The sequence below is a fragment of the Nelumbo nucifera genome, chromosome 4 (assembly GCF_055504915.1).
Source record: "Nelumbo nucifera cultivar China Antique chromosome 4, China Antique-T2T, whole genome shotgun sequence".
Taxonomy (NCBI): domain Eukaryota; kingdom Viridiplantae; phylum Streptophyta; class Magnoliopsida; order Proteales; family Nelumbonaceae; genus Nelumbo; species Nelumbo nucifera.
The window spans coordinates 35839552-35911640 of record NC_142652.1 but is presented as its reverse complement, the minus strand read 5'-3'; the positions used below and the strand labels follow the sequence as shown (position 1 = coordinate 35911640).

General features: G+C 39.0%; 2 protein-coding genes across 2 annotated transcripts in view; one reads left to right on the top strand and one right to left on the bottom strand.

Annotated features, from left to right (window-relative positions):
• Positions 1–166, bottom strand: part of LOC104607448 (F-box protein At4g12382-like) — a 687-nt gene extending 521 nt beyond the window's left edge. The window contains exon 1 of the mRNA XM_010273088.1: positions 1–166. This exon is cut by the window's left edge and continues 521 nt beyond it. Coding sequence (XP_010271390.1) covers positions 1–166 — 166 coding nt within the window.
• Positions 167–37661: 37495 nt separating this feature from the next.
• LOC104607406 (protein VAC14 homolog) lies at positions 37662–71049 on the top strand. Its single transcript, XM_010273047.3, has 20 exons — positions 37662–38228; positions 38344–38457; positions 38598–38663; positions 43132–43221; positions 43337–43456; positions 43550–43578; positions 43701–43843; positions 43932–44026; positions 44168–44254; positions 44529–44636; positions 44760–44851; positions 45063–45144; positions 57569–57634; positions 66754–66869; positions 66984–67104; positions 67199–67360; positions 67444–67572; positions 69608–69676; positions 70087–70386; positions 70559–71049. The coding sequence occupies exons 1-20, from the start codon at positions 38139–38141 to the stop codon at positions 70661–70663; spliced, it is 2184 nt and encodes a 727-aa protein (XP_010271349.1). The 5' UTR covers positions 37662–38138; the 3' UTR covers positions 70664–71049.
• The last annotated feature ends 1040 nt before the right edge of the window (positions 71050–72089 follow it).

The following is a 72089-nucleotide window of genomic DNA, read 5'->3' as shown; positions in this document are numbered from 1 at the left end:
TTGCAACAACTCTTCTCCAGGATGTACAGACATCATGGAAGGCTAAGCAATCCGTCAGAGGTAACCGCTGTGCAATTGCGTCAAGGAGACCCTCAGGGAGGTTTTCCCAATCACCATTCATAAAATGTCTGATCTCTTTCTTTTCCTGCGGTAGATGGCCATGCATCTTGTTTATGATCTGGTGAATGCAATGCCACTACTTGATTTGTTCTTGAAGATTTTCCTAGAAAAAGGAGGTTGGTGAGGTAAGATCACAATACCCAACATCATTAATTTGTTCAGCAATCAAACAGAGAATAACAAAATTAACCAAGGTGTAATCTGATATCTCAAATTAAGAATACAAAGTGAGATAATTGAATGTTTCTGATAGAGAACAAAGTGTACTAGAAGAATGAATGAGAAAGAAAATAATTGTATTTTGTTGAGTTGTCGATCCATATCAATTTATACACAAAAGAATAAAATAATGAGAACAGAAATAAATAAAAAAGGAAAGAGAATAATATGGCAATTGCCTATTCACAATGTTTCCTAAACTAGGAATTGCTTCTCAAATTAACTTAGAGAACTTCCTCTTTGGAGTTGGAGATTTCCAATATTGGAGTTTCCTTCTTTATGCTGATCGACTCATCTCCTTCCTCAATACTGATAAGTTGTATCTGAAATGTAGAGGCCAAATCGCAACTCTCACTCTCACTAGGGAAATTTAACGTGAACAAAGGTAACAAACAACCACTACTGTAGCAATATTCGTTTCTAACCAAAACACAAACAAATATGAAGAAATACCCATCCCTACTCTTAGTACGTACCCCTAATTAATCTTTCACTGTCTTCTCAAGAAGAAAATGCAACAACCACAACAACTACGACGCGACTGGAGCTAGCCAACTCCAAAACAAAAACAAACTATATATAAACGAGTTCGACCCCTTGATGAAATGGTCCTTCTCGTTTGTTCTTCGATTTCTTTTGGGAATCCAGTTCCCCTAGAAACCAAAAATAAGAGTGTATCAGTTAGAGAACTTATTGAAATGAAATAGCTTAGTTCGGGTAAGTCTTATCCAGTAGATTACTTATAGAAATCCCACCATGTTTGCTACGTGACTTTGGTGGAGAAGATTGACCGTTACCCTTTGGCAGTGTCCTTATCGCTTAATATACAGTTCTTTGATTTGGCTTTGTTAAAGTAATGAGGCAAAAAATATTTAGGGGTACAATTTCTGTGGGCCCAACCCGAGCCCAACTCGGCTCAACCAAACTTTTGCGCAGGTTAGGCTTTTGAGTTCTATAGGAAGGCAACGGGTGGGGCGGGGTTGGGTTTTTCCTACCCTGTTCCCCCCGACCCCGAAATTAAATCCCTTGCTCCAATCGTTTTTATTTGGGAAAATTCCAAATTAGTATCCTGTAATTTGGGCTTAGTGCCATTTTGGTCTCTAAACTTTAAAATGCGATAATTCAATACCTAAACTTGTAAAACATGATAATCCAGTATCTGCCGTTAAGTAGTTGTTAACTAGCCATTAAGTGGCATTTGAAAAAGACGCAAATGCCCTTCAAGTGTTATTTAATTTTCTTTATCAACCATCTAAAACGTTGACAAAAAATTAGTAGTCCCAAATTCTTGCCTTTTCCATTCAAAAAAATTGGGGGTCAAGTTTGAGTGGGCATTTTGGTGACACCAACATTCTTGAATAGAAGAGGTAAGGATTTGAGACTATTAATTTTTTTTATCAATTTTTGGATGGTTGATAAAGAAAATTAGATGACACTCGAAGGGCATTTGTATATTTTTAAGTGCCACTTAACAACTGGTTAACAACTAGTTAACAGCAGGTACTAGATTGTCATGTTTTGAAAGTTCGGGTACTAATCATGAATTTTCCCTTTTTACTTGCATATTTACAAATTTATCTTTTTATTTTTTGAAACCTATCTAGACCTATTTAATATTGTATAATACAATGTAGCATAATATAATATATAATATTAACAGTTATAATATATATATATTGGTGGACAAATACTATCCTCATCTCATCCACGATCCCTAGAGTTTTGGGGTTTCCCCAAACTCACCCTGATTGGGGAGGGCCCCCAAGGGGAACGGCTAAATTGCCATATCTATTCTCATACATCAAGCTGGGCTTGGACCAAAAGTCACAAGCCTAACCTAACTTCCCAAACCTGACTCAACCCGTCCCTGATCGCTAGAGTTTTGGGTTTCCCTAAACACACCCTAACTGGGGTGGGGCCCCAAGGGGATGTGTCAAATTGCCATTTCTATTCTCATACATCAAGCTAGGCATGGAGAAAGAAACTCAGGCATAACCTAACTTAGGTTGGACTTGGTTCAAGAGTGTAGCCCAAGCTTGATTTGACCCAATCTAATCCCAAACAGTTTATGGTATACATATCAACATGGGTTGAGATTCCTTGAACACTTTAGCTGTTCATCAAGCTGTGGAACAAATGATAAGACTTCATATCAGTCATAAAATACATGGGGCCCATAATCATTCAATCTTTCAGTGTGGACCCCATGTATTATTATCTCTGACGTGAAGTCTTATCATTGGTTCAAGAGCCAACTGTTTTACAGTTCAATCCACCCTTAGGGTGGAGTTAAGATTTCTAAGGGTAGACTGAATCCTATACGCGGATTGATGCCAAATTCGTGGGCAGGATGCATTTATAGAGGGGCTACTAATAGACTAGGAGGAGGCTGCAATTCAGATTTCTGAAGTGGATTGAAGTCCATTTATCCCTTTATTCCATCAACATATTATTAATTTATTCAATCAACAGATTATTAATTTATTCTATTTGAAAATTAGGCCACAAAGCTCAACACATAAGCCCAAAGCTATCCCAAAATGTTGAGTTAAGCTCGCCTTGGGCCTCAGTTGATAAACTCAGGCTTAAGCCTGAGGTTTGAGTTGCGCTTGTGTTGATCCTCAACTTGGCCCAATCCACCCAAGTTGCATTCCAAGAAGTGAGTAGATAAACGGACCAAACTGCTGAGTAGACCAACCACTACCTAGCATAATTGGATCCAGTTTCGGATTTGGAACGGGACCCCAAAAGACGGTAAAATATATTGTCTTCTTCACCCATTTAAAAGCTACAATGGTTGCTGGATAAGTTGATCACAATAGCGAAAAATGGTTCCCTTTCACTCTTAAATGGCTGCCAAATCTAATGAAACACATGGTTCGATATTATTTACATAAAAAAAAGTCTAAAGTATGCTAAAAAACATACTCAGGAAGGTTTTTTCCTTGCTACTGGATGAGAAGAGTGAATTGCAACGTAAGCGGGTTTAGAAGAACCAAAATCACCTGCAATACGTATAGATCATAGAGAGCACTAAAAGGTGAGAGATACAGAATAAAAAACCAGAGAAAACTAAGATAATAAGGAACCAACATCACCTCTTCTGCCATTGCAACGTGGTGGTCTATTCCAACTCTGGTTTTTCGTCCCAAAGAAAGAGAAACAGAACCAAAACTACCTACGAAATGAATAGAATAAGGAATAGCATTAATATCTTGAGAGATACACACCGAAAATTGTTGCGCCCCTGTTTTTCTGTTCCAAACAGAGAGAGACATCTGGAATCCGGATTTCCTACTAACTCAAATCTGCAATCCTTTCTACTAACCCAGTAAAACAATGCCACCTGTCTCTAAACATGCTTTAGAATCCTAACCTGTGCAAATAATTAACGACTGTTATTGTCCTTCTGTTAGATATCTTTTCGAATCCAGATTTCCTACTAATTCAATTCTACAATTCTCTCTACTAACCCAATAAAACAATGCCACCTGTCTCTAAACATGCTTTAGAATCCTAACTTATGCAAATAGTTAATGACTGTTATTGTACGTTCCCATCTCAGATGCCCTTTGAAACTCTCAAAACCCTTCAAATATAAGTCAATCTCTTATTCAAGATGTATGAAAATCCCAGCTCCAATTCATGTTGAATCTGCATCAATCTTGTAAACAACTTGTTTTGAACAGGTTAGAAAAGGTAGACATCCCCTTATTTTTCTTGCTTGTACTTCCGCTTTCATCCTCAACTCAATCGAGTATAGACACTACTGCTCTGTTTTCTTTTCTGCAACTGAAACAAGACAAACTAGTTCATTGCCGGTCATCCCAAATGAAGAGGAAAGAGCAAGAACAACAGAGAGCAATTGAATATTAATGGGGAGATCCACGCAGCTTCTTGAGAGCAAGAGCAAGAACAAGAGAATGGAGGAAGGGCTTCCTGAAAGCATGAAAATGGAGAGAGCTTCGTGAAGCAGCATTGCAAGGGAATGCGGAGTCCTTGTCCGATTTGCTTGAAAAAGACAATCTAATTCTTGATAAGAGTGGTTGTGGGTTGCATTAGAGAGTCTCCTTTGCACATAGCAGCAACCCTCGGTCACGTTGATTTTGTTAAACTTCTCTTGAGCCGCAAGCCTGAACTTGCTCACCTCAAAGACCCACGAGGACATACTCCGCTTCACTTGGCAGCAACAAGAGGGCACCTTGAATCGTGAAAGCTTTGCTGGATCAAGATACTGGCCTTCGCCTCTGCCTTGCTCGCGATACAGATGGAATGATTCCTCTCCATCTAGCAGCAATTGTAGGCCAAGTGGATGCCATTAAAGAGCTGGTTATGGAGAAACCTGGAGCGGTTCTTCAACTTGTGGGTCGTGGTGAGACCATTCTGCACCTCTGTGTCAAGCATGGGTGCTCGAATGTGTTGGAGCAGCTGCTGGATTTAATGAGTAACCCCGATAAGTTTGTAAACGTCGGGGATGCTGATGGCAATACTACTGTCTCTGCATTTTTCTGTAGCTGACAAGCAGGTTGAGGTAAGATCTTATTCATTGCTTCCAATTATCACAGTTTTTGACTTTTGTATAGTCATTCCTGTAAGACCAATTAGGAATAGAAGGGACTGATTTGTATAGCCAGCCCATGGTCAGTGAGCATGACCAATTTCCTCGGTAGATGAATCACAGGCCCAACCCATGATCACCATGTGGCAAGATGACGTTCCAGGCGATCCTCTCGACATAACAATTGTTTCTTGTTGAAAGAATAGGAGAAGTATTCGCAGCGTACCTTTCTGATAGCCCTAGAGGTGCTCTGTTTACTTTCATCATCATCATCATCAGCCCCCTCCAAACTTCGTCGTTGAGCTTCGTAGATGAACTCCCCCAATGTGTAAGTGGCTTTGCACACAACTTCTCTCATATCTTTGAGGAGCAATTTCAAGTGTGGATCTCTTATTTGCAATATCCTCTGTAGAACTCGCCATTGCATGTGCCTCTTGGAGTGTTCTAAAGAGGTCAATCAGCTGTTCCTGAACCCCCCATTCAGATCCAAATTTGATCATCCAAGGGGAGTCCAATTTGTTGAGCAACCCCTCAAGCCATGGGGATACCACTACATCTGCTGTGGTTGCCATTAAAATCAAGATAGTCAGCTGATTGCCTTCGAGATGATGAGTAGTTGAAAATCGAAAGGATCACCCCCTTATAAGCTTTGGCAACAATACGCTTCATTTCTTGAATTTTCCCCGTTCTTGAATAATTAAAGAATCCACAATCGTTGAATTGTCAAAGTAAGCTCAAAATGGTATCTTCTCTGAAACGTACGATTATTATGATCACCGGAAACATGCCATCTCTTGCCTTTGCTTTTTGAATGGTAAATGGACGAATTATTGCATTAATTTTTCTTCCCTCTCCCATGGCGTTGTCCCTATTGAAATATCTGTTGTTGAGAACATCATGTTCTCTGCTATTTCACCTTATGGTGAGGTGAAATCTTCTAGCCCTTTTTTATATTAATCTGATGAAGGCCCCTCGGCCAAATGGCATTTCTTTCAATTGTATCAGAGACGAGCTTGTTGGTTTTATACAGGAGTTGAGGAGGTAGCGAATTTTAGGCCCATTGGGCCACAAAATAGTTAAGGAGAGAACTGGTGAGTTCTTATTAAAGCTTGACTTGTCTAAAGCATATAATACAAAGGAATGGGAATTCATCCTCAAAGTTATTCAATTAAGGGGATTTAGTGAGAAAAGGGCTGCACTAGGTGGTTGGTTCGAGTTGGGATATCAATGTTCTCCATGACTTGTGGATTAGTGGTTGAGTCCCGAAGCTCTTGCACAGTTGCACAAGCTAGAGTTACTTTTGATGGAAAGGTTGCTCTTATAATTGACCATCGTCACAAATGTTAGAGAAATAATGTCAGAAAGGCCCATATTCCACTAAAAATTGTAGAAAGTTTATATCATTCACAGTTTGATACCTTCACATGCTTCACAAGCTCCGAGTCATACATTTATTTTTTTCAATGTCCAATGGTACGACATATATGGATAGCTTCACCTTTACATCTAAGGGTTCATTCTCACCCTGGCTGGAATGTTCATGACTGGATTGATTGTTGGTTCTCCATTGATATACCTAATTCTACTGGGCCTAATGTAGCTAAATGTGTCATTATCGTTTGGGTGATTTGGAAGAATATATGTAAATTGGTAATGGAGGGTTGTACTTTTGATCCATATTGGCATTTAAGCTTCTTTGCAAGATTTCAATATGCTAACAGATCAAAGACCTCCACGCCTATTGCACCTATCCCAAAGTGATAGTCAAAGTTGGAGCAAACCCCCTAGCGGTTGGCTTAAGGTAAACTCTGGTGGCGCATTTAGGGGTGTTTACGGGTCAGGTTGGGTCGGTTTAAGTCATTTTCTTCAATCGATTCGACATAATCGGTTTACTTATTGACTAAACTAAAACCGACCAACCCAAACATGAAGGGTCGGTTTATCGGTTTAGTCGGCTTTTATATATATTTTAAACTAAAATATCTATTTATATTTAAGCTTATTTCTTTTTAGTTTTTATGCAAAATCAAAATATATATTTAAATCGATTAGTTTTTTATACAAAACTGACTTTTTTGTTAATATATATTTAAATTTATAAAAAACTGAATTAAATATCGTACCACTGTATTATATTTGTATTGGCTTTACGTTTTAATTTTTGTCATAAACAACCAATTTTTTTCAAAATTCAAACAAAACATAGATAAAATATATCAACATTTAACATATAGGGTAAGGGACTAATTAATAATTACTCAAACACATAAGATCAATTCGGTTTGGTTTGGCTTCGGTTTTCATGTATGAAAACCGAAACCGAACCAAATTGTCGGTTTATTTTCTCATACAAACCGAAACCGACCGGTGGTTTTGAAAAACTGACCAACTTAGGTTGGGTCGAGCCAGTTTGGTCAGTTTGGTCGGTTTGATATTTAATGTGAACACCCCTAGGCGCCTCTTCAACTCATAAGTCCGGAGTAGATCAGATATCTCATAATGATAGCACATCAGAAAATCAGATATCTCGGAAAGTAAAATAACCTCCAATTTTCGGCCCCATCCAGTTTAAGTTGTTCTCTCTTGCGTCTTGTGCGAGGGATTCGTATCTTGGATCCTATTTTGTGTGGTTGCAATTATTTTCTCTTTATTTGCAGGTTTGGAGCGCCCAAGTATTAGTCGTCCATCTCTACATCTTCATGTGCCATCATTGGTATCAGAGCGAGGTTAATTGAATATTTGGTATAGTTGTGCCACACATCTCTGCATCTTCATGTGCCATCATTGGTATCAGAGCGAGGTTAATTTAGTATTTGGTATAGGTGTGCCACACTGAATCACATCCCATCTTTTAAGCTTCAGAAAGGGAGAGGAGAGAGAAAACAACCCAGTTCAAGGGTTTCCTCCTATCCTCGTCGAAAACCTATTCGACAATCTCTCTCCCAACTGCATAGTCACTGAATCCATTGTTCTTATTCTTCTTGGAGTAATCAGAAGAGCTTGATCTACGTTTCTATCAACACCAATGCCTACTTCGCGCAAGAAGCCCCTGTTCAACAATTTCCTCACAAAGTCCATTCGAGTCGCAGACCACAACTTCTTCCGCCCTCTTTTTTCATACAAGAACCGACGTCAACTTCAATGCCATCATTCACATGCATTCGGTTGCAATCATTTAATCATTGCAAAAGAAAGCATGTATTGGTGATTTGCTTTGGCCAAGGATACAACCAAGGTTTAAAATATCATAATGTATCGGTCGTATCGGCTGATACGTACCGTTCCAATAAGAACCCGATACACGGAACGTGTATAAATCATTTGTTCCATCTTTTTGTATGTATCGACCGATTCGGGCCTGTATCGGGTTATTTTGGATATGTATCAGTACATACGAACCCGAAACAGACCAATACAAACCGAATCATTTTGGTTCCCCTTCTTCCATTAATTTGGTTAATTTCTATTTAATACCGAATCTCTTTCATTAATGTAGTTTCTTACTCCTATATTTATGTCTAACTTCTCCTTCATTAATTAGTCCTATATTTAAAGAAAATTTAAATTCAAATTTGAATTTTAGTGCCTAATTCCAATTCGATTAATTAATGATCTTCTCTCTCATTAATTTCGTTTGGTTAGTATACAAACTACAAATGTTAACAATAGCAAGACTTAAACCTTGGTCACTAGATTTTAACGCCCATAACTTCGCCACTAAGCCACTACGATTTATTTGTTACAATTATATACATTTTTAGTTTTAAGTAAATTTCATCTTTTCTTAGTGGTGCTTAATAATAAATGCTGAGAGTAATTATTAAAATTTATATACTTATAAATATTAAGATAAATTATATTGGTTATTTGAAAATTGATGTATATACATTCACATTTTAGTTTTTTTCTTTTTTCACATTGTAGTTATTCCATCACCTTTCAACGTTTATTAATTATATCTTGATATGTTACATTTTATATAAACATTAAATTATGGCTTTTTACATTTAAATGATTTATTTACAATCATATAAAACTTGTAAGTATTGTTATTAATATATATTTTTTATTTATTTGAATTTCCTATCATATTTATGCGTATCTTGACTTTTCGTCTGTATCCATGCGTATCTAAAACATATCTCGATGCATTTCTTAAAATTGTCTTTCCAATACACCTTGCGTTTCTGATACTTTGAACCTTGGAGGCTTGGATACAACTACAACTCATATTCAAAAATCTGAATTTTAGGTCAAGAAACCCTAAGTAAATCTAGGTTTTTGATCCTATACACATCTAATAGTAAGATTTGGTCATCCTTGAGAATTGATTGCTGGAAATCAGCTCTGAATCCAAATCGGGTCAAACCCTACTCAAAGCTGAGAGCTATTCAATACATGTCTGCTATCGGCCTGCACTCTGAGCAAGTCGATTAGAAGGAGCAATGGGAGCTGGATAGATTAAATTTGCTTGTTGGTGACAATATTATAAGATGAATTGAATAACTTGAGCAACAGAAAATCGATTAGCAATTTTTTTTGCGCATAAACAACTAAGTGCTCTCTTCATTTACTTTATTTTTTTATATAGCCTCCGAACTTGAACAACAGTCTCGTAAATACAATCAATTGCTATCTTCATTTACTTTTGTAATACTCTTTACCATGTTTGCTACTGCCTTGTCCCAAGAGCTTAGCAAAATTGAGAAATTGAATGGCACCAATTATGCTATTTGAAAATGTAGGATATAGGAGGATATTAGATGAAGAGAATGTTGATTATACATTAGATATGTCTGTTCTTGTTAAACCTACTGATGATGATGCATTAACTATAATTTGTGAATATCAAAAATGGGAAAAGGACGATCTCGGACTAAGTTGGGACCATGTTTGCGAACTTCTCCCCTTTTGGGATTGCAGGCCAATCTCAGACCAAGCTGGATTCGGCTATTAAGATTGGTAGTTGTTGCAGACATTGGCCAAGCCATTCTTTTGTTGGCACTCGAGTGGAGTGATGGGATCTACTGTGGGCATCATGTACGTGAGGCCAAGCTGGGGAGTTAGATCTTCTAAATGGTTGCAGTCGTTTATGGTCGGATCGGGCCCTATGACTGTCTGGATGGCACCTTTTGGGGCCCTCAATGTGAGGATCAACGACAGTAGGCGCTTGCGTGGCAAGGCGAGCGGCTTGGGGCGTGAGCTTGTTTCCCTAACGTCCCTATCATGGCTAGGTTGCAGTCAACTTTTTGATGCATGGCTTGGAATTGCACGAGGTCGACCGCAACTTGATGCTAGGGCTCTCGAGGTGGAGAGCTGCGAAGCGAGCGAGATCCTCAAGATGGGGAACAGACTCCAAAGCGGTCATATGTGTTTTTGGGCATAGTTGCTTTAAGTGCGTGGAAGGGTGTTTGAGAAATGACTTTTTGTACATTTCTCACAGACGATGCCAATCTGATGTTCAATCCGAGGTGTTTCAAACCGAGGACACAATCAAATAATCCTGCCAACTAGACAAGGCCGAGGTGGAAGGACGAATCTACGCACTGAGATCTACAACCAAGAGAAAGGTCAAAGGCCCGAGGAGTTAATGCCTGGTAGGTACTCCGACGCTCAAGTCAGTTGGGCAGAGAAAGAGGTGGCTGGGACGAACATGTTAAAATAATGTTGGTCCAGGCCGAAGAGATAGTGTAGAGATATTCAAAGTGTGCTCTTCCAAAAATCCCTTTGCTCAAGCAGGGAATACCTATTTATAGATGGGTGTCCGTGTTCCAGATGGATAAGGCTTCCGGGGTTGTTCGGATGAGGTCATCTACCGAGGTCTTCAGGATATTTCCTCTTCCTCGACAAAGTTTGCTTCCTTGTTCATGTGGGACACTCCTTAGTCGTGCTCTCCTGTCACATGTAGTGCTGACGTGGCTTGAGAGAGGACGACCGTGGAGGTTGCCATGTGACATTCTTGGCTAACTCAACCATGACCCAAATAGGAAAAGGACAATAAGAGGGCTATAACTTGCTTAATTTTTATGGAACCTAATATAGAGGTTGTTTTTGAGGAATATAGTAATGCTAAAGACATGTTTGAAGCCATTAAAGAAACATATGAAAAAATAACTAAAACCTATGTTCAACTTCTAATTGAGAAATATTATGGTTGTGAAATGAGAGAGGAAGATTCTATAATGAATATGTTAGTAAAATAAATGTGATTGCCAAAGAGTTGGTAGCCATTGGGAACCCCATTCTTGAGAAAATTCAGGTCTCCACTATCCTCAACAGCCTCCCACCTTCTTGGGATTCTATAGTAACAACTCTAAACCTATTTGGAAGAGAAGTTAGCATAGAAAACTTACCTACTTTGCTAGGCTTAAAGGATGAAAGAAAGAGAAAGGAATCCCAATCTTCAACCTTAATGGTTACTTCCAAACCCAATTATACTTCCCAAATGACTAAAAAGCCTAAGGGAAAAATTTCAAAAATAATAATAGAAAGAAATTCAATAAAAAGTTTAAATTCTCAAAAGGATTCAAGAAGACTAAGAAAAAACATTACTTTAGCTGTGGAAAGCAACGCTACATAAATTATAATTGCCCTGAGTGCAAAAAGAATAAGTCAAATAATGAAAAGAACAAAACTAAAAAGAATGATATAGTTTGTGTAGTCTCTAAATCTTACTTTACTTATTCCAATTTTTCTGATTGGTGCATAGATTTTGGCTCCTCTAAGCACATTTATATAACTAAAGAGATGTTCTTGGAATTGAAGGAAATGAAGACAAAAGAACACAGAATTTTTATGGGAAACAACACCTACACTGATGTACTTGGAACTAGAAAAGTAAAGATCCCTATAAATAAGAACATGAATTTAATCCTTACTGATGTATTGTATGCACCTAATTGTAGGAGAAATTTATTATCTATACCTCTTTTAGATGAGAAAGGTTTTGATGTACATTTTAGAGGAAGAAAAGTGACTATTGGGAAGCATGGTAGAGTGTTAAAGTGTGGAAACAATTCTAATGGATTGTATCATTTGACTATTAATAAAGTAAATGCTCATTCTAGTTATGTTGATTGTGTTTATCATGTGGATGGAAATGCATATATATGGCACATGAAACTTTGCCATGTAAATAAGGATAAAATAATGAGAATGAGCTCTAATGGATTAATTCCCGAAATAGATATAAATTTCAAATACTATGAACCATACCTTGGTAGATAAATGAGTAGACTCCCTTTTAAGAAAGGAATGAAATTAAAAGAATTATTAGTAATAATACACACTAGTGTTTGTGGCCCTTTGAATGTTAAAATGCATAGGGGTATTGAATACTTTGTGACCTTTATAGATGATTTTTCTAGATTTGATTTTGTGTACTTGGTTAAGAGAAAATTAGAAGCATTAGAAAAAATTAAAGAATAAAAAACACTTGTAGAGACTAGTTAGGAAGAAATTAAAATAAAAACGCTTAGGAGTGATAGAGTTGGAGAATATATCTCCAACCTATTCAATGACTTTTATACATAAAATGGAATCATACACCAACTAACCATGTCCTTCACACCACAAAAAAATGGAGTGACTGAATGGAGAAATAGGACTTTGTTGGATATGGTGAAATCAATATTATCTCACTCAAATCTAGGAATACACTTTTGGGGAGAAGCCTTAGATATTACTGTATATATTATAAACAAAGTTCCAACTAAAATTAATAGCTTAACACCCTATGAAATGTGGACAGGTAGAAAACTAGATCTAACTGATATCAATATTTGGGGGGGGGGGGATTAGTGCATATGTAAAAGTGCCAAGTCAGCAAAGAAGCAAGTTAGATAACAAGAGTCTTAGTTGTACATTCGTAGGGTATAGTGAAAATAGCAAAGAATATAGATTTGTAAATCACAAATTTGATGGAACAGTTGAATTAATAGAAAGTAGAGATGTTGTATTCCTAGAAGACCAAATTGAGGATAATAAAGAACTACCTAGCCTATTTGAAATAAACAAAGAAATTATAGAATTTGAAAATGCACCTGAAAGACTGGTTTCATCTAATATTGACACCTTAGGAAGAATTCAAAGAGAAAGATTTCCTTTATCAAGATTAAAAGACTATTATACCTACTTGAATGAGGAATCTATTGATGATCCAATTGATTTTGAAGATGCTATGGAAGTACCTGATAAGGAAAAATGGTGTAAAGCCATAAAAGAAGAGTTAGACTCAATAAACAAAAATCGGATTTGGGAATTAGTTGATTACCCAAAAATAGGAAGCCCATAGGGTGTAAATGGATACTAAAAAGAAAATTCAATGTTAATGAGTCTATATAAAAGTATAAGGCAAGGCTACTGCCAAAAGGGTATACCCAAGTGGAAGGAATTGATTATGAGGAAACTTATTCTCCAATTGCCAAGTTTACCTCTATTAGAATCCTAATGTCCTTAGTTGCCTTTTTGAACTTAGAAGTATGCCAACTAAATGTTAAAATTGCTTTCCTTGATGGAAAGCTGAATGAAGAAATATACATGACTCAATCCATAAGCTATATAATAGAGGGACAAAAAAGCAAAGTGTATAAATTAAAGAAATCATTGTATGGTTTAAAATAGTTCTCTAGGATGTGGTACCATACTTTTCATGAAGCAATCTCTAAAGTTGGATTTATTCCTAATAAATTTGATCATTGTGTTACTCTTTGAATAGTGAAAGTAGTTTTGTTGCTCTTTTATTTTATGTAGATGATCTTCTTATTGCTAGAAATGATGTGTCTATGACTAATGAAACTAAAGATTGGTTAAAAACCAACTTTGGAATGAAAGACATGGGTAATGCTAGCTATGTAATTGATCAATCAATATGGGGGATTGTTGGATTTTAATCTCATAAGAGATTAAATCCAATGAGTTTGATTGGTCAATTACATGACAAATTGCACCTGCACACTTGATTGGAAAATTAGCTTTTCTCTTATAAAACCCAGTTTTGAACTTGTCCCACATTGAAAAATTATAACCCTTGTTTTCAGTATTTTAATAGGAGCTGATTTACACTCCTTAGAAATAGAAGATGAGAGTATGAGGATTTGATATTGCACAATGCACGCGCTGCGCACAACAGGAGTTGATTTACACTCCTTAGAAATAGAAGATGAGAGTATGGGGGTTTGATACTACGCAACGCACGCGCACGCGTGTGCGCGCAATGAGGCGCACTTTACTCGCACTTCGCGCACACCCGCATGGCTTGCGAATGACAACTTTGATTTTGGTGCGATGCTGACCATTGATCACCGTTGATGAGATCAGTGGTCATCATTCGATCAGGTGTGATCAAGAGGCACAATTCAAAGTTAACAGTCATTAACTGCTATCTACCTTTTAAACAGTTACAATGTTTGAAAATGTGACTGTTCAAGGTGCTTTCTCTGAATCAACACCTACATTTTCTTCATACCTCTTCATAAACTATTTAAGGAGCATTAATCAGACTTAAAAAACACACATTTTCGAAATCCACTTTCTCTCTCTCTCAGTCCAGTTTGCTACAGTCTCACAGAAGGTTTCTTCGGAGATTCTTCAACTTTGCTGGTTGTAGATTCTCGCCCAAGGCTCTGTTGTATCCTGGGAATGGATTTGCCTGTAACCCAACAGCAAACTCAATGAAACTGAGTGAGGGCAAATAACGTTTTAAAGACAATGTCTTTAAGCGCGTCTCAGAGCTTCTCCTCTAAAGTTACAATGATCTCATTTACCAACAGATGCCAATTGTCAAGTATCTCTGGATGGCATCACCATGTATGTATACGCTCAAATATCATGTAGAAACTTAAGCACTCTTGCTATTTATCTGCATTTTTCGACTTGATAATATTGGCATTTTCCATGAATCATTTATGCCGGTTAGTGATTACTGGGATTTTGGTAAGCTTGATCTTTTGGTGATTGATGGACTTGGCATTTTTGTTATGGAAGGATAGTATTCAGTGGGTTGTATTGGAATTATAATGATTATACACTTAACATATAAAAGGAAAATTTTATTACAAGGGTCACCCTCTCATTTAGCATTTGCTATTAGTGTATGCTTTCTTAGGAAAGCGGCTATGGTGGTTCATGGAGATCACTAGACTTTGGGATTAGGAGAAAGCATGGGATATAGTTGGCATTTGGGACTCTGGACTTTCTTGGGACAGCTGAAGTGGCTGAACTGAAAAGCTTATTGTTTTGTCTATTAGTGAATAAGTTTTAAAGGAGGTTGTGTGCTCCTTAATGGCTGAAGCTGAAGTTGAGTAGCTTTCTATACCCTTGAATATTTTATTTTATTTATTGGCAAAGCAATAAGTCATTCAGTTTAACAATTTCAGTCATTCTCAAATATCCCCTTTGTATGGTATGCGTTGTTATTTCTGCCCTTGAAAGGCCAAGGGGGGGGGGGGGGTCTTGATGGGGAGAAGTTTTATGGTCTGACCAGTATTGTCAGACCTAGACCAAATCGGACAGTTGAACCAGTGAGAAATTGAGCCTTCTGATTCCTGAATTTGGGTGGTTTTGAGTCTTTTGACAAGCTAACAATTACAATATTGGTCAACCTGGTAAATCAGTGATTTTGTGAGCTTTCTGATCATTATGTCTGCTTCGTTAACAACACTGTGTTTGCGAGATGCCTTGAACTTATAATTGAGGTTCAGGTTTTTAGAGTCCCTCACTGTTTGGTCGGTATTAGCAAGTTTATCTCTTCTTCAAGGTCGGTATTAGTGTAAATTGAATTATTCAAGGGCTCTCTCTTGTATCCATTCTTTAACAAGTACGAATAAATTGAGTTATTTATCCCAAAGAATGAGGTAACACAGAATTAGTGTAAATTGCTAAAGTTCGATTTTTAATTGAAAATTATATTAAAACTTTCCTTCATTTTTAATCTCCTGATTATTCAATAAAGAATTATTCAAAATTGTTTCGTTGCCTTCCCATTTGCCCGTGCTCAGCACAGGCCCTTTCTGCTAGTGCACATGTAAAAGCATAGCATGATAAGAGCCATGATAATGATGTACATAACATTTAACCAACTACATTTCAAAAATGGATGACATTAGGAATAGGTTTCTTTAAGTGATCAACCGAAAGATCCTTCTCAAGACATATTAGATAGATGCAATCTTCAATATCAAGGGAAACCCTTTGGATCCAAATGCAATAGGTTTCAACATAAATATATGAAACTGATTGATAAATAGAGCAAATGAAACAAAAAACCGAAATAGAGCAAATCAAGAAAGCACAGAGAGATTTAACGTGGTTCAGCTTTAAGCCTACATCCACGATAGGAAGAGCAAGAATCCATTATAATCAACAATTGGGTACAAGTATGAATAGCTTCTTTCAAACCCTAGCGCCCTATACACCCAAAATCTTCTCTCTCACACTCTGTTTTGTATAACATTTTCTTGCTTCAAACCCTAGAAACAAATATAATATATATGAAACCCAAGAAACAAATATAATATATATCAAACCCTAGAAACAAATATAACGACACTTAGTTTTTGCCATGTTTTCTAGGTTTTGGCCCCCCTTAAGATTAAGATTGCCATACAAGAATTCTCTAAGAATACACCAGATTTTAAGTCAAAAATATCTGCTATTGTGTTGAATTCCCCAGGAATCCATATAGAGGTAGCCGACAGAGTTAGAGACAGGGCTCAATTCTTTTTCTCTTTTTTGTTTTTCTGATAAGAGAAACTTTATATCAAGGCAGTTGGCATGTCAAAGAGACGGAGCTCAATTCACAAACAGATATCCACGAACAGAACCCATTTTACGACCTAAATAGACGGGTCTACATCTAATCTATGTAAGCGAACGCATACCGGGACCTGGGTCACGAATGTTTGGTCCAAGTTTGCTGCTAGCTTGAAGCTGACTGAAGCCACCAAATGGTAACCATGTCGGTTGTACATAACAATAGTAAAGCAGTGAAGCAAGAGAAAAGGAAAAAAAATCGTGTTTGTTAAGTCTAATACTGATACCATATAAGACTATAATTTCATTTTCCAAATTTTACATGACAAAAATTGGGCATGAGCCCATATGAATGGAACGTGGATTGGGCCTCATAACATGTATCATGTTCCATATACATTGAATGGTCTTTTTGTATCTAGAGCTGGTTTCCCATGGAGATTTGCTGGACAAATAAGATTGTAACATTGAGTGGTCTATTTGTATCTTAGTTGTGCCCCAGCCGAACTCAGGTTTATGTCTCTTCCAGCTTTGATCGGTGTTACATTGAGATGGGTGGGTCCTTTTGATGTAAACATCTCTTTGGTGGGCTTTATCCAATGGTTTGTCCTAGTCTGTCCATATATACAATATGTGGAAAGATAAAAAATCTCTTTAACTAGAATTAGGGACGGGGACAGGTTTGGTGAGGGTTTCGTAAATTTTAAGTTCTTCGTCTTTCTCTTGACCTTTTAATTCCTACCTGACCTCTTCAAAATTTATAGTGGGTTGGATTTTCAGAGTCCAAATGCTCCCTACATTCGAGGGTGGGGCAGGTGGTGTCGGCATGTGGAGTTTTAAAATCCGTATCTAATTTTCTATTATTTCCTATTATATATAACCACTAAACAAGTAACATGAAGAAATACCAAAATTTTCAGTTATTTGATTAAAACATGTAAAAAAATATATGATCTATCAATTATCCTTCACATAAAATTCAAAATGTTATTAAATTCAAGTATTCAACACCTAATACATAATTTCATGTCTTTCAGACTTTCAGACTTTCACCAATATGTGGATAGGAGAAGATTGGGTTTAGCTTAATACTGTACCTAATCCATAACCTTACGGGTTCTCTAAAATCCTAAAACCCATCCCCATCCCAAAATTCCATTATTCAAAAAAGAAACCTTCCCCATTTGTAGGGCAGAAATTGTCATCCCCATTTGCGGTTGTTTGCCGGCTCCGGCAGCCGTACACTATCCAAAGTTCTCGTCAGATTCTCTTCGCTTTCTGGGTCGGCGTGAATGATCCCGTACAGTGCAAGAACCTTGGCATCTTCAGGAGTTCGGATGATCTCGCAGATGAATTTCAAATATGCACACACCTCACGATGGCTCGTATCCGGATAAATCTCCCCCTCGTAATCGATCAAGCTCTCGAACAGCGTCTTTGTGTTGGGTTCAATGGAGAGACTCGGGAGGTAGAGATAGGCATCGAGCCTGTACCAATTGTTCTTGAAGTTTATCCCACTAGTCCCCTTCTCCTTAGTACTCCTAAAGATAATCCCCGCTTTCTGAAGCTCTGTCGCGCTGCGGACTGTGAACCACACGCTGTTCTGCTCTTCGTCTGCATCGTAGTCATCGCCGTTGACGGTGGAGCAGCCTGGGCCGGCCAGTAGAAGCCAGAGGGCATGGATAAGAGTCGGGGAATCTTGCAGCGAGGGGGCCTTCTTGGTTGGAAGACAGTTGCTGATTTGGAAGCATTGGCGCACAGCGCCCCTTTGCAAATGGGGTTCCACCAGGGTGTCGTACAAGACCATCCTCTGCAAGTCCTTGGGCCGCTTCCATTTTCCTCTCTTCAACACATCCTTGAAGAAGCTCTGCTTCATCATCTCCTTGAGAACCACCAGCGGGAATTGCTTCTATTTTCTTATTTTTTACAATTCTCGATTATATTCTCTTGTCTGGATTTAAGTACAAATTAATTTTTCCCTCGCTTCTCTTTGGATACGACCCGTTCTCATCCCTTTACTGCGTTACTAGGTGTTTGAGAATCGAAAAAAAATTTATAAATAATTAAACTGATATTCCTGAGTGTTTAACAACGCGCTTTCAAACACACCAATGCCTCATCCCGATTTGGAGGCCAATGCACCCCTCCCTTAGTCCACATGTTGCTCAAGGGCAACTTAGTGGATTTGGCCACGTTTGCTACACTAAAGGGTAAGGTAATGAATGGGCCGCACTACCGACATAGCGTGGTAGGGCATTGTCCTCCAATGTCAGGGGTTGAACGGTGGCTCGATTATAGTTACGGTTAGGCTCGATGAAGCGAAATAGAGGTTTCGAGTAAAGCTCTGTTTCACTCCGTCGTCCAAGGTAGTCGACAATTATGCATCCCATTTGTGCCAAATGTGAACAATAGTACATTTTGGAGTGCTTCGTCCCAGCTTGGAGGCCAACGCACCCCTCCCTCGGTCTACATGCCGCTCAGGGGCAACTTGGTTGATTTGGCCACGTGTGGTTCGGTAATTGGTAGGGTAATGGATGGACTTTAGGACCGACACGACATGTTAAGGTATTGTCCCCCAATGGTAAGGGTCAAATGGCAATCTAATCGGAGTTACGGTTAGGCTCGACGGAGCAAAACAGGGCTTTTGGATAAACCTCTGTTTCATTCTATCGGCCAAAGCCATCAGCAATTATGCATCCCGTTCTAGTCGGATGTCAACATCGAAACATTCCAAAGTGCCCCTTATGAGTTTGGCAGACAACGCACCCCTCCTTCGGTCCACATGCCGCTTAGGGGTAACTTGGTGGATTTGGCCACTTATGGCGAGCTAAGGGGTAGGGTAATGGATGGGCCATGGGACTGACATGGCATGGTAGGGTATTGTCCCCCAATGACAAGAGTCAAACAGCGGTCCGATCAGAATTACGGTTAAACTCGACGGAGTGAAACAAAGCTTTTGGATAAACCTCAGTTTCCTTTCGTCAGCCAAGGCCATCGATAATTATGCTTCCCGTTGGGGCCGGATGTGGACAATAAAACATTCCAAAGTGCCCCATCCCGGTGTGCCATTTCAATTTCTAAGGTGGAATAACTGATAAAAAACCCTTTTTTGTATTGTACCTAATACCTCTAATTTGTTAGATCTTCCACCGTTCTTTAATAATATTTAATCTGACCTCTCATCATTTCAATGATACTTATATGGAATCCTCATTGTTCAGTGCCTTTAGTCATTAGTGAGCAAAATAACCTTTCACAAGCTTTTATCTCTAACCCTCACTGTTCACCTTAATTTGTGTAAAGTTTTAAAATTTTCTTATTATTATAATTTTCTTCTTGCATTTATTTTCTTCTAAATATAACCTTAATCCTATCTACTTACAAATTTAATTTAGAAGCTATTTGTTTTCTTTCAAATTAAATATTAACTGTTAAAAGTAATCATATTTGTGTTGTATCAAAGATTATGGAGATTGGTCCTCGTAGGCTGATTTTTGAACACAAAGGTGACAACCAACATTCTACTTCTAGTTCATTTGAGGTACATGAAAGGATTAAGCCAATTGGCTTGGATAAGGGAGAATGCACTTTTGATGATTTAACTACAAATAAAGAAAAACAAATCATGGATGCAAGCATGCATAGCCTGGTTTTTCAATCCATTGGTGACACGAGCATTGAATCGCCTAGTTTGCCCATTAGACCGGTCTCACCCCGAACAGCCAGCTCAAGGACTACACTCCTTGACTTCGGAACTAGGGGAGTGGTGTTTAGGTGATTACCGAGCTGGTCTAAGGGCACCACGTGGCAGGCTCTGTGGCCGCTCTCTTCAGACCATGTCAACATTAGCTGTGTAGTGGGAAAGCACGACCAGGAAGGAGTGTCCCACACGAACAAGGACGCAGACCCAACCGAGGAAGAGGGAGCCCCTTGAAGATCTCGATAGACAACCTCATCTCGACAACCCCAGATGCCCAGTTCGACCAGAACACGGACCTTCGGCTATAAAAATGTACGACATGCTCAAGGTAAGGGACTTTTGGACTTAGAGCTCAATTAACACCCTTCATTCATTCACCTCAATTTTGACTTTTGAGCAAGGTTCTCCCAAAAGAGTATAAAAAGGCAATACTTAGAGATGTACATTTTGAATATACATGGATACTAGGGGTGATCATTTTAGCTCAGTCCACACAAGCCCAACCTGGATCCGGGCTTAGGCCTAGGTTTTGTGTTCACGTATAGCCCATGTCGGGGGTTGCTATAGGTTTGCAAATTCCAGGGTCACTCTTGGGCCTAATACTTCAAGTAGAGCTAAGACTACATATATTTAAATACTTGTATTTTATACATAATGTATACATATGTATATATGCTATTTTATGCTATGGTATATATTTTATATATAAATTTTATAATATGACACTTACAATATGTATTAATTATAATATTTTATATTATATAATGTATAAAATAAAATTATGTCATTTAATATAAAATATTATATATGTAATATTTTATATATTTTATATATAAAAGACTTAGTCTAAAATATAAAATATTAATATTTCTTAATCTAAACTATTAATATTTTATATTTTAAAAATGAATTTTTAATACAAAAAGGGGAAATTCTCATATTTCTTAGTCCAAAATGTTTTATATCATAAATTTATTTTTTTAATAATACTACTATAATTTATTAAATATAAATTTTAAGTTTAAGTTTAAATCTTTTGAATAAAAAAACCAAACCAAAAATAGACCCAAATTGATACAACCCGAATTGGTAAGTTTTCACTAATGGTCAATCGTTTCGGGTGACAAACTCCCAACCTAACCAGGTCAATTGGGTTGGTGAAACAGCCTAGAACCGAATTGAATCAATCCTTGAACACTCCTAATTTCAGCTAAATTAATAGTCTAACCTCTAATAAATAACAATAGCTTAATCTCTGATAATTATTGAAAATTCAAAGCAAAAATACACAACTATTGAAAATAATTTATAATGAAAATACAATAGACATCTAATAAAATTACAATAATTACAAAAATATAATAAATACTTAAAATATATTAAATTAGTCAATAAATAGTGTAATCTCACAAAATATTTTAATCTCTAATAAATATTAATCAATAAATGATAAAAAATACATAATTACTAATAATAATTTTATAACAAAAATATAATAAATACAATAAATTAAATTTTATAATTTAAATGATACATGTTTAATCTCCAATAACTATTGACAATTTACTATTAAATAACAAAACAAAAAGTAGATTTATGCATAATTATTGAAAATATATTTATAAAAAATACAATAAATAATTACTGAAAATAAAATAACTATTAATTTTAGTATATATATAAATATATAATGAATGTACACTATTATTGTAAAATTATTACTAATAAATATTATTTTCTTGAAAGTTATTTTTCTATAATTATTAATTGATATAAGTGAAATTATTTATTTACAATATTATTTAGTTATTTAAATAATAGTGTTATTTAAATTGTTAAAATATTAATTATTTATTTAATTTATTAATACACAAAATTTTAATTAGTACTATTATTACACAATTCGTCATTAATTTTGTAAAATACTAAATGATTATTAATATGAATATTATGAAAACTATTAGATTTTTCTACTTTTAAGAATTTTTTAAAATTTATTACATAATTTCTTATTTTAATGATTTAAAATTTAGTCATGTTATATTTCGTTATTTAAATATTTAAATAATTTGTAAAATATTTAAATTTTTTCATTATTTGAATTTTATTTATTTCAATGTTATTACGTAATATTAAATATTTTGTTATATAATTATTTATCTATTTTTAGTGTTTTGTTATTTAAGATATTTAGTTATTGAAATATTTAAATAATGATTTATTTTTATGTTTGAGTAACATTGAAAGTGAATAGTTCATGAAATTATAATTTATTTTGTTACTACATAGTTTCATTATGAATTTTGTAAAAATATAGAATTATTAGCAATATGAATATTATTAAAATGGGGAAGAGGATAAATAGGAATTAGAGATGGTTTAGGAGGACAAGGCACCCACTTCCCGTTAGGGACGAGGAATCATCGAATTTCCCCACCTCATCCTTAGTGTCATGCAAGTTTAGGGCAAGGCACCCACTCCTGATCAAGGATGGGGAATCCTCAAAATTTCCCCACCCTATCCCAAGTGTCAGGCGGGTTCAAGGCAAGGCATGCACTCCCCGTTAATCCAATATTCAATTTGATGACAAAAATGATCAAAAGGATATACTGAGTATCAGCCACATGATAAATTTCTAAAAGTATACTAAATTATAAAAAATTTAATTTTATGAAAGTTTTGGAAAATTTATTACATTTCTGTAATTTTGAAAATCTATTCAAATTTATTTTAAAATTGTCATTAAATAATTTATTTTCTTTTTAAATGGTTTGTTTACAAATTACACTAATTTATCTTATGTTTTCTAATATAAACTAATTAATAATTAGCTTTTTTCCAATATTATACTAATTTATCTTAATAACTTGTGCAATTATTGGTTCAAATTACAGTTTTCCCTTTACCATACTCATTTATCTTTAATAATTTTCAATAGTTTACAATGAAGATTACATAATTTTTCAATAGTTTAATTTTCCAAAATCTATCAAATGTAATAAATTTTCCTCAAATTTCCAAAATATTCCAAAAAAAATCAATAATTATTTAATACATTTTAAATAAACTTTCGAAAATTTTCTATACTTTTTGGTAATTGTTAAAATTCTCACTTATCAATTTTATAGAATTAGTTAAAGAGTTTTCAATTTCTACAAAATGTTGTTAATTAACATTAATATAACAGTATTTATTCCAAAATACTTTAAAATGTCATGATGAGTTAATTAATAATAGCATTTATTAATTTTTTTGTAATTTACCCTGCTAATAAGAATATTTAATTGTTGATAATTTACTAAGTACTTATTAACTTTTGGTAATAACACTATTTAATACTCATTGAATATTGGTTGGATTAAATACTATCTTATTTATTTATTAATATGAATATCTTAAATGAGAGAGAGTGGATATAGATTGGGGGAGAGATTTTAGGAATTGATTGGGGAGCAGGGTAACATGGTTTGTTCCTAATGGCTTATAGGAGATATCTTATGAGAGAAATTGTAGGAATATTTTTAAGTAGTTGGGTTGGGAATGGTGACATGGCTTAATAGGAGTGGTGGGAAGAGGAGATGAGAGAAAGTCAAGGAGAGGCATGGCGATGTAGAAGAACAGTCTTGGTGTGTGTGTGTGTGTGAATAAAATAAAATAAAATAAAATTGGATGGTACGGCATGTCTCTCCTTTGAGATAAGCTATTTATCTATTCTCTTCATTTTTTGCATTTTCCTATTTTCTTTTGTTTTAAAAATATAAAAAAGTAATCATTTTCCATTTTGATTAGATCAATAAAGTTGTACACTATTAGAGAAAGAGAGAGAGGGAGAGAGGGAATAATAATACAACATAATAAAGTAAAATATTAATAAGTCAAATAATATAAACAGGAAAACATTTCAATTCTACTTAAAACCAAGGTTGAAAATTTCATCACGTATCGACCGATACGTATTGTTCCAGCAAATTTTCAACACAGTACATGGTACCAAATTGAATGTGCCGTATATATTTGTCGTATCGAGGCCGTATCGTTGATTATCGGTGTGTTTTAGCACTGTATCGGCCGATACGCTATTGATATGTGATGGAGGACGATTTGACCCAACCTATAAAACGGTGACACATGGACACTGACTCAGCACAAGCGGCAGCTCAGCGTTGTAGCCTGGTACGACCAAGTGACGGGCCTACGAAGCAGCTCGCTACATTGTACCTCACGAAAGGAGAAGCTCGCTGCAACGCGAGCCCCGGGCTCCCCGAGATACCTTTGAAGAGATACTCCGAGGCAATTAGCTCGTGAGCTAAAGTTATTAGCTCGTCCAAGCTCCCAAGCAGACAAGTCATCCCGAGGACCAATTCCACTAAGGGTAATCTTGGAGTGTTCCAAGCTCGCTACAAAATAGCTCGCGAATGAGCCACGCGAGCTCTCCTCAGGAAGCTTCTGACTGACTGACCGTACCGGTCAGACTGCGCCATATCCCTTACTGACGACACAGTCTCAATCCTTTCGGCGGTCTGCGTCCACGTCTCTCACTAGGTAAAGGCATGCCTGCCACTTTGGAAGCGTGTCACTCACCCGGGCGAGATGTACGCCACAACGGCCACCTGCGCAGCCCTGGCAGGTAACGACTGTGCAGGAGCCCAGTGGCGGTTATGCCCAACCTGACGTGAGTGCCCCTATAAAAGCCCTCAGGGCAGAAGAGAAACTTCTTCTTGAAACCTCTAATCTCTTGAGTATAATAAGAACACGCTATCTGCAGTCTTAGCCTTCGTCTCCCTTTTTGCTTCTCCTACAGAGTACTAACTTAAGCATCGGAGTATCCCCACCAGGTAAACTGCCCGGGGATTCTTCATCTTCTTCAACTCAGGTACCTTCTAGGAGCCACGTGAGTGCCAGTTAGGAGTGACCGGATCGTGCTACATCATTTGGCGCCGTCTGTGGGAAACACTTCAAAAAGTCTTTCTCTAAACTTTCACATCTTTTTTACTCTCCAAAAACTCAACACTCATGGCGTCCTCAATCAGTATCGGATGAAGCACGAAGATGAATAACTCCAAGGAACAGCCCCAGCCTCCTACTGTCTGTATAGGACAGTTCACCGTCCCCCTCTCAACGGACGAGATCCCTAGTGTTGAGTTGAGTTTTTGGAACAGCCCCAGCCTCGCGGCGGCACCCGTCGTTGCTCCACTCCCTACCATAGTTGGAACAACCTTCACTGAACCCTCGGTTGTGCCCCCAGCGGCCAGCCCGAACCAGCTAGAAGATTTGGTGCAGTGCATGCGGGCCATGCAGGCTCAAATGCAACAGTTTCAACAGTTTCAGATCTATCAACAGCACGTGCTACACCAGGTCTCCCAGTACCAGTATCAGTAGCAATTTCCCCAGCTACCACAACCTCAGCTTCAGCAATTGCAACTCCCTCTTCGGCACCCAGCCTCACAGCGGGCCAGGCCCCATCGTCAAGAGGAGCACCTTTCTCGCCAAGGAAAGGCCCCCCAGAACCCTCAAAGGAGCCAGGCCTCCTCCCGCAGCAGACAGGAAAGGCCGGCCACTCCGGCCTCACCACGGGAGGTCAGGTCGAAAGGACCCCAGCTCGCCAAGTCCACATCGTCTCAACCCTCCAATCCCGATGCCCCGTTCTTAGAGAACTGGTTTGAGATTCTGGCCGCAGGCTCTAAGCAGGATCCCTCTGTACGTAGTCATCACTAGCAGCCCGAGTTATTTCCTGCACACACCATCCTGGACAGCACGGAAGTGAGCAGTACAAATGCCGAGCCCACTAAGAAACAAAGATGCCGCCACCGAGCTCGTCGGTCTACCACCCGCGACTTGTCTGGGCTCGAAGGCAAAGAAGAAGCGAGCTCGGGCGAAGTCAAGGCTCCCATCCTTTCAGTTCAATCCCCTCTATCTCCCGAGCTCCTGGCAGTCCTAATGCCTAAAGACTTTAAGCTCCCCCCTCTTGACAAGTACGACGGGTCGTTCGACCCAAATGATCACGTGGATTCCTTCCAATCGCAGATGCACCTGGCAAGAGCCAGCGAGTCGTGCAAGTGCGTGGTCTTCTCCACCACTTTTAGAGGGGCAGCCCGTACGTGGTACTGGAACCTGGCACCTGGATTGATAAAAAGTTGGGCACAGTTTGCGCAAGCCTTAACATCTCACTTTGTCACCAGTAAGCGGTGCCCGGGAACTGAAGAAAGCCTCCTCAACATAGTGCAGAGAGAAGGAGAGTCCATCCGGGGCTATATCAAGCGGTTCAACGATGCGTGCATGCAGATACCGCACCTGGACCCCGCCGTGCACCTTGCAGCAGCCAAGAAAGGCGTGACGCATAAAGAGTTCAAATGGCACATGGTCGTCAACCAATCGGTGACCATAACCGAGTTTCTTAAGCTTGCGGACAGGTTTATAGCCACGGAGAAAGAGATCAACCAGAAGGGCGAGGGCGCGCCCGAGAAGAGGAAAAGGGAAGGAGAGCCTTCCAGCCAAGGGGACAGTCGAAAGAAAAAAAGATGCAACTCGGGGAGCAAAGCCGGGTCAGTCATTCCGAGCTCCTGTGGCGGACCAAACTGATTACACCCCATTGAACGCAAAGCGGGCCGAAATTCCGATGGCGATTAAGGACGCCCCGTATGTGAAGTGGCCACCTCATTTGAGGGGGAATCCCAATGAGAGAAATAACGATCTGTACTGCAATTTTCATAGAAATCACGATCATAGTACCGAAAATTGTAAAAACCACCGCGACGAGATTGAGGAGCTCATCCGTCGCGGGTATTTAAGAAATTTTGTACATAATAATCATAATAATAATAGTAATAGTAATAATAAAGCAGGCCGGCAAGGGGAGCACGGTAAGGATGCTCCCGAGTCCAGCAGCAGGCCGACCGAACAGCCATAGAGGCAGCCTCCGAAAGAGAGGCCGGTTCGGGGGACCATCCTCATGATAGTGAGAGGCTCAATCATCACAGGTTGTACTTCGGCAGCAGCCCGGACGTCAGTTCGTGAGGCCGCCCGAAAAGAGCAGAATCCCCCGAAGCGGCAGAGGGCAAAAGAGCCAATTTTCTTCACAAAAGATGACTCACGAGGGGTCCACTACCCCCACGACGACGCACTCGTAGTAAAGCTGAGAATCAACGACTTCAAGGTCAGGCGCATACTCATCGACTTGGGCAGCTCGGCTGACATCCTCTTCAGATATGCATTCGACCAGCTTCAGCTGCAGAGAAGCGATCTGAAGTCTGCGGACACTCCTTTGGTGGGCTTCAGCGGAGAAGAAGTCTAGCCCCTTGGAAAAATAACAGTACCTGTGGAAGTTGACACATGGCCTTGCGTGGTCAGATTCAAACACAACTTCCTAAGTAGAATGCTATGTACACGACATGGTCATCAAAACTCAAATTTCACACGAATTAATACAATATTTGCATTCTATTTTTGAAATTTTGTGTAAGTTTAATATGAGACTGAACCCAAACAAGTGTGTATTCGGTGTCACCTCGGGCAAGTTCTTAGGATACATTGTTAACCGGCGCGGCATTGAGGCCAACCCAGACAGAATTAAGGCCATCTTAGATATGAGACCACCCCGGAAGTCGAACGAGGTTCAGAGGTTGAATGGCCGCATAGCCGCCCTGAGCCGCTTCATGTCCAAATCGGCGGACCGTTGTCTGCCGTTCTTTAAGGCAATCAAAAGCAAAGGGTTCGAATGGACCCAAGACTGTCAGCGCGTTTGACGAGCTCAAGAATTACCTCGCTAGTGTGCCGATCTTAACCCGGCCCGAGGAGGGCGATATTTTAGAACTGTACCTCTCGGCAAGCGACGAAGTGGTTAGTTCGGTACTAATAAAAGAAGTAGATCAGGTTCAACGACCCATCTACTACGTTAGTAAAGTATTGCAGGAAGCAGAGACGAGATACCCAGAGATAGAAAAGCTGGCATACGCACTAGTAATTGCAGCTCGAAAGCTCCGCCCGTACTTCCAGGCTCACACTGTTATTGTTCTCACCAACAAGCCTCTGAGGCAAGTCTTACTCAAGCCCGAGGTCTCTGGTCAGTTGACGAAATGGGCCATTGAGCTCAACGAGTACGACCTCTAGTACAAGCCGCGAACTGCCATTAAGTCCCAAGCCTTAGCAGATTTCATAGCCGAATGCACATCCAACTCCGAAGTCCCCAAGCCAGTTGAGCACGAGGCTCCCAACTCGGGTGAGTCGAAGCTCCCAGGCTAGTCGAGTCCGAACCCCGTGAGGTAGCAACCAGTGTGGCATCTCTCCTAGTTCGGCCAAGCGCGAGCTAGGATGAGGAGCCCTGTATCCTTCACGTAGATGGCTCCTCGAACCAACAGGGCAGCGGAGCCGGAATAGTTTTGCACGGCCCAAGTGGCACGAAATTGGAGTACGCGCTACGCTTCGAGTTCATGACATATAACAATGAAACAGAGTACGAGGCGTTGATAGCTGGACTAGCCCTAGCCAGAGAAGTAAAAGCAAAGCACATCGTTATCTGCAGCGACTCCCAGCTGGTGGTCAACCCGGTCACCAGTGAGTACGAAGCTCGCGAGCCAACCATGATAGCCTATTTAGCCAAAGTCAAAGAGGCCCTGCTCAACTTCCAGTCACACTTTGTCAGACAAATCCCAAGGTTGGAGAACACTGAGGCCGATGCCCTGTCCAGATTAGCCAACGCCAGCGACATCACCATGAGAACCGTGTACATAGAAGACTTGCCTCGGCCTAGCATTCTCGGGGGGGTAGAGGAGGTCGCTCCCATCGTTCAAGCAGAGGCGAGCTAGATTGACCCGCTCACGAGCTTCTTGCTACACGGGACCCTCCCTGCAAATCGCAATGCAGCCAGAAGGGTGCAACGCCTGGTAGCCAAATATGTCATGATAGACGAACGACTATACCGGAGATCTTACACGCTCTCCTACCTGCGTTGCTTGCGACCTACCGAAGCCGAGCTCGTACTCCGCGACACTCATGAGGGATTGTGCGGCGGACACTTGGGGGGCAGGGCCCTCACCCATAAGGCACTTCGGCAGGGGTATTATTGGCCAACAATGAAGGTAGACGCTATTGAGCTTGTTAAAAAATGCGACAAATGCCAGAAGCACGCCAATATTCACCACTAACCTGCCGTTCATCTTAAGTATCTCACCAGCCCGTGGCCCTTCGCACAATGGGGCATCGATCTACTCGGGTCATTCCCTCCAGCAACGGGTAGGAGGAAGTTCTTAGTAGTGGCAGTGGACTACTTCACCAAGTGGGTAGAAGCTGAACCCCTTGTAACGATCACAGCCCGGAACGTCCAAAACTTCTTTTGGAAGAACATCGTGTGTCGCTTCGGGTTACCCCGGGTATTGATTTTTGACAACGACAAGCAGTTCGAGGACATCAAATTCCAAGGTTGGTGCCAAGACATGGGAATCCAACAAAATTTTACTTCAGTCGCACACCCTCAAGCAAACGGTCAGGCAGAAGTCACGAATAGAGCCATCCTCCGCGGACTGAAGGCACGACTGGACCAGGCTAAAGGGTTGTGGGCAGATGAGTTACCTATTATCCTATGGGCCTACCGGACCACGGAGAAGACCGCCCCGGGAGAAATACCCTTCAACCTTACCTACGGTACCGAAGCAGTTATCCCCGCAGAGATCGAAGTCCCTACGCTGCGACTAGAAGCATACAATGATTAGACGAATGAAGATGAGCTCCGTACCAACCTCGATCTACTCGACGAAGTAAGGGACCTCGCGTATATCAGGACTGCAGCCTAACAGCAGAGAGTAGCTCGGTACTATAACGCTAGGGTCAAGAAGCAGAACCTCCGCGTCAGCGACCTGGTTCTTCGAGAGGTTATGGTACCAGAGCCTGATGCTGGCAAGCTTGGGTCTAACTGGGAAGGACCTTACCGAGTGAAATGAGTACTCGGGGAAGGAACGTACGAGCTCGAGACCCTCGAAGGGAAACAAGTACCTCGGGCATGGAATATCGTCAATTTAAGACAATACTATCTGTAACAACTGAGTAGGCCATGAGCCACTCCCAAAGCCTAAGGGCCGAAATGCCGAGCTAACACGATTTCGGCGCAATAAGACTCGGTCGCCTTTGAGGCACAGGCGAACTTCAAAAGTGGACTATAAGTCACTCCTAGAGCCTAAGGGCCAAAATGCCGAGCTAACACGATCTCGGCACAATCAGACCCAGTCGTCTCCATGACATGGCCGAACTTCAAGTGAGGAGTGTAAGCAGCTCGAACTTAAACCCCACCAAGCATAGCTTGTTCTAGTACGATGATCGAACTAGAGAATAACCGACGAGCATATAGTTCGGGCACACGTGGTAATCACTTTGTCGTGCACCATAGAGATGCCTTAAACGATTTAAGGAACAGTTCGAGATAACGATTATCGAGGAGTCCCACTACGGGTATGTAGCTCTAATAGCTTGGGTGTTGAGATCGCCTTAGCAAAGATAAAGAGAGCACATCATACTTGGAAGAAAAAAGGGAGAACTTTCATTATCATTTAAAAAAAACAAAAAAAGAGAAACGACAATGCAATAACTGAGCTAAACAGCTCGGGAAAGTTTGACTATCACAGGGCACAACCGCCCAACCAAAGACCTTTGAAATACCGGGTTTATGGCACCCGGAAGCCACCAGAAGTCTAGAGAAACACCACCTTAGGGATCCGCCTCCTCATCCTCATCCTCTGGAGAGTCAGGCTCCTCTTCCTCCGCTTGGTCCACTGTCTCAGGAGACAGACCCTTCATAGTGATGCCGTCGAGGTTGAGCCCGGAGAACTTTTTCCGAACCAACCATCGGCAGATCTTAAACCCAGAGTGGTACGAACTCGAACCATATTCCACCTGGAGGTCGTGGTATTCCTGGGAGTCTCTAAAATCCCAGACCGCTTTCTCTCGTTCAGCCTCCACCATCTGATCAAAGTTTCGAGTCTGATCTAGAAGAGTGGACTCCAAGTCCCGCACCTGCTACCTAAGGAGCTCCCTCTCCGCCGCCACCCTCGATGACTCCTCCCTGTAACGCGCGCTCTCTTTAGAAAGCCGGGCAATTTGAGCCTCCTAGTCGTGGACGAGCAACTCTTGAGACTCGCTCCCCTTGTGAGTGTGATGGAGCTCGCCCCGAATCCGGTCGAGCTCACCCTGGAGCTTCTTATTAGTAGCCCGCTGGTTGAGGGCGTCGCTGCGGTGGACGCGCGTTTGGAGAGCCATGGCATGGATGGCGGAATTAACCAGCCAACAGAAGAGAAGATCAGAGGATAGTGAAAGGGAGCAAAATGAGAGAAGAAAAAGGAAAGGAGTCACTTACCACCATGCAGTGGGCGGAGGCGAACGCGGCGAGGTCCCCGGGCTCCATATTCCCCCAGTGAGCAACCTCGTCGTTATTAATTGCCTTCTGGCTCCTCCGACGAGCCACGAGGTAGCCGTTCACCCCTTCCCAATTTCCCACTAGGAACCGGGGGTAAGGGCATGGCTGGAGGGGGTTACAGGGAGCTTCCCCCTGCTGAGGGAGCTCGTCCCCTCCGAAACCAACCCCACTAGTTCCCTTGGATGGGGGTGCCAGAATCTCAGGCAGAAGGGAGGATAAAACCAGCTCGGCAGACCCGAACTCAGTACCTCTCGAGGGGGGAGTCCGCTCGGGGCGCGTCCTCTTCGCTTGGCGCCTCTCGTTGCTCGAGAGAAGGCGGCGCGAATCAGTACTAGACATGATGGCTGCCAAAAAGAACATTAAGAATGAAATATATGCATGCGAATGTGAGTACGATGTCATTACAGAAACCACGCGACCTAAAAAGACAACCTACCCGAGCTCAGGCCGGCCTGCACGAGCTTCTCCTCGGCCAAGTAGTTTGAGTAGAGGAAGCCTACCGATGCCCAGGACAGCATCGTTTTCCGAGTTTCGGGGTCCATCTCGGCCCTGGGGTCCTGGATGGCGCCCCTCCAAGAAGTTGGGAAGGGCCACCCCTCAGGGTTGTGGACCACAAAGTAATCCCGCTTCCAGGCGGGAATCTTATTCGACAGCTCGTACAAGAGCTTATAGCCGCGACAGGGAGAGATGTAGTAAAAGCGCCTCTCCGGAGGAACCCCAGGAGCATCATTTTTTATACAGAGGATAGAGGCAAAAATATCAAGGTCCAAAGGAAGACAGTACTCGTAACACAAAGATATAGTCCCAACCATGTTTCGAATGGCATTGGGATGAAGCTGGTCAATGGTGACATTAAAGTGATTTAGCACCTCCACTATCAAGGGGTGCAGGGGGAGACGCAAGCCAGCCTCGAGTTGTTCCTGAAAGATTACTATGTCATTGGGACCATGCTCCCAAGGGAAGTTGCTAGTAGGGAGGCTGTAGACCAAGTCCCCAGGGAGGCGAAAGTAGCGGATTAGAGACCTGAGTCTCTCCACTGTCATGGAGGAAGGGCCAAAAGTGTCAGGCTCCCTCCCCCTAGAAGTATATGCTACATCGCCGGAGGCCTCCCGAGCCTCCGGGATCTGCTCCCAGGCTCTCCCCGAGCTCGAGGGAGCCTCGTCGTCCTGGTTATCGCCCCGGTGGTAGGTGTGGTATGGGTACCCAGACATGGTTGATAGTGATTGGGACTCACTAGAAGAGATGGAACGAAGCAAGCTGAGGGATTCGGGTAGACTAGATGAAGTGCGTGACCTCAGAATCCGAAGACAGCAAGATGGCGTGGGAGAAAATGAGGCCTAGAAGGCCCCCTATTTATAGTCTCCATTCTTCCAAATTGATGGCCCAGATCAAAGCAGATCCAACAGCTCGCGGGCGCACTGACCGCACGCCTTCTGAAAACTGAAGGTGATTGGCGACGTCTTCCATGATTAAGGTAATCGCGGCCGCACGACGTTCAGAGTTAAGAGCCACTTCAACATGTTTTCGGAATCCGAAAAGTAAGGAAAGTCAGAAAATCTCTTGATTCCCGCGAATGCATTTAATGTGAGTAGTCAATCAAGTTTGAATTTCAGTTAAATCAGTCCATCGCGCTTCATAATCTCCCCGCGCTAAGACAATGCTCTCAGCCCGAGGAGTAGGGGGCAATTGATGGAGGACGATTTGACCCAACCTATGAAAAGTGACACATGGACACTGACTCAGCACAAGCGACAGCTCAGCGTTGTAGCCTGGTACGACCAAGTGACGGGCCTACGAAGTAGCTCGCTACATTGTAGCTCACGAAAGGAGAAGCTCGCCGCAACGCTAGCCTCGGGTTCCCCGAGCTACCTTTGAAGAGATACTCCGAGGCAACTTTAGCTCGTGAGCTAAAGTTATTAGCTCGCCCAACCTCCCAAGCAGACAAGTCATCCCGAGGACCAATTCCACTAAGGGTAATCTTGGAGCGTTCCAAGCTCGCTACAAAATAGCTCACGAATGAGCCGTGCGAGCGCTCCTCTGGAAGCTTCTGACTGACAGACTGTACCGGTCAGACTGCACCATATCCCTTACTGACGGCATAGTCCCAGTCCTTTCGGCAATCTGCGCCCACGTCACTCAGCAGGCAAAGGCGTGCCTGACACTTTGGAAGCGTGTCACTCACCCGGGCGAGACGTACGCCACAACGGCCACCTGCACAGCCCTGGCGGGTAACGGCTGTGGCAAGAGTCCAGTGGCGGTTATGCCCGACCTGACGTGAGTGCCTCTATAAAAGCCCTCAGGGCAGAAGATAAACTTCTTCTTGAAACCTCTAATCTCTTGAGTATAGTGAGAACGCGCTATCTGCACTCTTAGCCTTCGTCTCCCTTTTTGCTTCTCCTACAGAGTACTAACTTAAGCATCAGAGTATCCCCACCGGGTAAACTCCCTGGGGATTCTTCTTCTTCTTCATCTCAGATACTTTTCAAGAGCCACATGAGTGCCAGCTAGGAGTGACTGGATCGTGCTACATCAATATGGTAGCGTATTGATTGATATAGTATGATTTTATTGTGGCGGAAACGCAAATAAAACTCCCTTTGAAAGAGGGCTTCTAAACCCATTTCAGAAGTCCTCTTTCTTTCGCAAACCCTTCAAAAGTCTTTTTAACCTTTTTAAAGACTCAAATATTGTAAAAAATTGCCAAAAAAATCTATAAATTTGCAAGATTCAACAAGTTTTTCAAGGTTATGAAAAAATGAGTGAAAATAAAAATGTTTTTTTTTTTCAAATTTCTTTTACATTTTCAACCAATGTTATAAAAGATAAGGGGAAAGAAAGTGGTTTGCCCCCTACCCCTTCGACTGGGGGGCTTCGCCCCCCAGACCCCCACTTACCCCTTTTCGATGTAGCCTAATTTATTTTTTTGAGTTAGGGGGGTCTTGCTCCGCTTCGACAAGACCCCTCTTTTAACAACTATTCCCCCTCCTCCTTCCTCCTCTTAAGGAAGCTTACACCTTTTACATTTTGAACTATGCTTCACGCCTCTAGGTAGTGGAATGCCTTTGTGTTTTAAAACATTAATATTTATTTTTTTTAATTTTTAGAATAAAATGTGCAAAATAATATTTCATCTATTATGTCCATAAATCCATTCAATTTTTTGTTACATATTTACTTTTCTTAATTTTAATTTAATTTTTAGAATAAAGCATGCAAAATAATTACTTGATCTATTATGTCCATAATTAGATAGTATGTTTCTACTCCCAACTTCCCATTTATTGATTCTAATATGTTTTTTTTTTCATAAAACCTACTAAAGCGTGTTATTTTTATGCATAAATAGCTCATTTATGTCTTATATTAGTGATATTGATGTTTATTTATGATTTATTAGAGTATTTATAGCATTTCCATATGTTTCCATACGTATCTTAATTTTTCGTCTGTATCCATGCGTATCCAAGGCGTATCTCAATACGTCTCTTAAATTTGCCTTTCCGATACGCATAGCATTTTCGATACTTTGAGCATTGCTTAAAACTAATAAATATTAACAAAACTTAGTAAAAATTAAAAACATTTCGGTTCTACTTAAAAATCAAACTTAATAAACATTAATAAAAATAAGAATTTAAATATAAAAAATATTAATTGATAGTTTTAATAATATTATGATTTAAACATGTGTCTGATATATTGCAAATAGAATCCATGTTCAAATGTTGTATTTTGCTTTGTTTATTCTTTTCATTTTACTAGATAACTATTAATGCATTTTTAATTAATTAATTATAACTTGTAACCGGAACCAAACTAAACCAAAGTCAACCAGTAATCTGTTAACTGTCAGTTTGTTTCATTGGTTTTTTAGTTTTTTTATATTTACAATATGTATTATAAATATATGTATAATAAACTAGGAATATATATAAAATATTATATTTTAAATAATATATATATATATATATCTATATGTATGTATGTATGTATGTATGTATGTATGTATGTATGTATGTATGTATGTATACCGGTTGGTTTTGATTGGTTTGGTTAACTAGATTTCCGGTTTGGTTTTGATTGGTTTTTTTGCTTCTTCTTATTCACCCCTAAATATAATATTGTTTAAATTAATGGTTTTTATGAGTTTAGACCTTTATTGTGCATGGTTCCCATACTACACAAGAGACCTATATAAAATAGAGGACCCATTAAATATGATATAAAAATGAAAAAATAATGAAAATTTAAAATGTAGAACGCATTTTATCATTTGTGTTGACCCATTTTCGAAAAAGTCCAGTTCGTCTAAAAATCTGTAACGTGATACGCAACATACAACAACAACAACAACAACAATAATAATATAATAATAATAAATAGTAGTAGTAGTAATAATAATAATAATAATAATAATAATAATATAATAATAATAATAATAATAATAATAATAATAATAATAATAATAATCTCTATATATTTTGAAACCTAATAACTATAATTAATAAAAATTACTAAAGTTAATAAAAATATTAAAATTTAGCAACTTTTTATCTAGCAACCATTAAAAGTTAAGAAATTAATAAAAATTAGTAATACATAAATTAAAAACTAATATACAATTTAATTCTATTTAAATATAATTAATGTTAATAGGATAATTAAAATTGATAATAACAAGTAAAAAATTATGAAAAATAATAAAATAAACCATTTGCGTTCCATATAAAAATTTTAAAAAATAATTAAAATAATGTCATAAGACTCATTCTACTTGGGGATGACCTTGGGCTCAAACAAATATTTTCTTATAAGTTATGTTTAGCTCAGATCTACACCATACCCACACACAATGGGGGTAGCCCATCATTCGTAGCTCCTTTGTCTTCAATATTATCTAAATAAGGTTAAAAACCAAAAACTAATGCATAGATGAGTTGCACTTGGTTTGGTTCAGTCCAATTACGAATGCTACAATGCATGCAACTTGGGTGGGTTGGGCTTAGATTAATTTAATTATGACTATAGCCTAGTTTTATATATTTACCGATCTTTAAGTATTTTAAATATATAAGTGATATTTACAAAAAATTAAAACATTTAATCATTAATAAAGTAAAATAAATAAAATAGAACACTAACAAATAAAATGGAAAAATAATTACTTTATTAAGTAACTAGCAATAATTTATTATTTTTGTTAAATATATTAATATAATTATTTCAAATTACTAAATTACTAAATTAGTAAAAGGCCTCTGTAACAAATCATTAAAATAAAGATTTAATTATTTTAAACAATATTGCATTCTTTTCTTACTTCTAAGTTTCAGTTATTTCACTTTCTTTGATAAATCTCATGCTTCACATCCTCCCTAATATATATAATGAGCTATGCAGACGGGGCTGGGCCTGAAATAGGCCTGAGAATTTGTGGGCCTGATACAAGCCCTTACTCAAGCCTATAGTTTTTGGCCCAAGCCCGTTCTTGACAACATCGTCACCTGCCCCAACCTCACCGGCTCACCCACCTTCCCTCCGACTGCGTCTTCGATCCCAGGTTCTAATCGACTACCCATTCCTTGCCTTCCCAATTCCATCAATCCAAAAAATCACATCAGTCAAGCAAGCTCGATCTCTTTTGACAGATGAACGTCTTAATTACTGAACCAAGCTAAACCAAACCGGGTCAGGCTGGCCGCTGGCTTAAGCACAACGAGACGTGATTCAAAGAATTTCAGGGTCATCCACTCATCCGGTTCAATCTGGTTTCTATATATGCACCATGTAGATCCAAAAGTTTTGGACAAATGATGGACCGACAACCTTTGGAAGGCTATTTTAGTAATTATGCATAAAGGACAAGCATTCCCTTCCAAAATATTCAAAAGCTAGAGGATGGAGACAACCGTTCTGCGGGGTTCAAAACCTATCTCCGAGCAAACAGCCGGTTTGTGCGAGCTGGTCGTAATGATGGCATTTTCGTCATTTTTGTTAAAAACATAGTGGCATTTTCCGTAAATACAGATCAATCCAGCTCTGCCGAGATTAAACGCTGTGGCCGAGACGACCAACGGTAAACGCAGAGACGGTGAGAAACCGAGCGAGAGAGAGAAACCGGAAGAAAAATAAAATTAAAAATTAAAAAAAAGGAAAAAAAAGAGCTGTCGAGACTAAACTTTCATTCAAGGATTGGAGAGACCTAGGTTTTTTGTTTCAGTTTTGTTAGATCTGCCGTCTGTTCTTGCGATCTTCCATTTGATACTTCGTTTAGGGCGCGTCAGGCTGCATTTCTTCGACAATTGATCTGGTTTGAAATTCATAGCAATGTTCCGATTCGAGGAGGAGAAGATTCGGAAACGACTTTGAGAGTCTGAACAATTTTATGCGCCATGTCGGACGCTTTGTCGGTAATTCCGGCGGCCGTGCTTCGTAACTTGGCCGACAAGCTTTACGAGAAGCGCAAAAATGCCGCGCTTGAGGTTTGTATCTCTTAATGCAAATTTTGTACCATTTCCCGTTTGTTTTAAATTTCTAGGGTTTTGACTGCTTAAGGTTACTGGGTTGTTCTTCGTGGATGTGAAACGAATTTTTCAGGTTGAAGGGATTGTGAAGCAACTCGCTGCTGCCGGCGATCATGACCGAATTACAGCTGTGATCAATATGCTGATCAACGATTTCACGTATTCGCCACAGGCGAACCACCGGAAGGTTCGTCAATGACTGGCACGACATATTTTATATCTATGTTGTAATTCTTCGTGCTCGTGCTGACTTAGACATCCAATGCTTTTGATCATGTAATTATCCTAATCGTTAATTTTTTATTGAGCATTTGTATGTTGTTTCAGGGAGGGTTAATAGGACTTGCTGCTGCAACAGTTGCCTTGACTTCAGAAGCCTCTCAGCATCTTGAGGTAAGGAATATAAGACGGGAAATGTACTGGTTCTTATGGCCACCATGTTAAGAGCTTTATGGTTAATTTACAGACATTTGGTTATGACCTGCTAATTCTGAACCTACACGTTCTATGTAGACCAGCTTGGAGAACAAAAGCCCAAATATTATGCATGAATGACGGAAAGTCTTCCTTAACTTTGGTACAAATATTAGTCAGTGGAACTGGATATAATGTGTCAAATGAATGACCTTGGAAGACTCATAAGCTTCTACCAAAAAAATAAAAACAGGAGTCATGAGCTGATAGATCATGCAACTATTCTATTAATTCTTAGAGCTATAACATCAAAACATATTGATAAATACAAAGTTTCAAGTGCTGATAATTAATATTACTAAAAATAAGTCTGGCTTTCTAGGAAAGGCCTTATTAAACTAGTGACAATCACTACCGTGCTTGGTTATTTATGACAAACTATATCTGTTATGCCTATGCCGTGGTTAATCCAAAAGGTTTAACTCCCCAATTCACATTACTCAAGCACTAGCCTATTTTGAGTGCTGTCATAATATTGTTATTTATGTATTTTTTATATCTTTTATATACATTATTTGTTTTATCCTTTCCTAAAATGCGAATGACTTCTAAGTAACCCCATCCTGAATACAATAAATATTTCCTCTGTTGTTAAGTTGGTGTGATTCATGGTTTAAATCATATGAGTTGAATTGAATTGGATTCCTACTGATTCAGATTGACCCCTAAATCCTGTTCTGGATAAAATTGTGATAAAGGTGACATGATATGCCCTGTATCGGACTATCAGGCGTATCATATCATATTGGCAGGCCCCCCAAAACCCCAAATAAGGGGTCCTTCGGATTTTGACCAGTTTCAGGGGGTAGGCAGGCCTAAAATCGACCATCTAAAGCAATTTTGTAAAAAACCTAAAAAGAGTACTAGGTATTGAAACAACTTGTGAGAGTTATAGTTCCACACCTTCAGTTTGTTGATGATATAATAATTTTTTTGTGAGGATGTTGATAACCACCAGGTAAGAAACTTGAGGTTGGTGTTGGAACTTTTTGAGAAGGTATTGAATCTTAAGATAAATTTTGCTAAAAGTTGCATCATGGGAATAAATGTGTGTATGTGTGTGTGTGTGGGGGGGGGGGGGATTTAGCTACTTTTTGCTGCAACCCTATCAGTTATTTTGGGTCTTCTCTTAGGAGTTAACTCAGAGGAGGTTAGTTGTTGGAGTTGGAATCCTATATTAGAGAGGGTGAAGAAGTTGGCAGCCTGGAAAAGGATTATATCTCCTTAGGGGGTGCAATAGCCTTAATAAAATCCACACTGGCAAATCTTCCTATTTATTACCTTTCAATCTTTAGGATCCCATAGAAAGTTGCAAAGGTGATAAAGCATCTAATAAGAGATTTTTTTTTGGGAACTAGGAAATGAAAAAGAAAGATCACTTGGTAAATGGGAGGTAGTATGCAGGAATAAAGAACAAGGTGGAGTTGGGCGTGGAGAATTGGGAATGAAGAATTTATCATTATTGGGAAAATGGTTATGGAGGCTGCCTATTGAAAGGGAGAAGTTATGGGGCAAGGTGATCATGGAATGACAGGTAATGGTTGAGATGCTGGTGTATCACATAGGGCTACATTGGCCTCTCCTTGGAAGGCAATACATGCAGTTCTTCTGTAATTCCTAAACTTTGTCAGGTATGATGCATATTTTGGGACAAAATTCTTTTTTTGGAAGATTTATGGGTAGGTGGTTCAATTCTAGGATCAATTCCTTTCCTACTTCAAAAAAGAACCAAATTTAAAATTTTTTGTCCTCCACATCTTCTTTTTCACCTATGGGATATGAATGGGATTTGGGTTTTCAAAGAGGGCTAAGGGATGATGAAATTGCTTGTTTGGTTAACATGTTGGGAAACCCTGAAACTAGTTTGTTTGGACCCCTCAAAACCAGATTGAAGAATTTGGTCTCCTCATCCTATGGGTTCTCTCACCTGTGTTTCATTTTTCAAAGCCCCTGGCCCTCTCCTTTCCCTTCAATTGTTTTCCCCTATCAAAGCAGTATGGGGCAATCCTATTCCCCCAAAAGTTGGGGCATTGTGCTGGAAGTATATCATGAAAAGATCAATACTATGGACATGTTTCAAAAAATAAGACCAAACAATTATTTGTCCCCAAATTGGTGCACTCTTTGTAAGGCTAATGGTGAGACTTGCTTTTGTTTTCTAATTTCTTGTTCCTTTGTCGTGTGTGGGTAAGGTTTCTCTCTCTTTGGTTGTAGGTGGAGGGTGCCTTTGAATATGGCAAGCTTATATTCTCTAGAAACCCTTACACAACCAAGGAAAAGGGGAAGTGTGCTATGGAGATGCACTAGGGCAGCGACTGTGTGAACAATATGGGGGGGAAAGGAGTGCAAGAAGTTTTAGGGAGGAGCAAAGAAGTTTTGAAGTGGTCTCTGAACGTATAATGGCTACGGTGGTGTTAATCCTTGAATGATTGTTCACATGACGACTTGTGGAGATGGTGGGAACAAGTGTCTGGAACATCTTCAAGAAAGATACAAGTCCATAAATAATGAACACTGCCTGAGAGTGGATATATTAAACCAAATTTTAATGGAAGCAGTGTGGGAAATCCTGGCCCGTCAGGAGTGGTAGGGCCTAGGGGTCTTTAGAGACAAGGAGCTGGGAAGGTAACATCTTTGCATTATTCTCTGGCCTGATTGGTGTGGGAGACTTTACAAGGGCTGAGCTCCAAGCTGTACTCCAGGGTCTACAATGGGCTAAAGAATTGAATTTGTATAGCTTGATTGTTAAGGGTGACTCCAAGGTTGTAACTGGGTGGCTGAAAAATGATGAAAAAGCAGCGTGGGGCTATAGAAATGAACTAAGACAGATCAAATGTTTGTTACAGAACGGAAATATAAAGATTGGGTGCCTAGACGCGCAAATGGTTTGGCCGATATTTTGGCTAAGCAAGGGGCCTCTATAAGTCAGCTGTATCTAACCTTCTTATAATGTGTTTATTGTTCTTCTCTCTCTCTCTCTCTTTTAATGGGGCAGAGTGGTAATTGCTACCCTACAATAACCAGGGAAACAGGTTAAAATCAACCAAATTTTATGTAAAATATCATTTCCTAGGTTATGCTTAGGCTGGTGCCTAGTCACCCCAAGTGACAAGGCACTCTGTTATTGCGTAGCCTCAACTTAGTTCCTTAAGTTCAGTTTGGAAGGAGTACAAATACAAATATGTAGAGTGCAAACCTTCATATTTTGTATTATTTTGTATGTATTTGCACTGTACATATTTGTATTTGTAATCTTTCCAAACTGAGCCTTAACAATTATGGAAAAGTAGGAGATCTCCTCAATGAAATTCAATTGCATCTTAAAGAGGTAATATCAATCAATTGAAGATTTGATAGAGGTGGAAAAGATCCTTTATATTTAGTTAGATTTGATTTCTTTTTTGTAAGAACAATTCAAATTCCATTAGTTCTCCCAATCCCAAAAGAGTGTTTACAGTGCTATTTATGAATGAGCACCATATTTGTTTAACATTACATGATAATTATTTTCCTAATAAATGCAATTAAATATGGAAATACTTGCTAACAACAAAAGTTCAAATATAACTAAATCATTCTTATCAATCTTTATGAAATCTCTAAAATGTAATCAAAATTTTGATTGATTTGATGTGAAATCTTTTTATTTGTTTATTTTTTAAGGTGAAAGTGAGTATGGTATTAAAAAGGAGGGGGAGATTTTCTCAACAAGATTTGATATGAAATATTTAGTCTTTGGTGCTTGAGCTGGATAATTTTAAATTATATGACTTGTTTGGATAAGCTTAAAGTATATGGGCTTTGAGCCCCCAACCCAACAACAACGTATTAGGCTTGGTGTTGTTTGGATTCATGTGGATTTTTGAAAACCCAATTACTTGTCTGTTGTGAAATGGCATAAATACCTCTATAGACCAAGAAAATTAATGGTTTTGGCTTCCCATTTCTTAAACTTTGTCCCTACATCACACGCTTACTTCTTTGTATCTTATATCAGTTTCTGTGGGATTGCAAACTTTGATCGCTTCAAAGAATAGTAGTGCTTTGTTTAGCTTTCTTGAGAGTAGTTCTAAGCCTATCTGTAGAATGAACTGTAAAAAACTTGTCAAGCCACTTATTTTCCAGCCAAGTCAGGTGGAATCGTAGATGTAATTATGTTGATTTGAGAATTGTATCTTTGAAGTAAGACTCATTAGTTTGTGATGGTGACCTTTTCCTGGATCTTCATTATGGTAGATTGTACTCCATTCTGTAAATAATGAAAATATCCAATCTTTAATCATTTCCACTTGGAATGTAATGTTAAAATAAAAATATGAGGCTTACATGTTTGATAATGTTCTCCTCCCAGTTTGCGCTGCTTATAATTCCTTTCTTTTGGTATCAGCAAATTGTGCCACCTGTCCTTAATTCCTTCTCTGATCAAGATGGCAGAGTTCGGTATTATGCTTGTGAAGCTCTATACAACATTGCAAAGGTGAGAGTGGATTGGTCGGATTTTACTTAATAGGTTCTTCTTTCTGTTGATGTTCTTTGTGATATATTCTAATTTTTACTCCTGCACTAAACCATTGTCTCTAGCTGTTATGCAGGTTGTAAGAGGAGATTTCATTGTATTTTTCAATCAAATATTTGATGCACTATGTAAGCTATCAGCAGACTCAGATGCCAATGTGCAAAGTGCTGCTCATCTTTTAGATCGGCTTGTAAAGGTAAATTACTTCATTCCATCACAATCTGACTTGCACATATCAAATTCTGGAAATGCATGTGTGAATTCTAATTTTATTCCTATGGATAAACAGGATATTGTAACTGAAAGTGATCAATTCAGGTGCACTATCTTTAATCCACTATATGTTCCAGTATTTATTTAAAGTTCAAGATTTGGCAGGAGGGTAGAACCTTGGTTGTATAAATTCATTATGTTTTTATTTTGTTGATGTTCTGTCTCAGCATTGAAGAATTTATACCACTGCTAAGGGAACGCATGAATGTCTTAAATCCTTATGTACGCCAGTTTTTGGTAGGATGGATTACTGTATTGGATAGTGTTCCAGATATTGACATGCTTGGTTTTCTTCCAGATTTTCTTGATGGTAAATATTCATACATTACAAAATATGAAAGCTTCCCAAGCAAGTTTGGAGTTTTATTGGTAATTTTACTAGCTTTGCAAATTTTCAGGTTTGTTCAACATGTTAAGTGATTCCAGCCATGAAATTCGGCAACAAGCTGATTCAGCACTTTCAGAGTTTCTCCAAGAGATTAAGAATTCTCCAGTAAGACATTTGTTGATGTGGCAGGGGGAGTTCTTTATTGATTATTTTATTAGTTAGTAGAAAACAGAAGGAAAAGAAAATAAATTCATTTAATGGTTGTTTAGTTTTTAATTTTCTGACTTGAGCAGTGCTACTTTGAAGTCTGTAGATTATGGTCGAATGGCTGAAATATTGGTGCAGAGAGCAGCTTCTCCAGACGAATTTACTCGGCTGACAGCTGTCACGTGGGTAAGGAGCTTGACACTTATATTATTTTATTGTGATTGTTTAGGGAGCTTGACATGTTACTAAATCACAGAAAGTAGTTGATCCTTTATCTTTGTGCTATCTGCCGGCTTCATTGTTTCATGTGGTTTTCTGACTGTTTTTCTCTTAGTAAAGAATTAACAAGTTGTTGAGCATGCTATTGCTAGATTGCTAGTTAATGTTAAATAAGTAAATGGTCATTTAGGTTTTACGTCAGCTTGAAGATCATTTTTAGTACATCTGCTTGATCATGCAGATAAATGAATTTGTGAAACTTGGTGGAGATCAGCTTGTTCCTCACTATGCTAATATTTTGGGAGCCATTTTACCCTGCATATCTGACAAAGAGGAGAGGATAAGAGTGGTAGGCTTTTCTTCTCTTAAAACCCAAGTGATGAGTTTGGGTTGTTATACCCAGCTGCATATGGTATGAAAGTTTTTATCAAGCATCTCATACAGCTGCACATTGCATATATTTGTTTGTCAGGCTGCTTGTGAAACTAATGATGAGCTTCGTGCAATAAATGCTGATCCAGCTGATGGATTTGATATAAGAGCAATTCTTTCCATTGCAAGGAGGTGCGGTTTTTGTCACCTGGGATAACAGCTAGGTTTTAAAGGTTATTGATGTCCCCATAATTTGTGGGCTCCATACAGGAGAAAGCTGTAAAGAGGGGTTCCTGTTTCATATTGTTATTGCTAGTTTATTGAAATTTTCATTTTGTCCTTGGCATTTGCACAAGATAAGATGGCTTAGCTTGTGAATACTGAGTTGTTTCCTTTTCCCCAGTGAACTATCTAGTGAATGGGAGGCTACTCGAATTGAGGCATTGAATTGGATTGCAACACTTTTAAATAGACATCGTGCTGAGGTAATTCATGGAAGATTTTCTAAGATATTATTAGTATTAATGCATGCTTAGATTTGGTATCATCTTTGCATTTTGAACTGTTTCTAGAGTCATGTGGATAATCTGCAGTCTCTTCTTCACTGCTAGTAAAAATGTGATACTGTGACATCTTCATTCCTACCTTGAGAGGAGATAGTGAATAGTGAATGGAGGTAAAATATATTGTCTAGAAAATTATGGCTGGTTTGATTGCTATGCATTTTATCTTTTATGGGTAGAATAAATGGCACAAGAGATTTTATTTTCTTCAATGTAGTAGGTCAATCTGGTCATCTGTGTGTCTATAATCAAGCCAAAGCACAACTGAGACTATACAGTCCCTTGTTGTCCCTACATATTCCTTCGAAGACCTAATCATATGAGGTTTACAAGCCTTTATCAAATGATCAGATAGAAATACTTGCAAGTCCCACATATTGCACCAAAGTGATTCATGCATGGGTCATCTGAAAAGGCCATTACACAATGCTGATTCCAGCTATCTGGGGTTTCTGGGTGGGGTGGACTGGATGTGGACCATATTCTTACATGTCAGCCTAGTTATTAAATCTGCCATAAGCTACTATTGCCAATTACAAAATCTATTATCATACTTGATTGGTTCTTAGAGTTGATTTATAGTTTCTTTCTATTAATGCTCACAATTTCAATATGATGGACATTTTGCCATGTAGAGATAGAGAAATTTCAGAGATATTTTGCTAATTTCGTAAAATTTAAAAAATCAGGAAAGGTTTCTAGAAACATGGAATTAATTATGTAATCATTCATGGAGAGAGAGAGATGAGAGAGAGAGAGATAGATAGAGAAGAGAAGAGAAGAGAAGAGAAGAGAGGAAAGAGGAGAAGAGGAAGATATGATTGAGAGACACAAAAAAACCTCTTCTGGCAGCCACCAGTTTAGTTATTTATATTAACTTAATATAAAAGGAATGGGAGATTACAAGTATGCCCCTAGTGGCACTCCCTAGTAACAAACTAATAAGAAAGAAAGAAACTAACTGGCTGATAGCATCTTAAGTTGATAGCACACTAACAACAACTGTAAAATAACAATTAAATAATCCTCACAACACTCCCCCTCAAGTTGGGCTGAATATGTCTATCATGCCCAGCTTGTCACATAACTCATTGTGCCGCGAGTATGGAAGTCCTTTTGTGAGGACATCAGGGTTGCTGGCGATGTTTATGGCTGCCTTGTTGTCATAGTTAGACTTGTTCATGGGCCGGGCCGGGCCGGGCTCGAGTCGGGCTTTCACTTGTCATTAAGGGAAATATGCTACGCCCGATCCCAAGCCCGGCCCGACCAACGAGCCTATAACTTGGGCCCGAGCCCGGCCTTGATAAAAACCCCGAAGCCCAAAGCCCGACCTAATAAAAAAACAATTTTCCCTATTCAAATTAGAATTAAAAATTTAGATAGTTTTTTTTTTCCTATTTAAATGAACAATGGGCCTACAAGATGGTTTTTTCCCCTTTCTTTTATATTTTAAAACACAGTTTTACATTCTTAAATCAAAATATTTATTCAAATGGACATAATCACATTACTCACTTTAAGTCTAATATTAGGTCGGGCCGGGCCAGGCTATTTTGACAAAACCCGAGCCCGACTCGAATTTATTACGGGTTGGGCTTTTTGGCCTGAATTTAAGCCTACGGGCCTATAACCACGTTCAAGCCCGTCTGGGGGCTGGGCCGGCCCGTCGGGCCACCCGGCCCATGAATAGGTCTAGTCATAGTAAAGAGACATAGGATTATGAACAACAACTCCAAGCTCCCCTAGAAGATTTTTTAGCCAAAGGACTTCAGCTGCCCCATGTGCCATAGCTCTATATTCAGCTTCAACACTTGACCTTGCTACCACACTTTGTTTCTTGCTTTTCCAGTTCACTAAGTTTCCTCCCACAAATGTGCAATACCCACTTGTGGACTCTCGATCATCCACAACACCTGCCCAATCAACATCTGTAAAGACTTCCACCTTTAGGTGATTATGTTTACTGAATTGTAGACCTGTTTTGGGATACTTTCTTAAGTATTTAAGAACTCTCTCTACTGTCTCCATGTGTGGTTTCTTAGGAGAGTGCATGAATTGGCTTAGAACCCCAACTGAATAGGCAATGTCTGGATGGGTCATGGACAAACAAATCAACTTTCCCACTAACCTTTGGAACTGTTTCACATCTTTCAGAGGTTCACCTTCACAGTCACCCAACTTGTGATCAACATCCATGGGAGTATCTGCTGGCCTTGCACCTAATTTGCTTGTGTCTTGTAATAGATCAAGGGTGTATTTCCTTTGAGAAATGAAGATACCCCTTTTTGAGTGGGCGACTTCAATTCCAAGGAAATACTGCAAGGGACCTAAATCTTTCACTTCAAATTTAGATGCAAGGAATTGTTTCAATTTTTGTATTTTTGAACTCCAATTTCCTGTAATGATGATATCATCCACATACACTATCAATACAACAACCTATTCTTGACATCTCTTCACAAAGAGTGTGTGATTAGACTGACATTGTTTGAAGCCTACCTGCTGAACTGCCATGCGAAACTTACTGAACCAAGCTCTGGGAGATTGTTTTAAACCATAAGGAGACTTTCTCAACTTGCACACCTTATTTTCACTTCCCTTGGCACAAAATTTAGGGGGTTGAACCATGTATACTTCCTCCTTTAGGCCACCATTTAAAAAAGCATTCTTTATGTCCAGTTAATGCAATTCCTAGTCAAGGTTAGTAACTAATGACAAGAGGACCCTAATTGAGTTCATCTTAGCTATTGGAGCAAAAGTCTCATCATAGTCAACCTCATACACTTGAGTGTATCCTTTGGCTACTAATCTTACTTTGTACCTTTCAACTGTCCTGTCTGCCTTGTGTTTAACTGTAAACACCCACTTACACCCCACTAGGTCTTTCCCCCTTGGAAGATCCACCAATTCCCAAGTTTGATTTTTATGGAGGGCATTAATCTCCTCCTTCATAACATCTGTCCATTTAGGGCATTTTAAGGCTTCTGCAACATTTATGGGAACAGGGATGCAATCAACTGTAGATAGAAAGGCTCGGTATGAGGGGGAAATGTGATCATAAGAGACATACTAGGTAACAGGGTGTTTGGTAGTGCATGACCTGACTCCCTTTCTTTGAGCAATAGGAATGTCAAGGTCATCCATAGTAGGAGTAGGAGTATCAGTAGGTGCAATAGGGTTTGGACTTACCTCCTAGGAGTCTAACAGTGTCGGTTGCTCAATGTTTGGCAGCTCCACATCTCTATCACATTCCTGATCTCTATGGCGTGTACGTTGGAAGACACGAAAGGGAGCAAGGTCCGGAATAGAAGGAAGAGAGACTTGGCGGACCTGAACCTGCTTCTCCTCTTCCACACTACTACTCTCCCCTTGAGGAGAAGCAGGGAAGAACGGTTCAAACTCAAAGAAGGACACATCCATAGACACAAAAAACTTATGACTAACGGGATCAAAGCACCGATACCCTTTTTGAGAGGAGGGATACCCCAGAAAGATACAAGGAATAGACTGAGGGTCTAACTTACCTTGATACGGAGACAAATCATGGACAAATGCACGACAACCAAAAACTCTCATGGGAATGGAAAATAAAGGGGACTGAGGGAACAACAATTGATGAGGGGCCATGTAGTTCAGCACTCTGGAGGGCATGCGATTGATGACATAAGCAGCTGCAAGTATAGCATCCATCCAAAACCTTTTTGGAACATTCATGTGTAACATCATCTCGCGAGCTACCTCAAGGAGGTGCCTGTTTTTTCTTTCTGCAACACCATTTTGTTGTGGTGTTCTTGCGCATGAGCTCCTATGAATAGATCCGTGGGAGGCAAAGAACTCATTGAGCTCACCATGGAAATATTCTTTTGCATTGTCTGATTGGAAGATTTGTATTTCAACATGGAATTGCGTAAACACCATCCTTTGGAAGTCTTTCACAATCTTTGGAACTTTGTCTCTACTATGCATAGGGAAAATCCATGTATAGCGAGAGAAGTCATCGATCAATGTGATAAAGTACTTATATCCGCCCTCAGAGATTATAGTAGTAGGCCCCCATACATCAGAATACACAACATGAAAATGAACACTTGATCTTTTATTATTTGAGTGAAAAGTTGTTCTACATTGTTTGCTCAATTGACATGTTTGACATTAGAACTCTAACACTGAACATGACTTAAATAAAACCGAAAACAAAGACTTTACTATTTCAAAAGAAACATGACCTAACCGACTATGCCACAAAAAAAAATGACTATATGACTTTGAGGATGACACCGAGAGACCAGCTTTGTTGTCGAGAATGTAGAGACCATCCACTAGGATCCCTCTACCAATCGTCCTCCCAGAAGTTAGATCGTAAAAAACACATGAACCGGGAAAAAAAGGTTACACTATAGTTTAAAGAGTTTGTGATACTACTGATTGAAAGCAAATTTATAAGAAGTTGAGGGACATGCAATACACAATTCAGGTTAAGGCCATGGGGAAGAGATATTGATCCTTGGCCTGCAATGGAGGAGAATGATCCATTTGCAAGCCTCACTTTATCCCTTCCTAACAAAAGGCTATAAGTCTGAAACAAGTTCGATTTACTGGTCATGTGGTTAGAGGCCCCTGAGTCAATGATTCAAGGGGAACCAATGGTAGTAGTGACATGGAATGCGGAAGCCGCATTACCTGATGTAGATGCAAATGAAGTAGGAGTGCCAGTGACTGAACTATCCATTTGTCGCAAAGCCCTACCATATGACTCCAAGTGGTCTCTGAAGGAATTCATGATACCTTGGGGTCAGAATTAGTAAGGTGGTCCCGGGTAGTACCAGCAACCTGAGTATCTTGGGTTGCCGCATGTGCTGCATTATGTGCTGTGTTCATCTTCTTCTGACCTTGCCCTTTACCCTATTCTTGGTTCTTCACTGCCCACTTGGGCTTCCCGTGAATGTCCCAACATGTGTCACGTGTATGTCGTGAGCGCCGACAGTGGGTACAAAACAACTTGTCTTTATCATCAGCCTTCTTGGTGTCACTTTTCTTCCCCATGTTATTACTCATTGTAGCCAATGCAACTTGTTGCTCCCCCTTGGTTGTAACTATCACACTCCGCCTACTTTCTTCAGATTGAACAAGGGCATATACCTCGTGAACTGACGGCAACTCTTCCTAAGATCTCAACTCTCAAGGGTTCATAGGCAGGGTTCAGTCCCAACAAGAAGGCAAACACACGCTACTGAGAAACCAGCTTCCTGTAGGCCTTAGCATCACCATCATATTTCCACTCTATAGCCTGATAATGATCCAATTCTTTCCATACGGAAGTAAGGGCTGAATAATAGGTAGACAAACTACGATTTCCCTATTTACAGGTTGAGGATTCAGCTTGCAACTGGTAAACCTTGGCATAATGCCTTTGTTCAGAATAGGTGGTTTTGGCCTGTTCCCAAATCTCATTAGCGGTGTCTGCCCACATAAAGTTCTTCACATCAGGTTCCATTTCTGCAAGGAGCCAAGACATCACCATACTGTTTTCTTGGTCCCACCTAACATGTTCAGTTGTCTCACTCTTGGGTTCTTTCACCCTTCCATTTATGTAACTAGCTTTTTCCCTTGCTGTTACATAAAGTTTTACACTTTTAGCCCACTCCAGGTAGTTTAGACAATTTAAAGGGGTAATGGGCATGGGAAACATCATGTTTTCACTTCCCATACCAGCTGCGCTATGGGTTGGTGTAACCCCCGATGAAGTTGAATCATAGCTGAATCAGACCAAATCCCACACAACTACACAACAGCCACAATCAGAATACCAACCCCCAAGAAATTTACTTCTGGAATGTGGAAAAAACAAAAACTGCTGAAATCAACTCAGTGATGGTTCAGCCATTAAAACAGCCCAGTAATAGCACCAGCCGTTAGAATAGTATACTAGCAGTTCGACTACAGCACATGCAATCTAACAGTCTGGCATCTAAATGAAGGTATAAAACCAAAAAAGTAAGGCCTTCACACCATTGGCCATAGAAAAACACAAGAACACATACCCTGTCCAGCACCTGTACGAAGGTGCCAACCCAGAAATTAACTTTACAGCATCGAACAGATGTGGAAGGGAGTCTTTACTGCATCGCCCTTCTTCTGCTAGTGTTTCCTTGATGTTACGACCAAGGAAGAACCCAAAGGAAGAAGCCGCAAGTGGCCTGCTAGGGTTTCTCTGTCTTCCACGTCCAAGAAATCAAAGAAGAAAGAGGACTAAGCAGGTTCAGATGGGAGAAACAGAGTTTTATAGCCCAGAACCTTGCTCTGATACCATGTAATCATTCATGGAGAGAGAGAGACGAGAGAGAAGAGAAGAGAAGAGAAGAGAAGAGAAGAGAAGAGAGGAAAGAGGAGAAGAGGAAGATATGATTGAGAGACACAAAAAAACCTCTTCTGGCGGCCGCCAGTTTAGTTATTTATATTAACTTAATATAAAAGGAATGGGAGATTACAAGTATGCCCCTGGTGGCACTCCCTAGTAACAAACTAATAAGAAAGAAAGAAACTAACTGGCTGACAGCATCTTAAGCTGACAGCACACTAACAGCAACTGTAAAATAACAATTAAATAATCCTCACAACAAATTATTAAACCTTCAAGGAATCATTAGAATAAACATAATTGCACATTTAAGTTTCAAAGAAACCACAGTAAAGAACTGTATAAATCAAATGGAGGAAATTGGGAGACTTTACCAATATCTTTCTCTTTGCTTGCCTTTTATTCTTTTAGCTATCTTCTCTTCATTAATATGTCAATTACTTGCCATTTTATTTTTTCCTTTTTTGTTACTATATGTTTTGATTAATTTGAGAACACTCTTTTGTAGTTATATGCATTTTACTTTTTCTGTTGAGTTATAGTGACTTAGTAAGTGAATAATATGAAAATAGTAAGCCAATTATCTAATCACCAATTTCCCATGGTTCTTTTAGGAAAATATTTTTAAAAATTTATAAAGATTTTAACAAAATATTGAAAAGTTTTTAATAATATTCTAAAAATTTAAACCTTAAATATATAGTCTATCAATTTGTTTTCGAGGCTTATCAAAAAAAGTTATGTCTGAGGGTTTAATTGTGCTTATTTGGAATTTCTGTTTGGGACTGATATCATGAAGCCTAGAAACTAAGAGTGAGTTGGTATTTTTGATTGATAATCCTTATACTCCCTTGGTTGATATGATTTGCTGTTCCCTGATGCTACCCTGCTTTAGTTGGGTCTGATTCATAGTAAAACACTGCTCCATTGGTCCAAATTAAACCTTCTTTCCTAACTAATAAAATCTGAACCGATCAAAGTCTTTTAGTGGGCCGGTGGGTAAGCATACAAAGGCAGGCCTTGAATCCATATAGTGGCATCAAAATGCTGGCTTGATAAATGGAATTGATTTTCTTTTTTCTGTTATTGGAGGAAATCCTAATTGCCTGTTTTTTAGTTTCCTACTTGTGGGGCAAAACATGACAATTGTTTCTCAAGGTAATCTCTTCAAATGGGGCATCTTTTCATTGTATGAATTACTTTTCATTGAAAGAAATTCATAGTTTTTTTGATTGATTATGACAATTTATTAATTTATAATAAATGACTTAGGTACAAAATCGAGATTGTCCAAACACCCCTTTTGACAGGTTATCATTTGCTATCTACCCTGCTAACCTGCTTGTGTCAGTCATCTCTTGTTTATCTTGCAATTCTTAATGCCATCTCCCTGGAAGACAACTCCCCAATACATCTGGTTCCTGTGAACCCCCTACCTTGATAAAGCATTACTGCATTGGCCAAATAATGAGCTGATCTCTGTGTCCATTTAGTGAGAAATCTTACCTCTGTGAGTCTGTGACATGTTTGCATTTTTTTTTTTATAGTAGATAGAAATTTCATTGGAAAAGTAAAAAAAAGAAGGGTACAATTAAGTGTTGATAAGATATCACCTCACCCTTCTAAAAAAACAAAATCACTGCCACCAAATATTGGCCTCCTGCAACCCAAAACATGTTTTCACCCCCCTTTACTCAAACGGTTTCTCATGTATTCTGTTCTTTTCCTCTTCTTCCATTCTCCTTTCTTTTTCTTCCAACATCTCAAAAACTCTTCTAGCTGTCTCTTATTCTTCTGAGTAGCACACAGTGATCACCTTAGCTACAATCTCTCTATCGATTACTTTGCTCAGCTTCATCTTTTTATTTTCTTTCCTTATTTCATCCATAGTTCCATAGACATCTGATCTTTGTCCCCCTCTAATAAATAATCTGATCTCCATTCCCCTCCCTAATCAAAGTAGCCTTCTTCTCTCCATCATCCATATCTACTTATCACTATTCAAGTCTTCGACAAACTCACTCCATGTAACCTCCATGTAACCTCCATGTTTTTTTGTAGTTGAAAACAATCAAAACTTTTGGCCCATTTGGTTTGCGGGAATAGGGTTTGGAATCAGAATCGGAATCGGAATCCCATTCCCATTCCTGCTGGAATGGCATTTCCTCATTTGAGGGAATGGCCATTCCCTTCCCCTCTCTTGGGAATGAAATCCCATTCCAGCTTATTTCAATCCCGATTCAGATTCCTATCTGAACCAAACAGACTATGGGAATAGACCACTCCAATTCTGATTCCAAGGGATTTTGATTCCAATTCCAACTCCTACTACAAACCAACACAGACCCTTAGGCTTCGAAGATCCCTCTCCCATTGTTGATCTTTGCACCTCCCTCTCCTTACACTCTAGTCTTTTGCACATCCCAAAGAATCCTACATAACATTTCCTGCTTAGAACTGTTATCTTCGCCATCAGTAGGATCACCTACCTTATTTTCTCCCTCTATCAAGTTTATGCCATATATTTTATCATTTGTTAAAGTAATTTCAATGGGAGTGAGATACTTTTAAATATATCCCTTTCATCACTATCATTGAACACTATCGTTGGGACAATGAGAATCCTTAATGGCTTTCCCCTTGTATACTTTCTCAATTTTCTTACAAGGGTCAGCTCTGGCTAATCTCATTTTTAGGCAAGAAAGTTGCATAGAAATGTTTTCTGACCATGGTTTACAATATTGATGAGATTTGGTGAAATCTTCCAAGAATCTTAATGTCCCCAATACGTTGCCATCATGTCACATTTCAAAATTTCTTGAGAAACTATACATTTAAGATTTAAAATTTTAGAATATTGTAGAAAATTTCTTATATTTTGTTAAAATCATCTAACTTTTTTTGAAACTTGTTTTCTAAAAGAACAAATGGGGGTTCAGTGATGGGATGATTGGCTTTATTACTGTGGTATAATTCACTTACTAAGTCACTATAATTCAAAAGACCAAGAGAAGAACACACAACTAAAAAAGAGGAGTCTTTTTTTTTTTTTTTTGATCAGCAACTAAAAAAGGATTCTCTACTCAAAACATCTGTATGGGCAAACTTGGAGTTGATTTGGGTTGGCAAAGGAAGGATCCTGAGAAGGTTGATTACAACTCTGTTCCATCGACTTCAAAGACTCCTAGGAGTTCAAATAAATCTCACATCGTGCATGTAACTAAGGTGTTCTCGTGGCTAAAAGAAGGTCTAGTTGGTGCAGCTCCTACTAGCAAGTACAAAAAATTGTATAAAAGAAGGGGTGCAAAGGAAAAAGTATTTGGAAATGGGCTTGTGCTGAAGAGGAGGTTGTGCAACTAAACTTTAGTTGCAAGAACAGGCAGGTGTTGGGTTCTTCTGCAGGGGAGGCGGTGCCAGTGGAGTTTTAGAGGAGAAGATTAGGGAAGGTGGTAGTGGAGTTGTAGAAAGAACTTTTGAGCTGTCCTCAGAGGGACAGAAGAAGGAAAAAGGAAGGATGGAGATCGAGAAGTCAACAACAGGGATGTTAGTGTTGGCAAATCCTTAGGCTTATTTTTCTTAGGAGAAGCTTTTGTTGGGAGATCTTTTGAAGAATTTGAGAGGAACAAAAGGGAAGAAAATTTGAAGAAACTTGTTCATGGAGGGGGAATTTGTAACAAGGAGGGTGAGTAGGAGGAGCTTCTTGAGGGGGAGGAGTGAAGTTGGAGTTGAGTAGGGGTGGGGTTGCGTGGCTCGATTCCCAGGAATTTTGTGTTTAAAGAATTTTGTATGTTTTTGTTCTTGAAGGGGGAGTGCGTGTCGGGTATGTAGGTGGTCATCCTTTGGAGTTGTTGATAGCTTTTTGTTTTGTTGGTGCAATCTCTGCACCCTATTGGTGGTTGTAATGTTGCTACCTTTTATTTTTATTAAAATTCTCTTTTACTATAAAAGGAAAAAAGTCAAGGTGGCAAATAAAATGCCATGCATAAGGAAGAGGAGATGCTGATAAAAAAAAAAGAAGAGATGATGACTAAAAGACCAGAAGGGAGACAAATAGAGATGTCTATTTAAGTCTTTTAATTTTCTCTTATATTGGTTTTCAAGCATTAAAAGTGAAATTATACTTCTAATAATTCCATGAAATTTTATAAACAAGTACGATGTTATTAGAAAACTTCCTTGATTTCTTTAGATTTTTCAAATATGTTAGTGAAATTAGTAAAATATTCCTAAAATTTCCCCATCTCTGCATGGTGAAATGTTCATTGGTATTGAAATCGCAAACCATGGTACTAACTTTTGATGCTTTTGCTCTTTGAATCTTTTTGAGTGCCTGTATTTCCAAGCACCTATAGTATTTTTCTTCAGCCATCACACAACCACCTTTGGATCCACTTCAACCATTAAATTCCAATATTTTTTGGATTTTTCCATTCTTAATTTCAGTAGTACTATAATAACTCTGCCCTAGTAGAGTTTCCATGTCCTATTGGTCTAGAGAAAAAAATGGATATTGCTCCACCATTCTCCCATGCTACTGTTGCTGCTGATAAATTCCGAATTTCCTTGGTTGCAACTTTATGTGTCTCAAGATTCTGTTTTGATATCAAATGCTAGTTAAAGTTGGCAGAACTGCAACAACGACAATATCATATTGAACAGTCTAGTTGAGCACAAAAGCTTGTTTGTCAAATGCTAGTTAAAGTTGCTTTTGTTTCTGTTGTTACTTGTAGTAAGGCTTCTCTTGGGAGGGTCATTGTTGTATCGTTCTTCTGCTCACATTTGTGTGCAGTTTGGTGTTGAATGAATAAAATTCACCCTGTTACTCAAAAAACACAGCTTATTCAAAGAGTAAACAAGGGCTTAATTTAAGAAGGGTTTAAGAAGCTAGCTTAAGAAGCCTACTGTCTTTGAGGAACTTTAGAGTGCAGCTAAGGCTTAGAGTTTCATTGTGCATGGGAAGGGATAAGTCCTAGGAATCTGGAAGATCATCTAGTTATGTAGCAGATTCCCTAGTTAGAGAAGAGGTCAATCAGTGAGGATTGGCACTGTGGCCCAACCATTTAGGTGAGGCCATGGTTTAGCTCTTGTTGAGGGTGCTCCGGGTCTCTATTGTGGGGTGGGATATGGCATTGCATTAGCATCTCGGGTTTCCTGTTGTAGTGTTGTTGTGGTTCCTTGTACCACTTTCTTTCATGTGCGTTCAATAAATTCTTAGTGAGCTGTTACCGATAAATCAAAAGAATTTGGCCTTGTAGGTGGATCTCAACCTATGGTAGTATACATGAGATACTATTGTGAGTTGTCACTTGTCACTTTTTTTCTATATGTGCATGGTAATTAAGTACCTTCATACTTATGATACCATATACCTGTACTCTAGATGTACTTTATTAATATTAGCACTTTTAAGATATGTAAAATGGTCTGTCATAACAAGTTATATTATAAAAGATCTTCACATGCTATAAATTTAATTATCCATAAAAATGTTATACGTAATTAAATATGGCAAGGCATAAGGAGATAACATTTAGCTTCAAAAAGTGGATATAAATGCATGGTATAAGTATATTATATGGGACACCCTTACTCTTATCCATATCCAGGATTTTAGGAAATGGAATCATATCCCTGTTTCCCATATTTGTGTCTGTGCTCATATCCGTATCTGGGTATCATGTTCATACTTCCTGTCATTTCTGACACTCCTACACTTGCTCCAGCTTATTATCATCATTATATGTTGCTTCTATATGGGAACCTTTTTATTTTACATTGATAGATAGGCTAGTTTTTGTGAGACAAATCAATATGATCTGTTAGATAGTTAAAGCTTTCATTAAATTGTTTTAATGGCGATTTCTGTTGCGTTATGTGCTGTTCACTACCTTGTGAAACTTGAAGTCTTCAATAAAGAAGGCCATATGATATATTTATTTACTTTTTTATGTGAGAAGTGTTTAAAATTCATTCTTGTTCCTGATACAGGTCTTAAACTTCTTGAATGACATATTTGACACCCTTCTTGGAGCTCTATCAGATTCTTCTGATAAGGTAATTGTTTTTACCTTGATGCATTCTTGTCTATGAAAGTTCCATGAAGGTGTGCTTTAAGATCATCTAAATTATGGATTAGTTTATTTTTTAAATATGCAACTTTGCATATGGTATCAGTATTTTCCCCTTTCCTGATCTTGTTTTTTTTTTCAGCCCTCCCTCTGTTGACATTGAGAATGCACTTTCTTGATTGGTAAAAAAAATCTTGCTATTCGTTATTTATGCCAGAACTAGAGGAAGTGCTTATAAGGGGATCCACATGTTGTAGTTGGTTGGTTCCTTTGTTTCATAGCTGTTGCATGAAGGAAGCAAGATTCGTGACATCCATACTGAACATTTTGTTTAAATGTGTCTTAAGAATACAAATTATTTTTCTGATTCCCTTGCAAAGAAAGGGCCCAATGGGACTGACCTATATTGGCAGCCTGATCTTGGAGGCATACGATGACTGTATATAGAGAGAGACTGCTATTTTGAGGTTTTTGTTATATGTACATAACTAACTTTAACTGAGCATTATCTTCGTTTTCCAATGAAATTTCTTAATCTGTTACTGAAAAGAAAACTAGATGAAGTGCTTATTTAAAATTTCCATTGTTTATCTATGGTTGGTTCACTTGTTCAGTGCAACAGCAGGGATTAATATTTCTGAAGTAATAAATCAAAAGAAAATAGAGAAGAAAAGAACAAAAAACAGCAAACTTGGAGAAGAAGGTGAGAATGAAAGGGGGGCAAAAGTACCTATCTGAGTATTTATAGTAAAAAGGTTATGCTCTACAATGACCATACTGCCCTTGTTGCTAATATAAAATAGACAAAAAAATAGAAGCTATATAGATTTATAAAAAAAAAATAGAAGCTATATAGCAGCTATATGAGACCAAAAAGAACATAAAACAGCATGTAAACATAGGGAATTACAGCTCAACACTCCTCAAGTTGGAATAGATATTGGTGGTTCCCAACTTGTATCTGTATCCAACTTGGATTTATAACTTCCTTGGTGAAGTTATCGGCTAATTTCATTTCAGAGGTTACATATGGCAAGCAGACTTCTTCAGATGCAATTCTTTTTGTAATGAAATGTGTATCAACTTAAATATTAACAGGTTTGTGGATGCCTCTAAGCTTAAGGAGATACCGTTGGCTCAGAAGACATTTACTTGGTCAAATCTCCAAGCTAGTTCCATATGCTCTAAGTTGGATAGGTTCCTCTTTTCTATAGAATGGGAAGAACACTGGGGGAACTTGACATCTAGAGCTCTACCTAGGGTGACCTTGGATCATTGACCCATAGTGTTATGCAAGGAAGAGAGGAGTGGAAGACCGGCCCCATGTAGATTTGAAAATGTGGTTACTCCATCCCGGGTTTACCAATAGAGTAAGGGAGTGGTGGAAGGAGTGTAACCCATTGGTGGAATGGGAGGGGATGAGATTTCATAAGAAACTACAATTTTTGAAAATAAAGATCAAGGAGTGGAATATCCTGGAGTTTGGGAGGTTAGAAGAAAAAAGAGAGATTTGATGGACCAACTTGAAAGCCTTGACTCTAAAGAAGAAAGGGGAGAATTTGGAGAGGAAGACAATGAACTAAGAAAGGGCTTGAGAAGACAGTTAGAGGATTGCCTGCATAAGGAGGAAATAAGTTGGAGGCAAAAATCTAGATGTAAATGGTTGCAAGAGGGAGACAGGAATACCAGGTACTTTCATTCTTTAGCAGATGGAAGAAGAAGGAGAAATTTCATCTCCAAATTGGTTGTGGATGGAATCGAGTTAACTCAACAAGAGGAGATAGCTGGGGCATGTGTAGAACACTTTAAATCCATTCTAAGAAGGCCTGTAAATGGAAGGGTGTGGGTAGAAGGTTTGGATTTGCCAGATGTAGGGGGGGATAATAGGAGGAGTTTGGAAAGGAACTTTGACTTGGAAGAGATTAAGGAGGCTGTGTTTTCTATGGACAGAACAAAAGCTTCAGGGCTGGATGGGTTCACCATGGCTTTTTATCAGGACTGTTGGGATATTTTGAAAGAGGACATTCTGATTGTTTTAGAGGAATTTCATAGGGGAGGAATTCTTAATCCGGGGGTGAATTCCACTTTTATAGCTTTGATTCCCAAAAAGAAAGAAGCTTCACATCCAAGGGACTTCAAACCAATCAGTCTGGTGAACAACCTGTACAAGATTATAACAAAGGTGTTATCTTTGAGGCTGAAGAAGGTATTGCCAGACATAATTGAACACAATCAAGGTGCCTTTGTAAGTGGAAGACAGATTACAGATCAAATCCTCATTGCTAATGAGAGTGTGGAGAGTTTTAAGAAGGATAAAAGGAAGGGAGTGGTTTGTAAGATGGCTATGGAGAAGGCTTATGACATGGTGGATTGGGAATTCTTAAGGAAAGTTATGTCCAAAATGGGGTTCTTGGATAGATGGTGCAAATGGATCATGGGCTATGATCGGAATTGTCATTATTCAGTGCTAGTGAATGGGACAATGGTAGATTTCTTCCCAGCCACTAGGGGTATAAGATAGGGAGACCCCTCATCTCCTTTTTTGTTCTTACTGGTTGATGTTCTGGGGAAATTGATTCACAGAGCAAACTCTAGGGGTCTCATTAGAGGCTGGAGGGTTAGAAGGGAGGAAATCCCACTCACTCACTTACAGTTTGCTGATGATACGATCCTGTTTTGTGAAGGAGGTAACGTGAGCTTCATCAGGAATATGAAACTTGTGATCCATCTATTTGAGCAAATGTCAAATTTGTAGGTGAACTTTGGGAAGAGCTATGTAGTGGGTGTGAATCTGGAGGAGAGAGAGATTAGGGAGAGTGCAGAAGTACTTAGGTGTGAAGTCTCAGGGTGGCTGTTGAGTTATCTAGGGTTGCCCCTAGGTGATAATCCTAAGAGAGAGAGCTTTTGGAATCCGGTGGTGGAAAGATTTGAAAAAAGACTTGTCTCTTGGAAAAAGAATTACCTTTCTTTGGGTGGTAGGATTACACTGATCAAGGCCATGTTAGCAAACATACCCATTTACTTCCTTTTAGTGTTTAAGATTCCAAGGAAGGTTTGTAGTAGGCTGGAGAGGTTGATGAGAGATTTCCTTTGGGAGCCAGGAGAGGAGAACAGGGACCATAGAGTTAGCTGGAAGGTGGTGACTAGGAGTAAAAATTTTGGGGTTTGGGGCTTGGGAACATTGGGAAAAGGAATTCGGCCCTTTTGGGGAAGTGGTTGTGGAGGTTTCCTTTGGAGTGGGAGAAGCTGTGGGCTAGAATAGTGGCAAGCATACATGGGCATGTTAGCAAACATGCCCATGTATGGAGAGGTTGAAGAGAGATTTCCTTTGGGAGCCAGGAGAGGAGAACAGGGACCATAGAGTTAGCTGGAAGGTGGTGACTAGGAGTAAAAATTTTGGGGGTTTGGGGCTTGGGAACATTGGGAAAAGGAATTCAGCCCTTTTGGGGAAGTGGTTGTGGAGGTTTCCTTTGGAGCGGGAGAAGCTGTGGGCTAGAATAGTGGCAAGCATACATGGGCTGGAGCAAAATGGATGGGATGCTGGAATCAGAGCAAGGACCACAAGCACTTCACCTTGGAAAGCCATTCATGATCTGCTTCCAGCTTTCTCCCCTCTTGTCGGGTATGATTTGAATTCAGGTAATTCCATAAAATTTTGGGAACAAATTTGGGCGGGGAATGCTCCTCTTAAGGACCAGTTTCCTTCTTTTTATGCTCTTTCTGATCTTAAACATGAGCCAATTTCTTCTTTCATCACCCATTCCTCTTCCAGTTCGGGGTTTAGGTGGAACCTGGGTCTGAGGAGGGCTGTGAGGGATTCAGACCTTGATAGTATTTCGAGCCTCCATGAACTTCTTGATAATGTGTTCTTAGACCCTTCTAAGGTGGACTCTAGAATTTGGACCCCTACCCCCACGGGCTCTTTTTCTTGTGCTTCCTTCTTCAAAGTCCTTTGCCAGTCCACCAGTCCTACAACCTCCCCTTTCCCAGTTAATGAGATTTGGTGCAGACCAATCCTCCTAGGGTTAGTGGTTTTTGTTGGGAAATCTATTTGGAAAGATTCAACATTGGGGATTTGCTCCAAAAGAAGAGACCCAATACTTGCTTGTCACCTCACTGGTGTGTTCTTTGCAAAGCGAATGGGGAGACTGGTTTTCACTTTCTGGTGTCTTGCTAATTTGCGAAGTCAATTTCGGAGTGGGCTTTTTCTCTCTTTGGGTGCAGGTGGAACCCTCCATCAGACTTGTTGAGCCTTTTTTCCCCTTCTTTTTTCAGGTGGCACATGAAAAGGGGAAGGACTATGTGGAGAGGGCTGAGGGCTGCAATATGCTGGTCATTATGGGAAGAAAGAAATTCTAGGATCTTCTCGGTAAAGGAGAGGAGCTGAAGAATTGATTGCCGTGATCCATATAAGGGCTGTACAGTGGCTGAAATCACTAGAGCTATTTACAGACTACACAATGGAAGACATGTTGAGAAAGTGGGGGGAGATTGCAAATTGCACAGATCAAACCAATGATAAGGGTGTCTTGGACTCCCCCACCTGCTGGATTCTTAAAATTAAATTTCGATGGGAGCTGTAGGGGGAATCTTGGACATTCAGGGATTGGAGGTGTTTTTAGGGATGAGAACGGGATCATCTCTGCCCTGTTCTCAGGCCCAATTGGTGTCGGGGATTCCCTTAGAGCTGAGATCTTGGCAGTTATGGAAGGAGTTCAGAAAGCCAAGGAGATGAATGTTAGAAGACTCTTAATTGAAGGGGACTTGGAGGCAGAGATAGGGTGGCTGATTAAAGACAACTGCGGCTTATGGAACTACAGAAATGAGAAGAGGAAATTCAGGTGGCTGGTGCGGGGGATGGAAATCGGGATGGGCTGGGTTAAGAGATCAGCTAATTCTTTAGCTGATGGGTTTGCTAAACAAGGGATAGAAAGGGAAGCAATGTTTTGGGCTACGTTGTAACTTAACTGTTTATTTTTTTCTTTTCCCTCTTTGGAGGGTTTAAGTTGTATTCGGAAGGTAAGAGTGTTTGTCTTCCGTGCTGTAATTAGTTTGATGTTTCAATGAATATAATGAATTTGTTATTGATCAAAAAAAAAATTTTTAGTCCTGTCATGTTGTATTGGATTATGTGTTATGTTGATGGCTGCTTAATTATCACAATATAACATTAGTGGCCTTTCATAATCAACACCTAACTCCTTAAGAAGGGACTGAACCATAACGCTTTAGATACATCATGGGCTATAGATTTATATTCTACTTCAACACTAGAACGAGCAACAACACTTCGATTCTTGTTCTTCTAAGAAACAAGATTGCCACCAATAAGAGGATACTGTCAAGATGTAATTCAATATTGATACACACAGCTCAATCTACATCTGTGTACACTTTTATCTTAACATGACCGTAACTACTTCACAATATCCATCTGCTATGATGCTTTTTCAAATAAGCAAGTGTCTTATCAATAGCTGCACGTTTTGTAATCCTAGGGGCATGCATATATTGACTAACAACACTGATTGCATGTGAGATGCCAGGTTGAGTCATACATAGGTAATTTACCCACAAGTCTTTGATACATGACCTTATTCTTAGAAACTCTCCATTCTTTGCATTAATCCTGTGATTCTCAAGGTTTGAAATTTAAATATGTATCGAGCTGTATCGGTTGATACATATCGTATCGGGGGCTTCCCAATATGCCCCTACAGGGGGTGTTTCGGGGTTTAACCCGGTTCAGAGGGTAGACAGGTCTTAAACTGACCCCTCTGAACCAGGTTAAAAAAACTAAAAAAAAAAGGAGAAATCAGCTTAGATACAGGCCAATACGCCCCTACCGGCGTATTGGCCATATCGATATTTGAACCTTGGTGATTCTATTCAGTTGGTTTAACCCCCAACTCTCCAATTTCCTTATGGAGGTCAAGAACATATTTCCTCTGGGAAATAAAGATACCATGTTGTGACCTAGTAACTTTAATGTGCAAAAATATCTTAGTTTACCCAAATCTTTCACCTCAAACTCTATATTGAGAAGAAGCTTCAGTGAATCAATTTTAGCCATGTTATTATCAGTCACGACTATATCAGCAACATAGACAACTAGGATAGTCAACTGAGTTCCCTCCCTTTGAAAGACCATGAAATAGGTGAGCTGGTTCCTTTGCTTTGCATGCTTTAGGATGTCAACTTGTATAGTATTGATGAGAGGGTGTCACCCCTACTGTTGAAGATAGTTTCACCTGTGCCTTTTTTTAGGACATTTTACACACCAAATGAGGACACTTTCTTTCTTGTTAAAGAGTTTTAGTTTAGCCTAATTTGGTAATTCCCCCAAAATTAAGATGTTTTGTTGGGAGGCAGCCAATCAAATCATAAGCACCTATGGAAGACTCCAAAAGGAAGTGGAAAAATTGATCTCTCTCACCACATGTGTGTGCGTCCTTTGCTTGAAGTGTGGGGAAACTGCAAACTACTCCTTTTGCATTGTCCCCATGCCTCTTAGGTGTGGTAAGTGGCAACATTCTCCCTTTGGTTGGAAGAGCTTGGGGTGGCACCCTTTAAAGTTGTGGATTTGTTTGACTGAGATGTGATGAGCTGCTCTAGGGGTGATCATTTTTCTTTGATAAGTAGGGGGGTGATCATTTTCAGTTTGGGAATTTCTGGGCTTGGGCCTAGGTTTTTGTGTTCAGGCCTAGCCTGGCCTGGGCCTGCAATATATTATTTATATATTAAATATATACTTGTATATATGTTATTTTTTATAAATATATGTTTATATATAAATATTATAAAATACCACATATAATATATAATATTTCATATTTATATAAATTTTATCTTATATTTTTATACATGTTATACGTCATGTAGCCAATCCTATATAGTTGGGATAAGGCATGAATGATGATGATGGTGTTATATGTCATAATATAAAATGTTATGTGTATTTTATAAAATTTAATTTGTGACTTGGGCCCAAAGCCTGGCTTGGCCTGAACTGGCCCATGATTGCCTCTAAGCTGCTCTATCTGAAGACAGAAAATACTGTGGCAATGTGTATGTGTGGTGTATCCCCCCTCTTTTTGTTATTAATGAATCATAGATGTTGCCTCTTAAAAAAAGTGTGGTGCAGCTTTATGGGGACTTTGGTGTGAAATAAATGCTAGAATCTTTGAAGAGAAATTGATTGAACTCACAATGATAAGTGCCGCAAATTGGGCATTGATTTGTAATGAGTTTAAAGGTGTCAATCTAAATGATATGATATGTTGAGGGAGTGGCAAATTTTTGCAAGGTTTCAAAGTAGCAGGCCTCAGAGGGTAGTGGAATGGTCCCCACAGTTGGGGTTATAAACTAAACTTTGATGGGTGCTGTCTTGGTAATATGGGAGAGACAGGAGTGGGAGGAGTGGTGAGGGACCATGAGGGCAACATAAATCTTAGTTACTGGGGTCCAGCTGGCCATGGGAACTCCCTAAGGTAAGAATTGATAGCCCTAATGCAAGTGTTAAAGCTAATGGCACTGGCGTACTGTAGGAATTGAAGAGTGTGGAGATTGAGGGTGATTTCCAAACAATTATCTGCTGGATGAGGACTCTGGATCAGACCCCATGGCAATTCAGGCTTATGGTGAGATTGGCTCATTCTCTAGGTTTCAATTTTTTTTTTTTTTGATGAATAGTAGAAAAAATATTTTATTAATAGGACATCATAATCAAGTTATACAAAAGACTTCCCAAGGGGAGGTGCGAGATGCAGCCTCCCAAACAACACCACATTACAACTGAGCCCAGAAAAGATGATCCCTATGCATCCCTTGCTTAGCTAAAGAGTCAGCTATTCCATTAGTTGGGGTGGAGAGGGATGTACTTGAATGGGGCTGCCCAAGGCCGGGTTGTAATCTGTAACAGATTATAACTATGTTTTTCTGCTTTTTAGGATGCTATTGATGTAAGCTGCTTTGTACTCATTGGCTTGCTGCTCACCTTGGCTGAACCAGGGTGAAAATGGTTTAATGGGTGAACCGATTCATAGCCAACTGGTCTAAAGATAAGATCCTAATAAGTTCTATCCCACAAGAAACTGATCATTGATGAAGGAGGGGAGTGGAGGTGGCCAGGGAGGTATCAAAGACTAATGGTGATGGCAGCATGGAAGATGAGTCCAACTGTCCAAAATCCCGGAGGAACAGAGAAAACTTAGTTTAGAACTTAGATGGAGTGGAGGAACCATGAACAGAGAGAGGATGAGGTACTGAAGGTGTCACCTTTAGCAATGATGGAACCAATTAATACAGAAGACCTAAACAACTTGAGAAGAGTGCAAATAGCTAACACAACAGCAGAGACATTATTAGAAGGGAGGAATTTTTCGCTTGACACAAATATACATGACATTTGACCAGAATGTCCAGAGTGTCAGATGTTTCCAATGTTCCACAATGGTTACTGATTGTTGTTCAACATTTCAAAGAAGCATATATTTTAACAGCAGTTTTGATTTAAAATCTGATTACGTTTTTTTTTTCATTTTTTTTTGGTTTGTTTTGCCCTTATTTTGGTAAGGATTGACAAGTTTCTTTTGGTAAAATTGACATGATAGTCAGGAGTGGCCTTTGCAGATTTTATTGTTTTGATAAGATTGTTACAGAATAGCAATTTGGTCTTTTGCGGATTTTGAGGGCAGTTGGATGCTTAATATAGAAGCAGTGGGGAAAATTTAGGTGTGTCTTTGTGGTCCAATTCTAAGTATTTGTCATTCTGAAATTAATGACAAACTTTAAGTGGAATTAGTAATTATTAACCAAAATTTAATCCATTTACTGTTTTTTTCTACCTATGATAATTTTCTTGGCTAATGCAGTTTTAAATGAATCTTTGCTTTATTATAAAATATAAAAGAGGTAAAGATGCACACTACCTTGCCATTGTTTAACATTGTTTTTTGATTTTGTGCATTTCATTCTGGTATCATGAAAATTATACTCAAAAATTCAAGTGGTCCATTGCCATTATTTCATGAGTTTGAGTTGCGGGTATTGGGACTTGTTTTGTCTTCACCTGCTCTTTAAATCTAAATTGTTTCCATTGTGTAGGTTGTGCTCCTGGTGCTTGAGGTGCATGCATGTATAGCAAGAGATGAACCTCATTTCCGCCAACTTGTTGTTTTTCTAATGCATAACTTCCGGGTCAACCTTTCACTTCTTGAGAGGTGAATTTCTTTACTGAAGTTTGAGATTTCAGCTTTGTTTTTTTATTTATTCTGTTTTGAAAATTTAAACATACATCCGGTCTTTTATGAAAGCTTCATATTTCTGTTTTCCAGGCGTGGTGCTTTGATAATCCGTCGACTTTGTGTGCTTTTGGATGCTGAAAGAGTCTACAGGGAACTCTCCAGAATTCTTGAGGGAGAAGCTGACTTGGATTTTGCCTCTGTCATGGTTCAGGTTTTAAATTTTTTTGGTTATTCTTGTATCCCTGTTGGAGTCTACAAAATGGTTCTTATGGTTCATTTATAACACATTTTCTTTGCCTTTTCAGGCTCTGAATTTGATTTTGCTTACTTCATCTGAATTGTCTGGTTTGCGGGATCTTCTGAAGCAATCACTGGTGAATGCTGCTGGAAAAGATTTATTTGTTTCTTTGTATTCTTCTTGGTGTCATTCACCAATGGCAACAATAAGTCTTTGCTTATTAGCTCAGGTATGTATGATCTGATGGCTATTCCCTCCAATCATTGAGTACCTTGTTGCTTTTTCATAAATGTTTATGATATTTATTGACAGGCATACCAGCACGCAAGTTGTGTGATTCAGTCATTGGTGGAGGAAGATATCAATGCCAAATTCTTAGTTCAGCTGGACAAACTGATCCGCTTGCTGGAGACTCCAGTCTTTGCTTATCTAAGATTGCAGGTTTGTGGTGGGCTACTAATTGTTTCTCTAATTCAAAAGTTCAGAAGTCTTAGTTTGAAAATGCAATATCTTCACCATTATGTGTAACCTATTTTTTTAAAGTGGAAGTTGAGTGAGGTGAGCATAAGGTAAGCCTTGATGCATGATGTCTCTAACTTAATGAGAATTCTTGTTTCAAATAATTAAATGTGACAAGGTATAGAAATATGTAGAAAAAGGACTATTTTATATAGGAGATATATGGGAACAGGGAGGAAACTGAGCCCCCCCCCCCCAACAAATTCCTGGTTCCACCTAAACCTAAAACAAATCGACACAAAATCTATTCTATATACTTAAGATACAGTTGTCCATGTCAGAATTCTCACATTGCTTCCAAACCCTTTTATAATTTTGTAGTTTTTGGAAATTTTCAAAAATAAAAAATGATACTATTTAAACTCACCGACAACTAATTCATATTCTTTTTCATTAGGAAATTGAATGTACTCACTCCCCTGTAGAACAAGGACATCTTTTTAACACCAGCTTGTGCATTACACAGGTCTCTTCTAGTCCCTCCTTAAATGCAGAGAAGTCTCTTGAGGCCCCATCAAAATTGGCATTTTTTTAGATACACCAACCAATTCCAGAAGGCCCCATACTCCAAAGACAAGATAGACCATCACCACAACAAAAACTTAGGGCCAAGATTGAGATATAGCCCTAATCAGATGTTATTATTGCATTATTCAATCCACATTTTCTTCCTTATTGGTGTAGCAGATGTATTGCCTCCAATTCAGTACAAGTTTTTAGTGCTAAAGGAATATATTGTCCAAGTCTGGTTGCATTCTCTATTTAATGATTAATTGATTAACTGCAATTCCAACAACTATTTCCTGCCTGATTCTTACAAAGTTGTAGAGATGATGGGCCGAATGGGCCTTAGTTTCTTTTTTTTTTTTCTTTAAGTTATGTTTATGACTTGTGTTAGGTAGTGGGCCTTAATTATGGGCCTGTTTCTCTTTTTTATTGTTTTTTATTGCTGTCTTTATTGTTGGACGCCTTACTAAGAGCACTCATGTAATTTTCCTTATTTTTTACAACAAAAGAATAAAAGAGATCATTGGGGGCTGAAGAGGGGTCAAAACTCTCACTTTTCTTCCTTCCCTTCTTCTTCCTCCTTTACTTTTCTCTCTTCCATCTTCTTCTCTTCTGTTTTTCTTTTCTTTATTTCAGATTATTGCAGGTGGGATCTGCAACTAAAGTAATTAATGTTTCTTCAGAATTTGGAAAACTCTAAAATTTATAACTACCAATGCTTACTTGTCATCATTGAAAAAAGGAAAAAGATATTAATTCTTTTCCCAAAATTGGGAAAGCTTCAGTTCCAGTCTTATTGGTGAGTATAGCTTTTCTCAATTAGGATTTTATAGTGTTTAGCTTATCTGAATTATGATTCAGCAGTAGGGGCAGAATTTAATGGAATCTCACACCTTTTGTTGTTTGCTATCCATTAGGAAGGAGAGGAATGGGAAAATCTTTGGCAAACAGTCTTTAGTTGCAGAACTTGGTGGTAAAATAGAAGGCACAAAAAAGAGATGGGAAGCATTCTCGCAGCCTTTGAAGGTCTTTAAAGGGAACACTTTAGGGACAAGTGGCATCAGAACTTGTTTTTCTGATAGTAAATAAAAAGAAATTTTATTAAATAGAAAAAGCAGTCTTACAATATCGATTGTGTGACGAAGCACCACCGACAACTCCAAATTAGTCCAAAAATCTAATCCAAACAAATCTCTCTTCAATTTTAACAAATTCTGCTAGCACCAAAATCCAGTTTAATACCAGATTCCCTATTTCCTATTAAAGCCTGATCATTTTGATCCATCTTTTGTTGTTTAATTGATGAATCTGATTTATCTGTTATGTTGCCTTTGTTTCTCAGTCTTATTTATGTACTTGCTTTGGCTGCTCTGAAGGAACCTCTCCTTCCTTTGTTTTCTCTTTATCCAAACAAGGTGGAGCTTATTTCATCCAATTTTTGATGTTGCAGCTTCTTGAACCTGGAAGACACATATGGTTGTTGAAGGCCCTGTATGGCCTTATTATGTTGCTACCCCAGGTATGCCTAAAACTTAAAGACATCTCTCTCTTTATTCATTACTTGACTTGAGGAAACTGGGGTGGACACTATTATTTTTTTTTCTGCACATTAAGATAGGGGTTTTTTGGTTAATTTCCCTATGTAGAGAGGAACTGGATATCCTGCTTGTAAGTATAAACTTAGATGATTTTGTAACCCTCTGAATACCGAAGCTACTTTGAATGGAGAAGGTGAACTTATTGAAATATCATTGATTGTGATAGGTTCTCTCACCAGTGTTGCCATACTGCTTGCAAAATTATTTACAGATTAATTTCAAAGCCCTGATTTTTGCCCATACACCAACTAATATGCATATTTCTTGTCATTGGACCTTATTGTTCGAGTTTTTGGAATCTTCTGTTCAATCGTAACTTCATTCGTTGCAGCAAAGTTCAGCCTTCAAGATACTGCGAACTAGATTAAGAACTGTGCCTTTATACTCCTTCAGTGATGAGCAATTGAAGCGAGCATCTTCAGGAAACCCATATTCACAGATTTTACATCACATGCCGAGTGGATCGCATATAATGGAGGATGGGGACAAGAATCAGGATTCAAGTAATATTCATAATGGAATCAATTTTGCATCACGGTTACAGCAGTTTGAACACATGCAGCACCAACACCGCATAAACACAAAACCACGATTGCAGTCTCATAATTCCTCTTCATCCAACTTATCACAGGTTGGCCAAATTACGTCAGCACATTGTTTATCTTAGTCATGTATTTTATGATATTCGTGATAATATCCTTTCAACCTGAACTTTTCAAATGTTCAAATTTTCGTTTCTGTCCTATATAGATTTGCCATTTTCTTGTCTGAAACATAAAGGGGTACAACAATTTGATGTGCAGGAGGTGCAAAGATTGTCTCTGGAAGAAGCTCACCGACCTTCACCCATGCCAGAGATGACCCACCCTCCAAGATCATGGAGAGGGCCAGGACAATTACAACATTGACTCGATGCTTCATCTTTGCTCTGGTTATAGTTTGTTATTCTACCAAGCTCGTTTTTGAGGAATACGCAATTACACATATTATTTTTATGTTCACAAATCAGACAAGGTCTGGTATAATTGTAAAATTGTATATCTTAGTGGTTTGTTGTGATGAATTTGTGGAGGTTGGGATTGGTAGGAATTGGGTTTACTGAAGATAAAGCTTGGGCATTCCTGGGCTATTCTTTTGCTTTTGCAGACGGTATGCTCGTGTGGTTCTGTTATTTTTTTTATTGGAGACCATATGGGCAAGAAGGAAAAATTGAATGTAGGGTATGCAGTTCGTTGTATTGTTATCATTGACAGCAATCTCAAAAAAAAGTAAAGCATTCAGGGAATTGTGTACATTGTTCATCCTGAAAATTTGATTTTGGTGTCTTATCTGTGATTTGTTTTATTACTTCTTTTTTCTCTTCAAACCCTGATTGCTTTGGATATCCTTGTAGCATCGTCTTGGAGGGTTAGGTTTAGGCGTCCTATAATGGGTTTCCTACATCCTTTATTGGTTTCTTCATTTGGGTCCTTACCCCGTCATTTCTATTGGCATTAGTATGCAAAACATAATATAGGCAAGGGAAAAGATACTGCGAGGGAAAAGGAGACGAGATAGAAAATGGGGAGGGTAGAAAACAAATGGAGTCTACTTAAACATGAGGTGAATGGAATCAATTGCGAAGTATACAGTCATTTAAGATTTTCATATTTTGAGGGAAGTTGCAAAATAAGTAATAGATTGTCGATCAGAAGACCCTCCCATGGAAGATGTTCAATAGTTGTAACAAGACATAATGAATGCAAGGTGCTATTTGTGGTAAGCAAGGACATCGGGTCCTGCTCAATCAGCACGGCTGAAGTTTGGGCGGCATTGGATGAGGTGCATGTTGCTGTAAAATTCTCTCGCTACAGGATTATCGTTGAGAGGGATTCCAGTATTATAATTAGTGGTTTTAAGAGGAAGAGAAGACCCCCTAGGAATGTTAAGCCAATTCTAGAAGAGTGCAATGAGGTGTGCTAGGTGTTTCATGTTTGGGATCATAGTCACGTTCATGCATGTATTTAGAGAAGCCAACTTCATGGCTGATTGGCTGGCAAATTTGGTCACTTTACTAAGTAGCAAGCACCAATTTTCACAATGAATACTTTTAGATACATTTGTTAGGTGATGCGTGGGGGAGAACTACTTCCCCACGCATCACCTAACAAATGTATCTAAAAGTATTCATTGTTATCTATAATTTATGGTTTTCTTCTCTTTGAATGTGTGCGACAGGCATTCATGTTATTATGAAAGTTCTAAAAGGTTGAGAAGTAGGGGAAAAACTTACAAGCGATTATTATTCGCTGCCAATGGTTCATTTGTTACTAATTCATAATCAAGTGGGCCAAT

Coding starts and splice junctions, on each gene's coding strand:
- LOC104607406 (XM_010273047.3), top strand. CDS start 38,139: ATGTCGGACGCTTTGTCGGTAATTCCGGCGGCCGTGCTTCGTAACTTG. Junction 43,222..43,336: donor CTCTATACAACATTGCAAAG/GTGAGAGTGGAT, acceptor GCTGTTATGCAG/GTTGTAAGAGGAGATTTCAT. Junction 67,105..67,198: donor TTGCCTCTGTCATGGTTCAG/GTTTTAAATTTT, acceptor TTGCCTTTTCAG/GCTCTGAATTTGATTTTGCT.